The 72,089-nt window shown below is 33.5% G+C and overlaps 4 protein-coding genes across 7 annotated transcripts in view; all 4 read right to left on the bottom strand.

Moving 5' to 3' along the window:
• The window catches only part of LOC130677764 (uncharacterized), a 3,876-nt gene extending 3,522 nt beyond the window's left edge, over nucleotides 1-354 (bottom strand). The window contains exon 1 of the mRNA XM_057484620.1: nucleotides 272-354. Coding sequence (XP_057340603.1) covers nucleotides 272-354 — 83 coding nt within the window. The remainder of the gene's footprint in view (nucleotides 1-271) is intronic.
• A 14,014-nt stretch (nucleotides 355-14,368) lies between these two features.
• LOC130677299 (uncharacterized) lies at nucleotides 14,369-16,123 on the bottom strand. Of its 4 annotated transcripts, none has more exons than XR_008991571.1 (4): nucleotides 15,916-16,123; nucleotides 15,256-15,846; nucleotides 14,963-15,155; nucleotides 14,369-14,599 (listed from the first exon to the last, which is right to left on the bottom strand). XR_008991571.1 is itself a non-coding variant. In XM_057483999.1 (4 exons), exons 2-4 carry the CDS (start codon nucleotides 15,275-15,277, stop codon nucleotides 14,596-14,598), a joined length of 237 nt encoding a protein of 78 aa, XP_057339982.1. In that variant the 5' UTR covers nucleotides 15,278-15,846; nucleotides 15,916-16,090; the 3' UTR covers nucleotides 14,369-14,595. The 4 variants fall into 4 exon arrangements, 3 of the variants coding, with proteins under 3 accessions (XP_057339982.1, XP_057339980.1, XP_057339981.1); XM_057483999.1 differs by having other exon boundaries at nucleotides 14,963-15,173; nucleotides 15,916-16,090; XM_057483997.1 differs by having other exon boundaries at nucleotides 14,963-15,846; nucleotides 15,916-16,097.
• A 23,189-nt stretch (nucleotides 16,124-39,312) lies between these two features.
• Nucleotides 39,313-43,348, bottom strand: LOC130677763 (uncharacterized). The gene is made up of 5 exons (XM_057484618.1): nucleotides 43,075-43,348; nucleotides 42,635-43,011; nucleotides 41,983-42,537; nucleotides 40,953-41,940; nucleotides 39,313-39,701 (listed from the first exon to the last, which is right to left on the bottom strand). The coding sequence occupies exons 1-5, from the start codon at nucleotides 43,346-43,348 to the stop codon at nucleotides 39,313-39,315; spliced, it is 2,583 nt and encodes an 860-aa protein (XP_057340601.1).
• Nucleotides 43,349-43,387: 39 nt separating this feature from the next.
• LOC130677762 (uncharacterized) lies at nucleotides 43,388-44,191 on the bottom strand. The gene has a single exon (XM_057484617.1). It carries the CDS (start codon nucleotides 44,189-44,191, stop codon nucleotides 43,388-43,390), a length of 804 nt encoding a protein of 267 aa, XP_057340600.1.
• Between the last annotated feature and the right edge of the window lie 27,898 nt (nucleotides 44,192-72,089).

Here is a 72,089-nt window from a genome sequence, read left to right as displayed (position 1 = left end):
CCTTTCATAATTCCCTCGAGCAGTCGTTTCACCATGTTCGTATTTTCGTCCACCATAGATCCTCACACTCAATGACCCCTGCATGCCACGTGCAGTCCGATACTACCATAGTTGTCATAACTAGGTACACTTTTTCAAGCCCCCGCCACACTATCAACTGCCACAGTATGATACGTGTAGTGCGACTTCCAGAAATTCCAGACCCCCGCCACTTCACCAGTTGCCCATCGCCCCCTGATCAAACCACTCCCGGTTTGCAGTTACGACCTACAACCTGGTGCAAGTAGTGCGATCTTTTCTGTCCAATATTGCCATAGCCACAACTATGCAATCTTCTATCCAAGCCCCCGCCATACTATCAACAGCCACTGTATGATACGTATGGTGCGACTTCTCAAAAACTTCAGACCCCCGCCACTTCACCAGATGCCCATCGCCCCATGATCAAACCACTCCCGGTTTGCAGTTACGACCTACATCCTGGTGCAAGTAGTGCGATCTTTTTTTTTTCTGTCATTAGTGCTTGACCTTTCCCCTGGTGGCTCAAGACTCTGTCTCAGAGTCTCTTTCATCAACACTCCCATCTGAAACATCCAACTCGCTAGGAATATGACTTTCCGGCATTTTTCTTAAGTTCTCATGACTATATTTGTAAGTTCTATTACAGCTTAAAGATTTTAAAGTATACCGATCATTATCGAGAACTTCTACTACCACGAATGGACCTCTGAATTTTGGATCAAGCTTAGTTTGATTTCTTTCTTCGTTTTTAATTAAAACAAAATCACCTAACTTGAATCTAATTACCTTTGCTTTATTCTTATCAAATCTAGACTTATCATATTTAGCATTCTTTTCTATATTTTCAATCGCATTTTGTCTTACATCAGAGATATCGACTTCTTTTTCATTATCATCGACTATTAACCCAAACGGTCGCGCTACTCTACCAATTAACAATTCCAGTGAACTAGCTTTGGTGACACGATTGGTAGTGCAATTCATCGCTAATTGAACCTCATCTATTGCCGCCTGCCATGAGCGCCCGTTTGTTTCAACTGTAGTAAACATATTTTTAAGAGTACTCATTACTCGTTCAACCTGATCATTTTCCCTACTAGCCCCCGTTGCTATTAAGTGTAATTTAATATTTTGAGAAGTACAAAAATCTTGGAACTCTTTGCCAGTAAAACATCTACCTTGATCTGCTATTACACGAGTAGGTGGACCAAACAAGGATACAGCGCGATTTAAAGCTTTGATAGTATTTGCCGTGTCCATTTTTCGAGTATGATGTAATAAAACAAATTTAGTAAAGGCATCTATCATGACAATAATATATTCTTTCGAATCGCTTTTACCACTCAGTTTACCTGTTATGTCTATATGCACAGTATGCCAGGGTATGCTGGTCTTGGGTATGGGATGAAGCTCAACTTGAGTTTTACCTGAGCTTGAATTGGAAAGTTTGCAAGCAAAACAGTTGTCTACGAATTTACGAACATACTTCGTCATTCCCTCAAATCAATAATACTCGCAAACCTTATCAAGTGTTTTCTCCCATCCCAAGTGCATAACTGACTCATGTACGTGACTAATCACTGACCACCTAAAAGCACGTGGTACGATTGGTAAACAGAGTGTTTTACCACGCCTTTGAATTTTTCGATGAAGTACCCCAGCCCGCAATTCAAAGGTTTTAGCAAGATCTTCGGCTAAATCGTCATTTTCTAACTTTGTTACTATTTCAGATATCTCAGAATCGCGTCTTTGTTCTACGAGAAGCCAATCATCGGAAATTTCTGCGATGTTAATGCGTTTTTCGGTAACTTTATTGAATTCTTCCCGCGATTTTACTTGAATAGGATTTCTCGAAAAGAAATCTACGTGACCCATACGCTTGCCTTCTCTGTAGACGATATCAAATTCAAAAGTTTGTAAGTAAGCCCACCAGCGATGAACTCTTGGAGTCAATTCAACTTTACTACGCGACGCTTTCAACGAGTTACAGTCAGTTATCACAATAAATTTACGACCGTGTAAATAATGACGAAAGAATTTAACAGAATTAAATACCGCTAGGGTCTCTAGCTCGTGTGAATGATATTTTGACTCGGCTTTACTAGTTGCTTTACTATAGTATTCGACAACTCGATTTGAACCGTTTAATTTTTGCATAAGAATTGCACCATAACCGTCGGAACTAGCATCTGTGTGTAATTCTATCGGAAGATTCGGATTAAATATCATAAGTACTGGTTCGTTTGTCAGTGCTGATATTACTTTTTGTCGAATATTTTCATGTAAAGTCGTCCATTCAATATTTTTTTTATTACCTGACGTTAATTGGTATAAAGGTTTCAGTATTTGAGAAAACTTAGGTATAAATTTACGGAAGTAAGACGAAAGGCCTATAAATTGTCTCAGCTGAGTGACACTTTGGAGTGCAGGTAGTTCTGTAAGCGCTGAGATTTTACGAGGGTTGGGTCGGACTTCGCCGGCTCTAATCTCATACCCGAGATAATGAACTGAGGTCTTTAGAAACGAACATTTTGAAAAATTAAAAGAAAATCCAGCCTCAATAAGTATACTCGTCACTTCTCGTATTCTTTCTAATACTTCTTCTATTGTAGATGCAATTATCATAATATCATCGAGGTAAACTATAACATATGAATACGCGAGTTTTCCGAGAGCTCTCATCACAGCTCGTTGGAAAACAGATGGCGCATTTTTTAAACCAAAAGGCATTGTTAAATATTCATACTGACCATCAGGGGTCACAAACGCGGTCCGTTCGATAGATTCTGGATGAACAGGGATTTGATGGAAACCACTTGCCATATCTAAACATGTAAAATATATTGCGCCGCTAAGTCAGGCAATTTGGTCAGCAATAAGAGGTAACGGGAATCTATCGGTAACAGTATTATCATTCAGCCCACGATAGTCCACACACAGACGATCCGGACCATCCTTCTTTTTTACTAGTAATATTGGGCTCGAAAAAGGGGAACAACTCGGACGAATAACATTTGCTTTTAACAATTCATCTATTCTGTCCCTGACTACCTGCCTTTCTTCCGAGCTAAGCCGGTACGGTCGTCTTTGTACCGTAACATTAGGATCAATTAAACGTATTTCCAACTCTCCGGTATTAACACAAGTATTTGGAAAGCCTTGAATAAAAGATTCTTTAAACTCTTCCAAAGTAGATATAAGTTTAATTTTATTGCCACCGGTTACGTCTGTATCTACATTATTGAAGTCGATTTTATCATTTAACTCCGGTTTATCACACGCATAAATGGTTTTACTCTTGGAAATGGTAAAGTGATCTAGGGTTATATTAACATCAAATCCTTGATTAAGAATTTCACGACCAATCATGACGTCGTTCTTTAAATAATTATCTAATACAACATGAAAAAGAATCTCCAATGTATGACCATTTATAGTTACAGTGGACAAAATTTGTACCGTACAATTTACACTAGCATTTCCTATACCTCTTAAAATTATCAATTTATTTTCTCTTTTTCCTGAGAATCTAGCAGCAATGCTCCCTTTAATTAATGAACATTCTGCCCCAGAGTCGAAACAAAATGAAAATGACTCACCAAGGTGTCTCAATGATCCTGATGAAGCTGCCACAGTGCAAACATCCACACGACGTTCATTGTTGTTGGCATTCTTGTTTCCAATCGATGATGTGCATTTTGAGGCAATATGACCGCTCACGCCGCACTTGAAGCAGGTAACAGGCTTGTAAGGTGTAGTGATCTTACTCACAATCTGGTTGTTGAGAACTGATTCGTGTTTTCTAATCTCGGGCCTCGAACGACATTCTGATTTCTTGTGCCCCGATTTTCCACAATTAAAACACTTAACTGGCGTTGACGGCTTCAGTCGTTTCGTATCAGATGATTTCCAGTCTTCTTGCATCGGTGCCGACCTTTTTCTGGAGTACGAAAAAGCTTTTAACTCGTTTTGCAACTGAGACTGAGTTTTTATGTCGGTAGTGAACGATAAGCGCTGAAGTCGGCTATCAAACTGTGAAGCATGAGCTAGCACAATTGACACAGCGATTTCTTCTATATTTGAATTTTTCCACTTCGATGTGAGTGATGACAAAAGACGGTTTGAATATGCAGCTAAACATTCACCATCTTTTGGGCGACTATTTTGAAGATTTATCAGTGTAGCTGCCGATGTTTCAACGCCACCAAATCTTGTCAGGAAACAATCTTTGAGTTGAGTCCAAGTTATTCCCGGAAAACATACCTGGGATAGCCATTGAGATGCAGTACCCTGGAGAGCTTCACTTAACACAATAATAAGTGCACTACCTTCCAGTGGACGTTCACTTAAACACATATCTGCTGTCGCGCACCAAGCAACAGGATCTGCACTCGAATTTTCCGGGTGGAACTTTGGTAGAGAGATATTCTTAATACTTGACTGCGGCTTTGTCACGACTTTCATCAGCTCAATAAGATTTCGATTTTGAGCTTCTAACAGAAGACTAAACTGTTCCGCAGAAATTCCAGTTGATGATTCAGATCCCACTTCTGATGTCGGAAGACCAGTAACATGATGGGCATCACCCTGACCATCGGGTTTATTATTTTTGTCTGGCATTTTATTACAAATATAAACGAATAATAATTACACAGAACAGTAATTTATTATTAAAGTATTATTCACAAATAGTTGTAACTAAACAAACGGTATAACGAATATAATATCTCACAATTGTTAATACATACAGAATTACAACTAACACAATATTTGATACACATAAAATGATAACAATAAATTAATAATAATAAATGATATTAATCGTAGTATACAATCGCCCGATAATATTAATAATTAAACTATGATTAAATAATATACGAGTACTACGGTAAACTTGGCTCGAGAAAGAATCCACGGTCAGCAGGAAAACTTGTACTCGCACAACGAATGCTCAATCAGAACTGACCGACTCAACTAGTCCAAAAACTCTGTACTCTTCATAAAAAACCTTTTAGTCAGAAATATTTAAAGAAGGACAACAATCTTATTATCTTACTATCTTGTCCTTTGTGTCTTACTATATCCATCCTGTGACCGTGGCTACGTTTGGTGAACAGATGTCACAGCGAGCCTAAGCCTCCCGTAATAAACATAATCTACTTAAGTTGTAAACAACTAGAGCTTAAGTTTTATTTAATTGTTACTGTAAAAACTAGTCTCGACCGTTAGGAATTTCCCGTCCTATTGGAAAACCCCATTTCATTCTTTCATCTCCGACATATATATTAGAGGTTAGAATTTGGTGGCTGAACTGCAACTAGTGTCTCTAATGTGATCATAGATAATTGCGAAATTTCCGTCAATTTAATTGGTTCTTATTTCTGCAACTGTCGTAATTTTATTAACTAATTTTTATTACACATAATAAGTGATAAATTCAAGATAAAAGCATTCATACTAGGAGTGTCAATTAAAAAAAGCTTGCCGCATAGGGTTTGAGGTTAGAATGTTCGGTGGTGTGTGCATAAAGAATCTTATATCAGATAATCCAGCAAGGATACCTAATACGAAGTCAAATTCACTTGCTATCCCAGTGAGTGAACAAATCCCTACAGCTACAGAAAAAAGTAAACCTGGTAGAAAACTTAAAGCTTTTACCTTTGGAGAGAGAGTGGGATCCGAGTGCGACATCAGAGAATTCCTAAAGAGAAAACGAGACGCTGAAAAAGACCTGGACTCCTCTTGGTCTGAATTTGAAGCTACATTTCATCCTCATAAAAAAGGAGACAACTCCACAGATCCTATAATAGTAGATAAATATCGTGCAATTGATCAAGCTAACATCTTGGATGTTTCGACTGACGAGTTAAACCCTGTTCCAGATATAAGCAACACAGTTAAGATGAGTGATGGTTTCAAAGAAGTTCTTGAATCTCTGACCAAGGAGATCAGCTTGATGAGGAATGAAGCAGCAGATAATGTTATTAAACTAGAAGCAAAAATAACAAATTCCCAAGCTATCAATGCAAAAGCAATTTATGGTATTAAAGAAGACCTCAAAAATATGGAATCAAGCTGGAATTCAAAATTGGCGGATTTAAAAAGTAAACAAACAGAGCTCGAGTCTGAGGTCTCATCCTTGAAGGAAGGAATAAAAAACAAAGCAGTCGAATCTGGAAATTCGGCAAGCGAGATGGCAAATGACCTCATGAAGAAAACGGAACTAAAACTAAGACAAATGGATCAACTTGTATACGCGCAGGAAAAGGAAGCAAAGCGATTGAATATTATTATTAGGAATCACGAGTGGGAACAAGCAAAACTCCAGGAACAGGCTCAGAATTTTCTCCGTACCAAATTCAACACAGAAGTGAGTTTAAGTAACATTCATCCTGCCGACAAGAAGGGGAAACTAATACGCGTCAAATTAAACAATCAGGAAATCAAAGAAAATATAATGGCCACAAAAGCTTCTGTTTTAAAAAACAGTAAAATCTCTATCGTTCACGACCTCACCACTCGTGAACGTAAGATAAAAGCGAACCTGGTCAAAACTGCGGCTGAGAAAATTAAGCAAGGTCTCAGAACACAAATAAAAGGCAATAAACTCAGGATCGAAGATACATGGTACTATTGGGACAGTCGTGTAAATAATATAAAGCAAGTAAAACCCTTAAAACAGAAATTTACACCGATCTTACAGAATCCAATTATCCAAATAACAAAAAACTAATTATAATAGCATGGAACTCGAGCGGCATCAGCAACTTCTTTAATCACACAGCAATTACTGACGTCGATATCTTCTGCATATGTGAAACTTGGTCAACCACTTCATTAAAACTTCCTCGTGGTTGGGGGAATTATCAGGCTATATGTGCGAATGCAATAAAGGAAAAAAGTACTGGTCGTGCAAGTGGAGGTCTAGCAATTATTCTGAAAAAGAACTTCCAAACCAGAACCCTGGATGTTTCAGAAAGCTGGATTATTATTCATATTAAATCGAAATATTACGAGGGGATCATTGCCTGTGTATATTTTCGGCCATCATGGAACCTAGAGGTACTTCTAAATCTATTCCAATCTGTCATGGATGAAATTTCTATCACCTATAGACATTTGCCTATGCTGATGTTGGGTGACTTTAATGCACGGCTTGGTAATCTAAACTCACTCCCGGAGGAGATAATAAGTGGAACAGCTCTCAACCAAGAAAGGGTGTCACTTGATGCAACCATCAACACCAGAGGTCGTAGATTGGCTGATTTTATGCGTAGTAATAATTTTGCTCTACTTAATGGTAGAACATGCAGCGATACACCAGCCCAATTCACTTGTTACCATACTGGACGCAGTATAGTTGATCTAGGATGGATAAGCTGTGCTAACCTTAATGATATAAAGGATCTGGAGGTCATACAGGAGGAAAACCCCTCTGACCACTTCCCAATTAGGGTAAACTTACTTGTAGAAAGTGAATCTGAACCTGTCACACCCACAAAGTGCATAAAGGAAAAGATTTTTTCTTGGAAAGTAGAGGATAAGGAATCCTTTAAAGCTAACCTTAGGCACTCAAGTAAAGTCGAGGTAAATTTCAAAAACGAAAGTGTGGATCAAATCAGCTCTAAACTTATTTCTGCTATCACAGAGGCCGCACAAGCTGCTAACATGACAACTACACGGCGTTCACACGGTTGGCAAGTACAAAAACAGAAGCAGGACTGGTTCGATACAGACTGCTACCACAAACACAGAAATCTAAAGCAGCTTTTCAAAGCCTGCAAATCATCTGCCTTTAACAAGTTGGAACTTGACTGTTACAAAGAAGCCAAAAGGGAATTCAAAAAACTGATCAGAAGTAAAAAGCAGCAATTTCAGAAAAAGAAGCTGGACAATCTCGCAAATATAAAGAACACCTGTGAATTCTGGAAAACAATAAAAGAGTCTAAAACCAAACACTTCAAGCAAAACCCAATACCTCTGGACACGTGGGAGGACGTGTACAATACGTGCAGTGCACCCTTTGAACCCGATGAAACAATATTTTATGGGGTGGAACACCCGGTTTTGGATCAAGAATTCACGATGGAAGAACTAAAGGAGGCACTTGCACGAGGTAAAAATAATAAATCTCCAGGACCTGATAAGATCCAAAGTGAATTCTTGAAGAACATGCCATTAAACTGGAAACTCTTTACACTCGGTCTGCTTAATAAAATTTTGTTAGAGGAAACTCCTCCGAGCCATTGGTTCACAGCATTGATAACCTTAATTCACAAGAAAGGCGATAAGTATGACCCACTTAATTATCGAGGGATTGCGCTGGTCAATCATATTGCTAAGCTACTTACAAGCATGATCAATAGACGGCTGGTAACATGGGCTGAAGACAGTAAAATTATCCCGGAATCGCAATCAGGATTTAGAGCTGGTAGAGGATGCCTTGATAATTTATTCACACTTTTATCTGCACTTAACTGTCGCCTGCGGCAACGCAAAGCTCTTCAATTTTTGCTATTTGTCGATTTCAAAAGAGCTTTTGACTCTGTAAATCACAAAATTCTATGGAAAAAACTGTTCGAAATCGGCTGCAGTGCCAAACTGGTCAGACATTTAAAAAATATATATGGCTCAGCACACCTAAAATTAAAAATAGATGGCGTGCAATCTCGTGCATTCAAAGTAACCGAAGGAGTCCTACAAGGTGAACTACTCAGCCCTCTGCTATTCCTTATATTCATTGCTGACCTCGAGGACTGTCTAAGAGAAAACAACGGCGAAGGTGTGAACATTAATGGCTTAACAGAAATTTTACTGCTCTTATACGCTGATGATCTCGTAATATTTGCTTCTTCAGCCGGTGATCTGCAGAGGAAATTAATCCTACTCAAGCAATACTGTGACAGATATCAGCTGCAAGTTAATACTGATAAAACGAAAATCCTGATTTGCAGGAGAGGCGGTAAAGTTCCTGGCAATTTGTACTTTCTCTTCGGGGAATCCAAAATCGAAATTACAAGCTCCTATGAATACTTAGGCCTCAAGATCTCTTCAGCAGGATTTAGCAGACCGTCAGCCCTAGCAGCGATCCACAAAGCTAAAATGGCTTTTAACTCTGTTCATCCTGTTCTCATTCGATCTAAGACAGACTCGTTCAACTGCATTAATAAATTGTTTGATAGTATTATAGTAGCTACTCTCTTATATGCCGCACCAATCTGGGCTATTAGATATCTCGATCTCATCGAACAAGTACAAACAGAGTTCTTTAAGCGCATCTTCTCGCTACCCAGGAATACAGAAGGAGCCCTCCTCAGAATTGAGCTGGGTAAATTACCGCTAGCTTATCAAGTGCTGGCTGCTACGTGGCAATGGATTATTAAAATCCTTGACATGGAAGACCACAGGTACCCCAAAATTTGTCTCAAGCGCCTCATGGAGCTCAAAGACAGCACAAAAAAGGAAAAATATAACTGGCTAGTTGCTGTGCTTAAATTGATTGAAAGTATTACGCCGGAATTAATACCGGCTCTTGAAACTCTGGACCCGGATCGCTGGAAGGCTTTCAAGCACTATTTTCTCAATAAATATAAAAATTACTTGCTCCAACAGGATCTGAGAAGAGCCTGCAACGCCCACTATCTACAGATGCAAATTCGACGTCCGACTGATGGGTCTAGGCCTATGTTCCTGACGAGAAGAGTCAATTCCCAAGCACTCAAAGTATTCCTCCAAGTGAGACTAGCTAGCAAATACAACCAGCATCTCGCCTTTAACCAAATGTGTTATAAATTTAATACTAACCAGCCCTGCCCGATCTGCAATTCAGGTGAACCTGACACAATCATTCATGTACTAAATGACTGCCCACTTTATCAGCCGTACCGGCAGTTCTACTTGAAGGCTTCCGATGTACCAGCCCTGGAATTATTGAACGGCAATGATACGCGATCAATTAAGACAATATTCTACTTTTTTCAGCAATGCTGCCGCTTGAGAGCCTTCTGCTTAATTGAATAAATTGTTATTTATTTGCTCTATTATACAGTGTAATTATCCGATTTTTCTCTTCCTATGCCTAGCTTATTTCTTATTTTTTGTTTATACATCATGTTTGCATCATCTAACCACTTGTTATAGACTATGTAAATATGTCTCAGATACAATAAACAATATATATATATATATATATATATATATATATATATATATATTAGGGTGGCCCAAAAAAACCGGCTATATTTTTTTTTTTGAGTCTCTTATGAAAATTTGTTGATTCAAGATGTTTTAAGAAGCCTCTCCAAAAATCAACTCGATAAAAAATTTTCAAGAGGTCGCTCACGAATTTTGAAAATATCAAAAATGATCGAAATTCAGATTTTTTTGTTTTAAATTTCTTCGTTCTCGTGGCAGCTATAGTTTATATTTATGAAATCATGACCACGCTGAACATTTTAGCCCAAAATTAAAATATTTAAACGGCGCTCAAGAATTTTGAATGTTTTCGAGTACTGTCTCTTGGATGTTTTCGAGCGACCCTTGAATATTAATTATAAAGCTTCTCAATTTTTTTACCATCAATTTGTATCATAATGAATAAAAATACAACCCGAGATATATAAATAATAAGTTATTTACATACTTTTTTATTTTATAATTCAATTTTAAGGTTTTTTTGCTTATTCAAAACTTACCTACTTTTATTGTTTAAGACTGTCCTGTATATTTTTGGCTATGCAAAAGTTATATTTAAGTGAAATGACAATAACTGAGTTATAAAAAAATACAAAAACTAATTCAAAGTATTAGTTACATATTTTCAGTTAATATTCAAAATTCTTGAGCGCCGTTCAAATATTTTAATTTTGGGCTGAAATTTTCAGCGTAGTCATGATTTCATAAATACAAACTATAGATGCCACGAGAAAGAAGACATTGAAAACAAAAAAATCTGAATTTCGATCATTTTTGATATTTTCAAAATTCGTAAGCGACCTCTTGAAAATTTTTTATCGAGCTGATTTCTGGAGAGGTGTCTTAAAACCTTAAACCAACAAATTTTCATAAGAGACTCGAAAACAAAAAATAGTTGGTTTTTTTGGGCCACACTAATATATATATATATATATATATATATATATATATATATATATATACTATCATTCATTTATATTTTATTTTTAGAAATTTGCAAGATACTGCAAAAAAATCGAACGTTTGATATAACTAAAAAAGAAAACAAGCTGAGTAATATGGAAATATGGATTGAAGAAATTTTAAAGAATGACAGAAGACCACAAAAAACAGCAGAAGAATTGAACAGAATTAAACAGAAAGCGAAATTACGGCGCCAAGAAAAAAAAAGACTAGAACGCGAACGACGTGACCAAGAGGGTGGTGCAACGACATAAAATTTCAAAAAGTCCTGTGTTAGTTATCAAAACAGTTTTTTTTGAAGGATGAAATTGTGTGATAACATGTTTATTTTATTTTTTTTAAGATTTATTTATATAAGTGTTTTCCATGGGCACATGAAAAAATTCTAGCTCTATTCCAGGCTTAGTATGGCAGTGGCACAAACAATATTAAAATTTATAAACTTAAATAATTATACATTTGATTTTTTCACTGAGGATTTTTGATTTTACTTTCCGTTTTTTTTTTTATAGAGCTAGGAAATTTTCGAATGTACCCTATTTAAATAACGTATTAACGTTAAGAGTTTAGAGTTTAAACTATACATTATTTATACTTCAGTACAGGTGTGAAAATCATACATCGGTTATTACGAAATAAAGTAATCTATAAAATACTTAAATAAGTATTGTGTTAGTTATCAAAACAGTTTATTCTTACAGACGAAATTGTATGTCAACATTCATTTTTTTTTATATTTAAAAATGATTTATTTCCATCTTTCTATGGGCACATGAGAAAATTCAAGCTGTACTCCAGACTTAGTATGGAAGTGGTAATAAAAATATTAAAATGTTAAAACAAAAATAAGTTTTTGTTCGATTTTTCCTTTTGGAATTTCTACTCTTTTATTAATTGAACTTTTTTTATTCTTTTATTTTGCTGGAGCTAGATACTTTTCAAATGTACCCTATTTGAATAACGTATTAACGTAAAAAATTTAAGGTTTAAACTATACATCATTTATATTTCAGTATAGTGATTATATATAAGTTTAAAAATGATACATCATTATAACCAGATAATATAATTTTTTAAAACTTTTCTGTAATCCTGACGTGGTTCATTAAAAAAAATAATAAAAAATTTGATATGAAATAAAATGTTTAGTTCTTTCTTTCTCATGATTCCTATTTTTCCATAATATCAAACGTACTTTAGTCAGAAAGCAGTTATTGAAGTTCAAGTTAAAATTCGTCCTCTATTCACTGCGCACTTCAATGAATCATATCTTTTATAATAATTTTTTCAGACTGTTCCTAGAAAGCTCAAAATTGTAATTTTTAATCAAAATTATTATTAAGTATATTGAGAATTTATCTTATTGAAAACTATCTTTATAATTTGATTGATTGGTATTTTTGTTTATTAGATTTCTATGAAATTTATGAATTATCAAAATATCTCACAATTATCAAATGAGATAAGCTCAATATTATGTATATAAGAGTATTGTTGTTTATACATTGAACAATTAAAAAACAATGATTTTGATCGAAATTATTTTTAGGAGCTTTCACGGCAAAAAAAAAAAAAATATTTTGTTTAAAAAAATCATTTCCAAGTCATCAACTATTTTTTTAAACAAATAAACTATTTAAAATGCAATTTTTTTTTCGAGCGGTCCATTGTGCCCCACGTATCATGTATTGGCCTAAAATATGATAAAATCAATACAGAGGTCAAAACTTGACGGAAAATGAAAAAAAAATTTTTTTATAATTTTGTGGGGAGGAAGCCGTCGTGCCCCAGAAAAAAATTTTTTTTTTTGATTTTTTGCAAAATTTCGACGGATTCTTTCAAAATTGACAAAAAATAAACGAATCTGATGGTTAAAAGCCACAAACAGATAAAACCGGCTTAAGTGGGCCTTCGTGCCCCACTCTCTAAAACTGAATTAGTGAAAATTTCACTATTTGAATCAGTGACTACGAAATTCACTTGCAAAATAGTGAATTCAAATAAAGTTCACTGTCAGAATAGTGATTCCCCAATTTATCTGTGGTGATCACTTGTGGCGCCTCTATAGAATTTGTACGTTATTAATTATTATCCAAGTTTGCTTTCATGATTTATCATCAAGTACACAAGTAATAGAAAATTAATAAATACATTCGATTAGGTAAGTTCATTTAACTATACTATAAGCTTTTCAATAAATTGAAAATTATTATTAACTTTTTTTACTATTAATTTCTTACTGCTTCAAATTAGTCGGTGACGATATATACAACAGTGTAACTGACAATGAACTGAGGTTAAAATTTCTGAATATAAATTCTATCCGTCATCAATTTTTTTTTATGTAATTAAGTAATTATAAATTTATCATTTATATATAACTTAGGCATTCAATGTTTTTTATAATTTAATCAATCTAGTAATATTGAAATTTATCATTATTTGAACATCTATTAATTACAAATAAACTTACGAATGTATATCAGTATGTCATTCTTAAAATTTACGCTTTATTACAAATTGCACAATTTGAAAAATTAACAAAAAAATACTTACTTGTCGAAAATTAAAATTTTTTTTATCAATAAAGTTATAGATTGTTAAAGATGATTCTATATCAATACTGTGACTGACAAATTTTTTAATTTTTTTTTTTTTCACTGACGAATTAATTTATTAACAACAAATTTCGTGTAAACTGTCAATTGCAAATTATTTTTATAAAAAATAGATTCTTGTTATTTAATTATAACTTACTTTTTCAGATTGATCGATAAACTAAGAAATATTTGAGTTATTATCAACTTTGAATATATATATACAATAAAGTTAAACATGGAATATTCTTCACTATCAGTTGATGAATTGAATCTTAAACTACAGTCATTAGTAAATGATTCAGAAACTTTAAAAATTTTTAAAGGTAAGGAAAAATTATTTATAATCAATCTTCTCCAAGCATTATTTGTACGTTTTAAAGAATTTTTTGTTTTTTTTTTTTTACTGCGAACTTTTAAATTTACTTTGGATTATTTGATGATCTTTTATTTATTTATTCTATAACTTTGAAGTTACCGGCATTACGTCAAAAAACCAAAAGCATTTTTTGTATAATAAATTAAATTTTTTATTAGTCATATTGAAAATATTATTTTTAAAAATCTGTAGTTATGTACTTCATTAAGGGGTTAGGGGTACTCAGAGGCCTGAAAAAATGATGATTTTCAATAATTTTTTTTTTGTAGTTAATTACTTTATTTGACAAAAATAAAAACATAGCTTTATTAGAACACGTTTCGATTTGACTTCACGAAAATTTCAAAAAAAAAAATTAATAATTCAAAAAGTTATCGCTGTTTTTGTAGAGCCCGTTCCTCCCGAAGTCCTTTGCGGTGATCATCATAAGTCCTTGGAGATTCATCTAAAATCAATCGGACAAGAAAAATTAGTTTTATTAATAGATAATCTTGTGCCTGATCGAAGCTTTTTTTTTTTTTTCGAAATTAACAAAATGGAGGCCTCAGGAAATTTTTTTCAAATTTTCGAGAAAAAAACCGACAGTTTATTGTTAAAAAAAAATCGAAATTTTTGAAAAAAAAAAAAATCCTTCGATCAGGCACGAGTTTTTAATGTATTTCAAAAGTACAATAAATTTTATTGAAATCTACCGAGCAGTTTTTAAGTTACAGTGATCACCAGTTCAGAAAACATAGTTTTGAGAAAAACGCATTTAAAGTTTTGCTATGGATTTATGTCGAATTATAAGAATTATTTAATAACTTACACTGAGTCATCTATTCCTGGACCATATAATAGCTCTTCAGCCGTCATAGCAGCTTCCAAAATATTGATTTGCTGGTGCCTACGTTGCAATCGACCTTCTCGGGTGTTATCATTAGCGCGCTTATCTGCTACTTTGATACGTGCAGCATCCATTCTTTCTGCATACCGATGAGAATTAGGCCCACAATTAAGTCCTAGTGTATTCATCAAGACTAATAATGAATTTATACCCTCATTAAATATACACATAGCAACGTATGCAGCTATTTGTACGACAGTAAAACTAGTATTTACCGTTTTTGGGCATATTTTCCATACTAGTTGGTTAAAGCTTTCATTATTATTCTGATTGAATCCACCTACACATCTTGAAAGTAAATTTTCATTACTAAGACCTTCGTATATAGGCTTGATAGCTTTTAAAACATCAGAAGGTAAGGGAGAATAATCGTGAGAATAGGTATCAAGCTCTCCTCTTGCTTCAGCGCGCTGGTAAGAGCACCAAGATTCTTCGCCTTTTGGACACATATCATGATTCGGTTTTTCATCACTCGAATTTCATCAAATTTATTATTCGAAATTCAGTACTGCTGTCTTCAGGTACATCATCTTCAGTGTTTTGTTTTAATTTTTTAGAAGATGTACTCTGAATACTTTCATCACTTTCGGCTGTTTTCGGATTAAAAACATTCTTTCTTTTGACTGAACGCGACTTATTAATTTTTTCAGAACTCCGAAGTTCTCTTGAAACCTTTCTAGAATCACGTCCCATGGTTAATAATTTAATTCACTTGAGAAATAATTTATCACAAAACTATCGACTGATCAGTGCAACGACTACAGGTATACTGGCAACCAAAAATTATTTTTCAGTTCTTGTACTACCTACAAATTGTGAATATATGTAGAAGGATTTATATATATATATATATATATATATATAATTATACATACATTAAAATGGGGAGATATTCATGGCAATGAAACCCGAAAGGTCGGTTGCTTGCAGCTGTTTCTAGCTACCTGCTCTCGAATGCCACGTAGCACCCGAGCGTCCTTTGGTCATTGTTAAATAACTCGAAAAGAATTTGTCGGATTCACTTCAAATTTTCACACAATATTTTAAAAATATTATACTTTAAGAAAATGCAAAAAAAAAAAAATCGATTTTTTGAAAATTCTGACTACCCCTAACCCCTTAAAAAGAAAACAAAAAAGGCCATTCGGCAGCCGAAATGGAAGGTAGATTTTCCAATTAATCTATATAAAAAGTTTCATACATACATATCTTGTGATACATTTTAGTGTATAGTCATGATATGAAATTAGGCTCGTTTTCTAAGAGTGAGAGTAAAAAAAGACAACGACTATTTTCGATAGAGAACTTCAGATAGTTGATTTGACAAAACATTATATAGGTAATGTACTAAACTAACCTTCACGTAAACAAAGTATAGAAATTTTAATTAGTATGAGATCATAATTGTAATTACTATTACGACGGCAAGATCAGTTATAATTATAGGACGTACAGGTACGATTGAAACAGCCTAAATAATAAAAAAAATACTTTTAAAATATAAAATAGCAGTGAAATTTACAGGTTATTTTGTTCACACTATAATACAACTGACAAAATTGTATTATAATGGGAAATGCATAAGTTATGTGAAATGAAAACCATATTTTCAACATTTTTTGATTCCATTAAAATTTTTAAGGCTATCAAATTATTGGAAGAAATGGTCAAAACATTAAGTTGAAGGTCTTTAATTAAAGCTTATTAGAAAAGCTTTTAAATACTTTTTACTGGAATTGTCTATCAGTTTTAGTTCTAATGTTATATGAACTTCAACAGTGAATAAAAACTGATTTTTTCGAAAACTCGTGGAAATTTCAAACAGCCATAACTTCACAACTATTTGAACGATTCAGCCCTTCTTTGAACTCGATCAAGATAATCGCCTATAGAATAAGTGTGGAAAATTTCATTAAGATCCGATAAGAACTGTAGGTGCTATCGTAATGACAAGACCAGCTATAATCATACGTCGTAGAGGTACATTTGATACATCATAAGTAATAAAAGAAATACTTTTAAAATATAAAATAGCTGTGAAATTTACAGGTTATTTTGTGCACAATAAAATACAACTGACGAAATTTGATTATAATGGGAAATGCATAAATGATGTTGAATGAAAACCATATTTTCAACATTTTTTGATTCCATAAAAATTTTCAAGGCTATCAAATTATTTGAAGAAATGGTCAAAACATCAAGTTTAAGGTCATAAATTAAAGCTTATTAGACAAGCTTTCAAATACTTTTTACGGAGATTATCTATGAGTTTTAGTTTTAAAGTTATATGAACTTGAAAGTGGATAAAATTTTTTTTTTTTGAAAAATCGTGGGAATTTGAAACAGCCATATCTTCTAAACTAATCGAACGATTTAGCCCATCTTCGGACTTAACCGTGGTAATCGCCCATAGAATAAGTGTAAAAAATTTCATTAGGATCCGATAAGGATTCTAGGCGCAATCGTGTTCTCAAAACTTGGTTCTATTACATATATATATATATATATATATATATATATATATATATATATATATATATATATATATATATAGATATATATATATATATATATATATATATATATATATATACATACATATATAAATTTTTCAACGAATGGTATTTTCGAACTCTACTCAACTAATTATGATAGGTTGTGACAAAATTCCTTGAAAAATCGACCATGAGGACAAATACAATACCTAGATTTTTAAAAAAATCTACCTAAAAAATCAATTTACATACATTATTAATTTTATTTTAGTTTAGAAAGTTCAATCTTTTGATTAAATTATTGTAAATAAATTAAATGATCCTGGTGTAATTTGCAGTCGAAAATTTATCAACAATGTCGTGTCAAACTGTCATTTTTTCCTGATAATGTAATTTATTGTATTTATTCTCAAGTAGGATAACAGTTGACTTACAAATTGAAGTATTCATAACCATGTCTTAAGATTCTGAGGGCTTTTATAAACATTTCATCAGTTTATTGTTTTAAATAGATCTTTTAAATTTATCTTTAAAAAAAGGAATTCACATGAAAATTTAGAGACGAGAGAAGTTGGTAATTAATTAAGAATAATAATACTTTTTATTGCTATTATTCTTTCATTTAAATAGATTGATTAATTTTAAACATTTGAAAATTTTGTGTTCTTGTGTTTCAAAATCCAATAGTTGAAAATTTTTTGTCAATTATTTGACACCATCAAGTGTAAATTTAACTTTAGTTAAATGTGTTATACTGAACTCAACAATTTTTAAACCTGTATTAATATTTTACACAAGTATAATGAGTTATTATAAATTAACACAAAAAACTCAGTGGTCCGTTTGGAACATGTGTTTTGTGGTAAATTTTTCAACTGTGTACTTTATCGATACATTTCTTATCGCGGTAATAAATTATTATGGGAGCTATTTTGGATTTGTTTACTAATAATTCAATAGTGGCAATTATTTTTCATTTTTTGTTTTTTTTTGTTTTTAGACTGAACTATAAAATTATGCAACGATTAAATTGTTCGTTGTGTAATCAACTAATTCCAAGATCATTAAATGGCTTGAGTAGGCACTTAGTAAATGATCATGGACTGTCAATTAATCGGGGAATGGGCGATTCAGGTTTTCGGTGTGCTCAAAACGGGTGTCATCGTCGTTTCCATTTTTTTTATTCTTTGAGAAATCATATTAGTAGGCATCATTTGAATGATGTTAATGATAACGAAGAAGTTGCCAATGAGGATGTAGAAATTGATAATTGTATCCAACGGCATAGAGTAGACAATGTTGATATTAATAATGATGATTTACATAATATGGAAAATGTTGATGATAGAGAGCATGAACAGTTATTAGAGAATCCTGATAATGATGATGATATGATTGACTTTGACTTACGTAAACATGTAGTTCGAATGATTGCCAGATTCCAATGTAAGCCTTCAATGACTTCAACATTACTAACTGAAGTTCTGGATGAATGTGAACTACTTCTGATTAATACACTAGATTTTCTTAAGCAAAAAATAAAACGATTTTTGAATAATCGAGAGTTGCAAGATGACGATGAAGCGAATAATGTTTTGAATGCATTCGAATTTGAGAGTCCTTTCGAAGGATTAAAAACCTTGAACCAGCAAATTGATTCTTTGAAACAATATTGCAATTACATAGATCCAATGGAAATTCCTTTAGTTTACAGAACAGACAGTGTCCTTGATAAAGTTACTTGTACCTACAAACTTAAAATGGTAATGGAAACTTTCCAATACGTTCCTATTATTAGTACTTTGACATTAATAATGTCAAGTCCAGAGATGCGTGAGGCGGTTTTGGCAGAACAAAAATCTTCTGATGGCAATATAGCTTCATTTTTAGATGGAAAGCATGCAGAAACTCATCCTTTATTCTCACAATATCCAAATGCCTTAAGATTACAGCTATACTATGATGAATTGGAGACGGTAAACCTTTTGGGATCAAAAACAGGCGTGCATAAATTGGGTGTATTTTACTACACTATTCAAAATTTACCACCTCAAATGAATTCAGAGTTAAGTTCAATACATTGTTTCACTATGTGTAGATGTTGACGTAAAAAAATATGGATTTAAAAAAATACTTGCTCCATTTCTAAAAGACTTAGAGAAATTAGAAAGTGATGATGGTGTTTTGATAGAATTAGCTGGAGGTAACTATATGCTTCGTGCATCTATAGCAGCATTTTGTAGAGATGGATTAGCAATACACGATGTATTTAATTTTCTATCACCATCAGCAAATCATTTTTGTCGAATGTGTATGTGTACTAGAACAAATTTACATTCTGGAAATATGCAGCCAGCTGAAGAACGGACTAAAGATCTTTACAACCAACATTCAGCTCTTCTTGAACGTACTAATTTTTCATCAGAGTCAAAAACAGCAACTGGCATCCGAGGAGAGTGTTGTTTGAATCAATCTCGATATTTCCATATCACGAGAAATAAAATTTTTGATCCAATGCATGATTTATTATGTGGCATATGTCCCATGATATTGAAGCTGGTATTAAATAAATATATTTTGGTTCAAAAAAAATTTACTTGCACGTATTTCAACGGACAAATTCCATCTTTTCAATACGGTTATATCGAGATGACAATTAAACCTTCGGCTAACTTCACTGATTCGATGCTTCGTAAGAATGATCATTCATTAAGCCAAAAAGCCATGCTTTTGTTTCACATAAGATTCCCATAGGCGATGAACATATGTCACTTGTATTAAATCTACTACAAATAATGGAAATTATTTTTGCTCCGAAAATCCATCAAAATTATTTAATACGTTTACAAAATCTTATTACGGAATTTCACAATAAATTTTTTGCACTCTTTCCAAATATGAATCCTATGAATAAATTTCATCATTTATATCATTATGTAGAATTTATTCGATGGGCTGGACCTGCACTTAATTACTGGTGTATGCGACACGAAGCAAAACATGGTGGTGTTAAGTTGCGTGCTCAAAACATACATAACTATAAAAATTTATCGAAAGCTTTAATACGTTTATGTCAATGTGATCAAAGTGCCAAATGGGGCGGAAAAGATGTTAAAATCAATCAATTCATGACAACTAATGGACACACTGTCCTAGTGCAAGATACAGCAAGTAAAGAAGCACTTTATGATCTGGACTATATTGATACTGATAAAGTATACTGTTGTAATTCTGCGAGAGTGAATGGAGTCGAATACCGAGTGGGTTTGTACGTCTGTTTGAAAGCTTCACACCTTCAAGAAAATAATTTGCCTGTCTTTGGTTGTATAAAGGAAATAATTGTTTTGAGAAATATTGATGTTTATTTATTAACTTCAGTTTGTACGACGATTGAATTTGATGAAAATGTCAATTCATATCATATTACGCTCAATGAAGATGACGATGAGCCAGATAATTTTATCCAAAGCTGTAAGCTTGCTCATTTTAAGCCATTCTGTTGTTGGAGTAAGCAGAATTCCAATGACTTGTACGTAAATCTTCGCCATATTATATTGTGACTATCGCTTCAGAAGAATTTATTGCAATTTTGTGGTGAGATACCTTTAGTTCTTAAGAAGTTTCTCTACGTTAACAAAATGTTAAGAATTAATTTCAAAAAAGGATACCAATTCTCTTTTTTTCGAATATAATTCTTTATTGATGTTTGCTGATAGTTTCTGCTTGTCCTTGTTTTCTGCTCATACTTTCTCAGTCCTTAAAAATGATCAATAGACGTTTACACGAGTATCTAGACATTCATCCTGATATCACTAAATATTCCGTATTTAATAGACCGATTCAAAAAAATCGACAAATCTGTTTTTTTTTTCAAGGACACACACTCAAATGTTTCAGTAGGATAAAAGAATACGCTTGATAAAATTTGAGCCCTTAATATTAATATTAAGTACTTCCTGATTGCGATTTTCAATTTCCCATTTAAATAACATGGGTAAAAAAAAATTTTAAGTTTGGAATTTTATAGTTCGGCAATGGCGTAGTGTAGAAATGAGCCCAGGATACATTTTTCAAGGGAAATTTACGCTCTTCAAAAGAGGTTTCTTATCATTTTTTGATAAATCCATCGATTCAAAAGTTATTTGAGCTTGAAGACAAACTTATGGTAAATTTCAAGATCTTTTTACTTTTCCACTAAAACTATCAGACTTATCACAAGATGTGATAAGGTATTTTTTGTAGACAATTTTATTCTTTACAAATTATTTATGATATAGTTTTTTCTAGTTCCGTATAATTTTCTAGTTATTTTCTATTTAATGTCAAGATCTTGAAGTAGCTCCGAACACTATTTTTTTTAAAAACTTTACATTAAAATGGAAATAAGTAAAAAACGATGCAGAATTTTAAAAAACTTTATTGAAGATAATTTGTAGGTAATAAAATTTTCTACAGAAAAAATATCGAAACATTTTGTGATAAGTCTGAGAGTTTCGCTGGAAAAGTAAAAAGATCTTGAGATTTACTATAAATTTGACTTCAAGCTCAAATAACTTTTAAACCGATGGATTTATAAATAAATCATTAAAAACTTTCTTTGAAGAGCGTTAAATTTTCTTTAAAAATGTATCTTGGGCTCATTTCTACAATACGCCATTACTAAGCTACAAAATTTCAAACTTAAAATTTTTTTTTTCCATGTTATTTAAATAGGAAATAGAAAATCGCAATCAGTAAGTACTTAATATAAATATTAAGGGCTCAAATTTTAACAGGATTCTTCTTTTATCCTACTGAAACTTTTGAGTGTGTGTCCTTGAAAAAAAAAAAAAAAAAATAGCCGATTTTTTTCGAATCGGTCTAGTAATTAATTACTTAATTTTCTTTAAATTCGAAGTCTTGAGAGCTATTCTAATATGTTACGTCCAGCTAAATGCTGAACGTTATCCGGAGACGCGGTCGTGTCTTGCGCCAAGTACACGTTCAAACACATATACATACATATGTGTGAACGTGGCGGCGCGAGTCGACCGTGTCTCTATACCGGTGTCATATGCCTGTTTAACCTCTCTCATATTTAAATTGATTAATTAATAGATAAATATAAATTATATCCGTTATTTACCTATTTCATTATTAATATTTTATCATTCTCTACCAATTCCATGAGAAATCTTTGAGTTTAATATTTTAGTTTTCATTTTTAAATTTCTAAATTTTTGCTTGCGCCGTTTTTGATAATTTTAATAAATTTTATAAACTCATTTTAAATTTTATAAACTAATTTTTGATGAACTGTGTATATTTTCATCAATATATATTTTATAATATGTACAATATTTTCGTTCTTAGCATTTGAGTATACACAAATGTTAAGCAGATTTTATTAAGGACCAGTTTTTCAAACTAGGTTCGTTTTAATCCGAGTTTAAATTAAAGTGCTGGTATTAATAATATATAGACATACCAGTAATAATAATTCAAACACGGATTAATAATAAACTCGGTTTGAAAAACTTACCCGAAATGTAAAATCAGTGACTCTGTCTATACATATAATCACGTATACATAAAGGTAGTTTCTCAATACGAAATTTGAATAACATGTGATTAGACTATTATTGCTCGTACATCTATATGAAAATATCCAAGTATACTAGCAATAATTAAGTCACAGATTAAGAATCTTGGATTGAAAAGCTGGCGGCTTCCAGCGCTCAAGACGAATTTAGCTGCAATTTGTACATAATTACTAGCCATATAGTTATTTAACCAGTTACTTACTGGGTTTTTTATTATATACCCTGATAGCCATACCTTACTCAGTAAGGTCTGCAGAGCAACACTTTCGGCTAACTTAACGAGAAAGTTTCTGGCAAACCTTGGCTGGATAATACTTTCCTTTAAGTTGGTTTCAGAATACGGCAGTAGCTTGAATGTAACTTGACAGAAAAACTTGACGTCAATTTGAAGTGAAATTTTCAATCAACTTAGCGTCATTGTCTGACAGTCATACATGTAGTCAAATTGAATTTAACTTAACAGACAATTTACTGTCAACTTAAAGGTAATCTGCTCACTCTCCAACACTTTCCTTCAAGTTACCTTTAAAATACGGCAGTAGCTTGTAGTTAAGGGCCAGTTTTTCAAACCAGGTTTATTTTTAGTCCGGGTTTGATTATCATTGCTGGCATATCTATATAATTATTAACATATAGATATACTAACAATATTAATTAAAACCCGGATAAAAAGAAACTCGGTTTGAAAAACTGGCCCTAACTTTCGGTTAGGGTGGCTATCAGGGTAATTGATTATTTTTAACTTTTCATAACTTAAAAAGTAACATAGAGGCGCTGCTTGGGATATTTTTTTTCGAATTCATAGCATATATATATATATATATGCTATGAATATATATATATATATATATATTAATTCCTATCAACTGAAGTTGAAGAGATTAATTTTGACAGAATTTAAATATCGTGTGATTAATTTTTCTGTGAAATTGATAGTACGATCATTATCGATAAAAGTTTAAAAAATAAAAACCCAAGTTTACGTGTATTTTAAATGGGAAATCTTAACACGCTGTCGTCGAGTACTTAATATTAATATTAAGGGCTCAAACTTTCAGGGGATTTTTTCGGGGCTATTTCTAACAAAATTTCGGGAAGGGAGCGAAAAAAAAATATATTCGCAAAAAAAAAAGCACCCTAATATATATACATATAATGTCTTTACAAAAAAATTTGAAATCACACCAAAAACAGCACAGCTGTAATAGATTGTGCCAAGTACACGTTCAAATTGCAATAATATATTAACTGTACTATTCTACAAAAATATTTGAAATCACTAAATAATGCCAAGTTAAGATACAACATTCTGCAATAAAATAGTTGATAGATCGGTTCAATAGATATGAATGTACTTAATATAAAAAGAAAGTTGCTACAAAAGGCGGAAATCATAAAAATATCAAGTATTTGGAACTTTCTTTAATTAAAAAAAAAAAAGTTTTAGAAAATATATAAATGAAAAAAAAAATTAGTTGAACGTACTTGGTGTGCGTTATTAAAGCGAAATAAGTATATCAATTGATTGTAAAACATTTACAAATTATAAAATAACTGAATTATGACATAACAAGTTGTTTGCGTTAACGCACACCAAGTACGTTCAACTAATTTTTTTTTTCATTTATATATTTTCTAAAACTTTTTTTTTTTTTAATTAAAGAAAGTTCCAAATACTTGATATTTTTATGATTTCCGCCTTTTGTAGCAATTTTCTTTTTATATTAAGTACATTCATATCTATTGAACCCATCTATCAACTATTTTATTGCAGAATGTTGTATCTTAACTTGGCATTATTTAGTGATTTCAAATATTTTTGTAGAATGGTACAGTTAATATATTATTGCAATTTGAACGTGTACTTGGCGCAATCTATTACAGCTGTGCTGTTTTTGGTGTGATATTTTATTGCTAATTTTGTTTTATTGATGAAAATCGAGCCGACGACCAGATTTTATTTTTTCTATTATTATTTTTATTTTTTTGATAATTTTTATTGATAAGGCATGACGTAGTTGTAAAAATGCTTTTAAGGGATTAAGACTTGTTTGCTTTGACATTTTTTGGAATGCTAGAGCAAACACCTAAACGTAATCTTAATGACCCCTCGGGCAATTGTAAAGGCCCAAAGGCCATCTGGATACACTTTTCGTAGAAAACAAAAATATTTATCAACAAAAAGTATACGTGGAACATAAATTTTGAGCTAAAAATAATATAATCTTAATCCCTTACTTTCTCTTTAAGTGCACTTTGTCGAGACATCGTGGCATCACAAAACAAATAGAAAATCTAATTTTAATGACGAAATGGTTATTAACTGAAACTCAATGATTTAAAACTGTCACGGCTGATACGTTCGACTCGTATCCTTACAAGTCATTAAAAATCTTTTCTTTTTGAAAATTTTAAACTTATTGTATACGAGACAACAATTTTTTCTCGAGAACTATGGCGACATAGACAGAAAACAGCAGAGACACAGGCGGTAACACAAGAGCGTTTCCGAGTAGACCTTCAGTTTTTTTTATATATATAATAATTAACAGGGTAAAATCAGTAGAATAGATCGCATAAGAGAATATCCGTCCACCTGGTACGTGAGAACTTAAGACTTCTTGCATTTGGACCTTTTTTTTTGACGCCCGACTTACTGACGCCAGTAATCGTATGGGACAAATATACCTCCCAAAGCGTTTACAACGCTTTACAATTAAAAATCATACAGGACCAAGTAGAAAAGTACTAGTAGAGAACACGTACCAGAGTTTCTCTTATTCTTTAGATTTCATCATTTTACTTAACGTACTTTTAAAATTTATGTATCCGTCCCCATTTAAAAATCTAAGCATAGGAGCGGTAATCTTTCTTTGATTTTCCTCTTAAACCTATAGACCACCCAACTCATGTGCACCTGCATGTGATTCTTGGAAATTAGAGAAAGCCAATGGAAACTACCAAAATTTATGGTTTCCTCGGCGGCAGAGTGGCGCCAGGTCATCGGCCTACTTAATAGTCAAAATCTATTTCCCAGGGATCACACGTGTGCATGGGCCTAGAACTTTCGAGTGGGTCCGAGTCTTTTCGTATGGGAAACAAGTTACCACCACTTTTCATAGGTGAAGACCATATAAAAAGACCATGGACTTTAGCTCATCAGTTCTTTTGGGAATCAAACTCTGAACCATACCGAACTCCGGACACTTGACGGTGTTCGTGGCTAGAGGATTGATATCTCGATTGAGCATTCGGTTAACGGTAGCTGGGCGTACGAACCGGACCTTGATCGACGTAAGCACTCGAATAATCGATATATCATTTTCTACTAGTCTCAGGAGAATAATTGGCGTGTTATTAAATTCACCATTCGGTTGATGGTAGCTGGACATACGAGCCGGACCTTGATCGTCGTAAGTCGTGATTTAATATCAATCGGAAGCACCGGTAGCGCTAATTATCTTCATCTTACTTTAATCATTTTATTTCATTTTAATGTTGAATTTTACCACGAAACGTGAAGAATCAAAGAATATTTTACCGCGATAAATGCGAAGATTTTGAAGAATATTTTACCGCGATAAATGCGAAGATTTTGAAGAATATTTTACCGCGATAAATGCGAAGATTTTGAATAATATTTTACCGCGATAAATGCGAAGATTTTAAAAGAATTATATAACCGCGAAAATACGCGAAAATTTTATAAACAAATTTACATTTTATTTTACCGTGGAAAACGCGAAGACTTACTAGCAATTTATATTTTTACATAAACTACGAAGATTCTGAAACGCATAAATAATTAAAACAAACTGAATAAATCAAAATTAGAATCATATTAAATAGCCGCGAGAGCGCGCGTGTATAAGTGTCCTGTGTTACTGCTGATAGTCTTGACACCTCACCTAAACCTGTTTAGGGTAAGTTTTATCATTGTAATCACTAATTGATTTTTGTTATTTTATATATTTTAAATTGATTATAAAACATATGCATGACACATTTTATCTACATTGAGTGTTTTAAATATTTGTAATTCCTTTTGTATTTTGAGTATACTGGATCTTAAATAAATAAATTACTAGTTAACATAATAATTTGAAAAACATTATTTCTCAGACAATTATACTTTTGGCAATAGAATACTAGCTTCTCGAGGCTTTTCGGCAGCCCACCTTCCTTTATCCCTTATTTTCTACCTGTTTAGCCGCTCAGACAGATAGTCAACAGTAGGGGGTACACAGTCTTACGTTTACCGCTCAACGTTTGATTGCGAAATTTAAATAGGTCACACTCTTAGATTGAAAATCGCTTTGGGTCTTATCAATATTGTCTTCGACAATATTGTGTAGGCGCGATTTGAATATAAACGGAATAAACTGAGCATTTGGTTAACGGTAGCCGGGCATACGAACTGGACCTTGATCAATGTAAGTACCCTTTTATTCAATACGTTTATACGAAAATTCGTACCTACGCCCATCACGATCTCCAATCGTGACAAACAAATGAAAAAAATATTTAAATAAACAATTTAAAAGAATAAATAAAATGGGAAAATATTCAAATAATAAATAGCAATCCAATAAATAATTTTTAAAAACAAAACTCAAATATATACTACAAGAAAAATTAATAATCAAATAAATAATCTCTGCACGTAATATTATTATTCAAATATATAACTCATCAACTCCAACTACAAGAATAATTAATAATTCAATAATTATTTCTAAAACATAGACTTTTTAAATAAACAAAAGAATAATTCAATTTATAAACTTCAATTGAAAGAATGATTAAAAATATAATTAAAAATTCATACAAAAACGTCATGAGTAATTTTACATTTAAGATAGAAAATATAATTTTTACTTTTAATATTACAAATAGAGTCGGCTGCTAGCCACCTATCTTAAATTCAAATTAGGATTTAATTGACCAACAAAATTAATAATTTTTAAGTTAAATAAAACCTATAATAATAATTAAATAAAATAGGCTCAACGCCAATTTAAATAATATCAATGTTAACTAAAATTGATATTTTAAGCTAATAATTATAAAATTAAATAAATTTATAAATAAATTTAAATAATATTATTATAGATAAATTTAAGTAATATTGTTATAAATAAATTAAGTAATATTATTATAAATGAATTTAAATAATATTATCATAGATAATTTTAATGATATTAATAAATTTGAGTAATATTATTATAAATAAATTCAAACAATAAGTATAAATAAATTTAAATATTTAAATTTTTATATCATTATAAGTAAAATATTGTACATGTGGGTGTATGTGTGGGTGCGCACGCACATAGGTCCACATAGGGGCATGCCCTTCCCACTTTCCTAAGGTAAAAATCATAGAGAAAGGGAAAGGTCCCATAGTAACTGTGCTCCGATTGGACACAGTTTTCCCCCAAAACAGTACTTTGAGTAGACCAGATAAGAGATTATAAAAAGTGTCGTCGAACCAAAAATCGATGCAGTTCGGCTCAGTCCAGTTTAGTTCCGGTTGATTAAGGAAAGGAAAATACAAGTGTCCTCACACTTTTTCCGTATTAGTTCAGCACTAATTTCCTTTTTTTTATTTTCGAGTGTCCTCTCACTGAAAATTAATTCAACTGTATTTTTTTATTTTCGAGTGTCCTCACACTGAAAATTGATTCAAATATTTTTTTTTTTTTTTAAGTGTCTTCACACTGAAAATTAATTCAAATATTTTGCAAGTGTCCACACACTCAAGTCCATTCAATTATCGTGCAAGTGTTTCCTCATTTAAACTCTTCAATATTTAGCGAGTACTTTTTGTAATCTCTACTTAGTCAATTCAGTGTAATAAATCAAACTAATAACTGCGATCTCAGGTACTGTAATTTTTAAGTTACTTTATATATAATTATATGTCAAATTATTTTATATTCAATCGGATATTGAAAGTACTCTCATGGTAACGACTTCATATATAAATTCAGATTCATACTACTTAGCGTCGGCTGATAGCCACCTAATATACAAACGAACCCAAACTCATAATCTTTAGTGTCGGCAGTACAATGATCGTGAGCGCATGAGAGATTTTAAATACTCGAGCAATCAAGTTAGTAAAAAAACTGCAATGTAGTATCTAATGTTAGTTAGTTATTACCCAGTTAACACATTGACGTAAATTTGACGTCAGAGTGACGTTACGCTATGTCATCATTTACGTAAGATATAAGTCACGAATGAGTCAGGTGTGACTCATTATTTCCCACTTTTTTACGTAAGATTATGATGTAAAACTAATGACGTATGCATGATGTAAATGTGATGTCTGTGTGACCTTCTATGACGTCAATATGACATATGGGTGATGTCAAAACTATCGATTCGGAAAAAATATTTTGAAAAATAAAAAAATAAAATGAAATACCGAATTTTTGATTTGATTATTACCGCGCGAACGCGTTGTGAATTATGAAACAAGATTAGATAACGTTAAATGATGAAAAAATCCTGGGCGTCTGCTGGGTTCGAACACGGCTCCTCTTGGCTGGGAGTCCTAAACGTTGCTCACTGGTCCACATCACGAGAGTTCAAATCTCGTGCTTAATTGATGTATTTAGAGTAAAATGCTGGAAAAGACAGAGTTAATAAGTTTTCGTGATGGATTTTTACAAAATTTAAAAAACTCCATGAACTTATATGAAATTTTATAGAAGCAATATTTGTCGACCTCGATGACAATTGTATAAAATTTCATTAAGTTTCATCAAATTTTTTAATTTTTTGTTGTGATGTGAAATTTAAAAAATCTTATTTAAAATTTTGCGAAACATTAAATAATTTCACAAAATCGTATGAAATTCAATCGATTGAAAAATTGTGATACTAAACTTTAAAATCATAATAGCAAAAGAGTTCAAACTGTTGTTACAATTTCTTTGTCATCCTAAATGATATTTTTGATATATTATTTAAAAAAATAAAGTTAATGTTTTATGCTCACGCTAATGTTTTAATCTAAAACGTCTGAATGATCTATTATCGAGATGATCGATTACTTTGACCCCAAAAATGTTCGACGTTTAGTTGTTATTTTTACACATTTACACATGTTTGAAAATTCATTCTATGATTGTTTTATTTCAATAAATAGATGATAAAAAACTATGACTCGGACATTACATCAGCATTGCATAAAATACTGACTTGTCACTGATGTAAAGATATGATTTAAGAGTGACATCCACATTACGTATAACCGTGACTTTGCTACTGACATAAATGTATGATTTTAAAATTACGTCATTATGATATACGGATAATGACTTTATTACTACATAACAATGTGATGTAGATTCTATGTCAAACGTACGTAATACATAAGTCATAACTGTGACATCGTACAAGAGTCATGCTTACATCAATATGATGTCACAAGCTATACATCATATTAAAGTCATATAGAACGTCAGATTGACATCAAATTTACATCAGATGTCGTGACATTGCTATGAGCTACGTATGAGGTCAAAATAAGGTCATGTGTTCACTGGGTAATATTACTGTGATACGATTTATGAAAGACAATATCATATATAATATAATTTTAAGAATGTTGCCAATAGAAATAGTAGTTTTTATAGAAATTTTTAAAAATATTTTATTTGAAAATATTTTGAAATAGCGAAAAACACATAAAAGGATAATTATTCTTGGTATGTCGAGTGTGTAAATAATTCAGATTGTAAATATATGTAATTAAATTACTATTATATAGTTTTATTAATAATTAATTAAGGGTATCTAGTGAGTCGATTTTTTAAAGTATTTATGATAAATGAAAACAATCATGACGATTTGAGTTTTCATGTTTTAAAATTTTATTTATTTTGTCATTATGGCACTTGAAATTTTTTTAAAAATGAAAATTTTATAAGCAATATCTTTTTCTTATTATTTATCCCCTTTGAAATTATTTGTGCATGGAAATATTGATTCATAAAAAAATTGTAGTTCGATCTCCAAAAAAAAATTTAGTGATCTATGAAATGCTTATATCTTACTTTCACGAATATATTAATTTTTCTTACCTTTGACAAAAAAAGTAAAGATATATATTCATAAGTAAGTGATGTTATCAACATATAATTACAACAGAAAACTATTGATTAATGAGTGATGATCCTTTAAAAAATAATGATCAAATAATTTTATAATATTAATATTAGATGGGCGGAATACCTGCAACTAAATTAGATTTTTATTGCGGATTCATAATATGCTTTAAAATAAGAAAATTTTTGTACAATATATCATGTAATATTTTATGATTCAGAAATTATCACAGCAGATTATTTCAACATTTACTAACTATTTGATCAAAAAATTATTTAAATTTAAACTGAGTCAAGGCAAAGAGTTTTATAAATAAAAATTTTTTTAAGACTATGCTGTGTGCAGAGATTAAAACAAAGCTCTGATGTAATGTGAATAAATATTTGACATTGTTGCACACCTCAAGCGCGAAAGCGCTGATGTGTTTTATGATCGTTCTAAATTTTTTGACTCATTCACTCACATTAAATTATCTCTAGACTTTTTCGATTACACTAAAATGGGTCAAATTTTATACCAACACAAAGACAATTTATTAAAAAATAACTTCGACCCAATATTAAGTCGATAATTATTCCATTAATTAAATATAAATTATTTTAATCTCAGTGACACGAGTTGTCAATTGTCCTGTATGAAACTTAGTAAACCAAACAACTCTCGATAGACACAATTTATCGGCCTAACTTTCCTCGCAGATTTGAATCACGGTGGGAACACCGTAGAAGTGTAAACACCGTGGATCGACCGTGGTTACACGGTGGGTTTATTCCATTTCACCACCGGGTATACACCGTGTATCCACTGTGATTACGCGGTGTATCCACCGTGATTCCACGGTGGCTTTGTGCTATTTCACCACCGTGGTTCCACGGTGTATCCACCGCGTAATCACAGTTGAAACACCGTGTATACACAGTGGTCAAGCCACCGTGGTCAAGACACCGCGTAATCACAGTGGTAAAATGGAACAAACCCACCGTGTTTCAACCGTGATTCGAATCTGCGAGGGTTTTTTTTTTAATATCATTGTATTTTGGTCGAAAGAACCCTATTGAAAATTACTGTCTAAATTCTTTTAGTTTAATTGTAATTAAATAAAATAATAAGACTGATTATTCACGAAAAGTTTAGCGGCCACTTTTATTTCTACTATTGTTATTATTACGAAAGTAAATTTCTTTTTTTCCTATTTTTCTCCCCATCAACTACTGGCAGCAGCACTAGCGTAAAACAGTAGGATTGAAAAAAAAAGAGCAACAGCTACAACAAAAATGCGGGATATTTAGAAAAAATTTAATTAAAAAAAAAAAATTAAACTGGAATTAAGAAATAAAAAAAAATCAAATTAATAATTTAAAAGTTGAATAAAAAAATTCATGAACAAAAAAAATATAAGTAATGATTGACAATAAAATGAGCGATTGAAGTGTGCAATTTTGGATTTTCCAACATTTTTTTTTGTTTTTGTCAATAATTAGCGTAAAAAAAAAGTCATAATTTTAAATTAAAAAATTTTATCTCATTAAATATATGAAAAACAAAAGGATTACTCGACCTTGGCATCTTCCTTTTGGTCGAGTAACGGAGTAGCAGTTGCCTAGTGTGTTTCTACACTTCTGATACAGTATGGAAGTGCATTACGCTTCCCCCGATCAGAGCTACCCCTTCTTTGCAGGCAGTTTGTTATTTTTATTGTCATTTTTTGCCTAATGATTCTCTTCTTTCGAGAACAATTTCCTAGGCGTAAGACGTTGATTTCCTTTTTTGCGCATTTTGTCGATTCTGTGTATCCTGATTGACTGCTACGTGCAAAGAACCTTTAGGCATCCAACATGACTTTGTTCGAAGTGCCCATCAACGTCTGTCTACAAAATGTTATATATTGAAACTATACGTTTCACGAGTACCTGCGAGAAAAAATTAAAAAGCGCCATCTACAGTGTCTTCTTGTAATAGAAAAACTATGATCTTAATTTAAATTATTATTTTTAAAAAAACGTTCAAGTAATTGAACCTATTTAAGTAACAACAAATGGATAACATTTTTTATATTAAAAAAAAAAAAAATTTATTCCGAGCCTAATAGAAAAGTAGCAATTATTCAACTTTTTGTTTTCAATTCAACAAGTCCATAACAAAAAATTGACAAATCAATAAACGAATATACACAAGATATAAAATTTGCAGAAATTTCCTGAAATAAACGCCAAATACGTGCAAAATATTCTAAAATTTGTCTTGGATTTTATGTCTGATGAATATTTTTGATGTTGATATTTAGTTGTGCAGCCAGAAGTTACAAAGGCTTAAGTTACTGCAACTTAACGAAAATGAATAGACATCTAATTTTCGACTGGATATTCTAGACCATCACGGGATTAGTAACATCTAGAAATTTTTCGGATCCTGTTTTTGGTTAAAGCTGTATCTGTTTTATCTACTACTAAACTACGAAAATTTTCTGTCATGATTAAAAAATTTATACAAACTACGGTTGGAATGCAATAAAACGATGCTACGAAAATTTTTAATAAAATAATTTGCAGTATGAAATTTAATTTGTCACAGCATGGGAAACTAATTTTTGCACTATATATGATGCATATTACATATCGTATACGTCAATAACTCAAAATTTGATGGAAAAATTTATATATAATAACCTTCCTGTAATTTATTACTTGCTATATTATTTTCAAAAAATAAAAAATTATTACTTTCAACAATAAAATATTACGTGCTATCAAATTTGATCTTGAAAAAATTATTAATTTTCTCATGAATGAAATTGGCCCGCTTCATTCTAAGCTGTTACGGTTAGAGTGAAAAATCTACACTATTCTTATTGCACTATCAAAGTGAATAAAAACTTAGATTAGACGCTTCGTTTCTGACAATATCAATCGCGTATTAAAAATATTAGCGTATTATAAATTCTTAGGCTACAGAAAACTTCAAAAGCCTTGTTATTAATTTTACCTAAAGTTATTATCAAAGTTGAAAAATTATTTACAAAAATAATTATGTACTCTCGTCAAAAAAATCTATTATAAATAATACGAGTAAATGATTGTATTATTTTTTTTTTTTTATCAATAATTAGCGTAAAAAAAAAGTCATAATTTTAAATAAAAAAATTTTATCTCATCAAATATATGAAAAACAAAAGGATTACTCGACCTTGGCATCTTCCTTTTGGTCGAGTAACGGAGTAGCAGTTGCCTAGTGTGTTTCTACACTTCTGATACAGTATGGAAGTGCATTACGCTTCCCCCGATCAGAGCTACCCCTTCTTTGCAGGCAGTTTGTTATTTTTATTGTCATTTTTTGCCTAATGATTCTCTTCTTTTGAGAACAATTTCCTAGGCGTAAGACGTTGATTTCCTTTTTTGCGCATTTTGTCGATTCTGTGTATTCTAATTGACTGCTACGTGCAAAGAACCTTTAGGCATCCAACATGACTTTGTTCGAAGTGCCCATCAACGTCTGTCTACAAAATGTTATATATTGAAACTATACGTTTCACGAGTACCTGCGAGAAAGAATTCAAAAGCGCCATCTACAGTGTCTTCTTGTAATAGAAAAACTATGATCTCAATTTAAATTATTATTTTTAAAAAAACGTTCAAGTAATTGAAGCTATTTAAGTAACAACAAATGGATAACTTTTTTTATATTGAAAAAAAAAAAAAATTATTCCGAGCCTAATAGAAAATAGCAATTATTTAACTTTTTTTTTTCAATTCAACAAGTCCATAACAAAAAATTGACAAATCAATAAACGAATATACACAAGATATAAAATTTTCAGAAATTTCCTGAAATAAACGCCAAATACGTGCAAAATATTCTAAAATTTTTCTTGAATTTTATGTCTGATGAATATTTTTGATGTTGATATTTAGTTTGTAACAGGGAAAATTTGAAATTTCCGCGTTACTACGATTACCTAGTATACGCGCCGTCGGTAAAAACTATAACTACTCCAGGGTTATTCGGGGTAGAGCGTGACTTGTCACCAGGAGTAATAATTGTAGGGGCTTGTCCGTCAATCCCCCTGTAGTTGTAAGTAGGAGTTTCCAGATTTCCGGAAGTTGCCGAATTTAATCGAGTGGGTGCACCGTGATAAGTGTCGAAGAGAAAAATCGAGACTAGAACACAACCGGACAGACCACCGAGGCAAGTAGACGCACAACAATCTAACAGGTAATTAAAATTATTTTACTTGGATTCTGTGATTGTGGAACCAAGCGATGTCATTTCTCAATACTATAGATACCAGGCCATTAGCCGGTATCCTTTATAACTATTATTAATTATTCTGGAAACGCAGGTGAAGGAGTAAAAATTGGAATTTGGGAGACGAGTACAAGAGCGAAGGAGAGTAAAGACCGGAGACAAAGGAACCAAAAAAGACCAGAACAAAGGAACCTGACGAGAAGGACTGGGGACAACACAACGGGAAAGAAACACCAGTAATTAACATCAGGTATTTATTAAAATAATTATTCTAGGCCTAAGCCAGGATATTAATTACTTTTATAAAAATACTTAGTCGTTCGTCGGGTAATCCGCGTCTAGGCCCGTTATAAATTATTTAGAATAAATTTGTTAAAATTAATTCAAGCTGGATGGTTGTCTAATCAGATCCAGGCCTTTTAGCCAGATCTAGGCGTCGTTGATAATTCCAGGCCATTGCCGGAATTACTGCGTCGTAGAATATTCTAGGCCCATTGTGCTGAGCACAAGCCAGAAATTTTGTGGTCGAGTCCGCGTTAAAATTAGTTGTTAATTAAAATAAATAAATAAAATTAAATAAATTAATTAAACCGAAATTATCGAATTAAATAAATAAATTAATTACGACAAAGTTAACAGACGCGAGAAGTCTGAGAGAAAATTTTAATTAATTAATAAATAAAATTATCAATGAAATTAATTAATAATTTATCATTATTAAAATTAATAACAAAAAAAGGGTTTGAACCGAAAGAGAAAGAGTCGGGAATCCAAAGTAGTCATTAACGCATAATTTGAAGCATTGGGTAAACGCGACGTTGAGTTCTCCGATGAAAATTATTATTGATGTCGCGCACTGATCTGAACGACAATCGATTAGGGAGTTTTTTATTTATTAATGATTATTAATTATTTAAATCTAAATAATTTTGGATTTTTTTTGACACAATATTTTAATGCTATTAAATCACTTTATTTATAACAATAAATATCAACGAAAATTATGATTGTTTACAATGTATAAGAAATTATTGAAATTGAATTTTTGGGAGCAAGACGTTCGCGTTTGAGTTCCGGTTCTTAACTAATTTGTGAGTATTTTATAAACAGATTCTTCCCTTTTTGACGTTGACATACAAAGTTTCATTCTGCGTCAAGAAGGCATGTTTTAGATCTTCAAGAGTGTAATTGGTTAAGATATTTGGAGTAGGAGTAACTGGGTGTGGACTGGTAGATGACGTAGCTTGTGTCGTATTAGAGAAAAAAGCAAGAGTGGGAGAGCAAGCGCAAGACCCAAAGGGTCCACGAGCGTGGGACGTAAGTAAAGTAAAAAAAAGGGTCTATGCCTTGCACCGCGTAGTGAGGTCATAAATAATTTTTATGACCATCCAAATGATATTTAAGTTGGTTTAAAATAAAAAGTGTATATATATAAAAAAAAGAGAAAAGGTTTACTAAAATAAATTTTAGTAAAGAAATTTAGAAAAATATGTAAATAAAGTTTGTTAAATGTGAGAATAGTGTGTAGTAAAATAATAAAATTTTGAAAGCGTGTGAATCTGAAAACTAAACATTTGGCTAGTAGATGTTGAAAGATAAGATTTTGAGAAATTTTGTGTTGTAAATTTTATATTTTATGATTTTTCGTGAGAAAATACTTTTGTGTAGTTACGTGTTTTTTGGTACGGAACATCTTGCCCCCTTTGAGAGGTTATAGCGATCAAATACACTAATGGAAAAAATTAAAGGATCAAAAAAAAATTCTAAATTTTTAGGCAATTTTAAACAGGCTCTAACTTTGAGAGAAATGGTCGTACAAGAAAAGAAAAAAAAGGAAATTGTAGCTCCAAGTATCTACTTTTTGGATTAGAACTTTAAAATTTTTTAGCGTCAGCAGTTTTTGAGTAATCTTAGAAAAACCAACGACAAAAAAATTTTCAAATTTTTTAAATTTTTTTTTTTTGGTCTCCGGGCGTGGAAAAAATTATTTTTGCTCAACCACTATGAGGATCGGATACCTTCATTATTCAGCTTTAATTTCTTTTTTTATGGACCTTGATACGTCCACTTCTCGCCGAGATATCAGTCTTCAAATGGAAAAGGATCCTTTTGTCTTTGATTATCGATATCTCAGAAACCAATAATCGCACAGAAAGTCAATGGTGGGTTTTATAAACTTGAATAAATTCCCTTCAATAATTAGCCATTGCTTTTTCGAAAAAAAAAATTTTTCCTATCGTCACATGAATTTAAAAATGCAACAAAAAAAGGGCTTTTTGTGGTTTTTTGGAAAATCAAGCGCTGAAACGAAAATATTGTGGAAATCGATAATGTTGACTGTGCATTTTACAGTTCAATATGTCCACAAAAACCCTGCAGAAAGCCAGATTAATCCAACCAGCCGTTTTTTTGTTTCACGCGATCAAATTTTTAAAAAAATTAAAGGATCACGTTTTTTGCTCTGAGAAGCTCATAATTTTCAACAAGATGAAAACAAACATTTCTTCGGAGCTTTGTCTACAATTTTATTGCAGACAGTGCTTCAATTTCCAAAAAAGAAAAAACTTTTTTTTCGAAACAAAATTTTCAAAAAAAAAAAATTTTTTTTTCAACTAATGACTGAGAGATCAGTAAAATCACGGAATGCAGCAACGTAAACGTGTTAAAAATTATTGGGTGTTGGTTTTGTAAATTACCTAAAGTTATTCCAAAAAAAAATTTTTTTGAAAAAATTTTTTTTTTGAAAATTTTGTTTGGAAAAAAAAGTTTTTTCTTTTTTGTAAATTGAAACACTGTCTGCAATAAAATTGTGGACAAAGCTCCGAAGAAATGTTTGTTTTCATCTTGTTGAAGATTATGAGCTTCTCAGAGCAAAAAACGTGATCCTTTAATTTTTTTAAAAATTTGATCGCGTGAAACAAAAAAACTGCTGGTTGGATTAATCTGGCTTTCTGCAGGGTTTTTGTGGACATATTGAACTGTAAAATGCACAGTCAACATTATCGATTTCCACAATATTTTCGTTTCAGCGCTTGATTTTCCAAAAAACCACAAAAAGCCCTTTTTTTGTTGCATTTTTAAATTCATGTGACGATAGGAAAAATTTTTTTTTTCGAAAAAGCAATGGCTAATTATTGAAGGGAATTTATTCAAGTTTATAAAACCCACCATTGACTTTCTGTGCGATTATTGGTTTCTGAGATATCGATAATCAAAGACAAAAGGATCCTTTTCCATTTGAAGACCGATATCTCGGCGAGAAGTGGACGTATCAAGGTCCATAAAAAAAGAAATTAAAGCTGAATAATGAAGGTATCCGATCCTCATAGTGGTTAAGCAAAAATAATTTTTTCCACGCCCGGAGACCAAAAAAAAAAAATTAAAAAAATTTGAAAATTTTTTTGTCGTTGGTTTTTTTAAGATTACTCAAATACTGCTAACGCTAAAAAATTTTAAAGTTCTAATCCAAAAAGTAGATACTTGGAGCTACAATTTCCTTTTTTTTCTTTTCTTGTACGACCATTTCTCTCAAAGTTAGAGCCTGTTTAAAATCGCCTAAAAATTTAGAATTTTTTTTTGATCCTTTAATTTATTCCATTAGTGTAGATTTTATTGTATTGTCTTCATTCTCATCTGGTAATAAAATTGCAAGTCTTCTCACGTTACGGTCAATAGTTCCATGGGCAGTCTTGATAGTGACCGTACGTGTAATTCCATCTGATCCTGGATGCGTTTGAATAACTCGACCGATTGGCCAATGCCGTGGCCGTGAATTATCTTCTTTGATAATGACAACTGTACCCTCTTTTATGTCATGAGTACCTTTTAGCTACTTCTGTCTTACATTCAAGCCGTTAATATATTCTTTATGCCAACGCTTCCAGAAGGCTTGTCTCAGCTTCTGGATTAGTTGCCACGAGGATAATTTATTGGATGCTGTATCAGCCCAGTCCCAATCAGGCAAACTCGTTATCGAATCACCAATCAAAAAATGACCTGGTGTAATGGCTATGGGATCGTTTGGATCTGATGAACTCGGTGTTAAAGGTCTTGAATTTAGTATTGCTTTAATTTCGATTACAAAGGTGTTAAGTTCTTCAAATGTGAGAAGTGTATCGCCTACAATTCTCATTAAATGACCTTTGAATGATTTAACTGCAGCTTCCCACAAGCCACCGAAATTGGGCGATCTTGCAGGAATAAATTTCCACTGGATTCCTTTGTAACCGTGCAGCAGCGAGTTAAGACGTGAGAGTGTGGCTCTCTCGCTTCATTTATTTCCTCCCCCTCTCTCTCTTCTTGCTCTAAGAGTCAAGTGCAGTAGTCTAGTCTCTGCGTTAGAATTTGGGGATGATTTCGCGCAGCATAGGACCGCAAATTAGTCCTGCGCATAATTAGGTGGGGTCAACGCAGGTTGGTGACCCAGAGAACTGACCCAAGACGATTGATCAACAAGACGACACTTAAGTTCGAGAGCTGTAACTGATCGGTCTTATCCACTTTACACTCTCTAAATTTGTCTACTGTATATATTTCTTTTCCGACCATTATTGTATATAAGATATAGTGAGTTTAAGTTAACTCGAGTTCGGTTAGCGAAGACGCACCGACGCACAATTCTTTCTGCTCAAGTAATTAATTATTAGAACTTGTCTTTGATATATTAAAATAAATTTATTCAACTTATTAGAAGTGATACGAAACCTTCCGCTTGAGTCTTTCATGATTTATTTAAATTAAAATTTAACTTGTTAATTGAGATACGTGGTGTTGCTTTGATACAGCAAATTAATATTATATCTAAAGTTCGTCTATCTGATCAATTAAATAAAACCAAGTGTATAAAGGGAGTGGTGTGGTTTTTCTTCGTGTGCGACAACCTGCCGACGCGGATCCCAGAAGCCAGACGAAACCTATTGGACACAGACATTACCAGGACCAAGCCAAGAAGAATCGTCGACCAGCAACGTCAGTAAGCAGATCAAGATTCTGATAAGTTCTCAACAAATTACAAGTATAGATTATATTTTTCTCTCTCTTCAACGCAAACCCAAATCTTAAATTATTCGACAAAATTGTCGCATTTCACGCCCTATAAAATTGCGCGTTCTTATTAAACAAATTCTCTTTAGTCGATCATATATATAAATTTAGAATAACTAACGAGGGGAAGTTTGTATGTAAATTGGGATTATTGGTTAAATAAAGTATAAAATTTATTGTGATCTCTTGCTTAAATTTAATTATCACCAGTGTCACGTAGAATAAGAATTTTCTTTCAGCCGCGTGTCCGGTCAGGACGAGTACTTGCTTCCTGAGAGCATTTCCCGTCTTTTGGAACCAGAATTTTAGAATAAAATAAGTATAATTAATGATAGTAAATTTAAGTAAATCAGTAATTTCGGGAAATTTATTTGACTGTGGTTCTTGGCTATCTGGACACGCAGTAGCCAGGGCCCACCGTTATACCTTCTTCTGTAAGATATCTATGTACTTTCTGTTGATGTTCCTCTGAATTAATTTGTTGATAGATCTCTTTTAGTTGATTATTGGCACCAACGAAGTTGGTTCCATTATCTGAATGAATGCTGTAACACTTGTCTCGACGTGATATGAATCTCCGCAATGCTGCTATAAATCCCTCACTGGTCAGATCACTGACCACCTCAAAGTGTGTAGCTTTGACTGCTAGACAGACAAAAACAGCTACATACACTTTGACTCGGCCACGATTGCGATGTTTCTTCTCCTTGATGTAAAATGGACCGCAGTAATCTACACCAGTATGATGGAAAGGACGAGTTTGTGTGACACGCTCTTTCGGCAGCTGTCCCATTGGGTAAATAGCTGTTTGAGGATTTGATTTTCTGCATCTTACGCAACGATATGTTACTCTCTTAACTTCGTTTCGACCGTTTAACGGCCAGAAGTTTCTCCTCACAACATACAAAGTTGTCTGAGGACCGGCGTGGAAGTGCCTTTGATGGGCTTCTTGGATAATCAAGGTTGTATATGGATGTGATTGAGGTAAAATTATCGGATGTTTTTGATTGTATGAAATGTTTGCATGATTTAGTCTTCCACCAACCCGAATTATATCGTAGTCATCAAAAAATGGACTAAGATGTTTTAATTTACTGTTTTCGTGTATTTCCTTTTTATGTTTCAAGTTGTGAATATCTTTCGTAAAGTGTATATTTTGTATTAACTTGATAATTTTTACCTGAGACTGACGAAGTTCCTCGAGGGTATATTCACCAGTATACTTATTGTTTTTACTCAAACGCAAGATGCGGGCAATTGCTCGATGTAGATTACTTGCTGAACTGAAGAATTTGATGAATGAATCATCAAGTGAACTTGTTTTTACGCAAGTTGTAAGACAAGTGAGTTTTTTCCTTTCATTGTCTTCGATTGGAGTAGATATTATTGATATAAACCAGTCGTTCTCTGGATACTTTAGCCAGGTTGGGCCAGAAGGCTAAAGTGGAATATCTACGAATTCCTTTGGTGTTAGTCCTCTTGAAGACGCGTCTGCAGGATTATCTTTAGACTTAATGTGTCTCCAACTAGTAATAGGTGTTTTTTCTTGTATCTGAGATACTCGATTTGCTACAAATGTTTTCAACTGGTATGGAGGTGTCTTGATCCAATGAAGAGCTATTGTTGAGTCTGACCAGAATATAACCCTGGATAATTGAGTAGGTAAAAGTTCTTTTATAGTATCATATAGATTAGCTAACATGAGAGCTGCACAAAGCTCTAATCGTGCTAATGTTTGAGTTTGTAGAGGTGCAACTTTGGTTTTAGCACACAATAGATTCGTTCTTACGTCACCCGATGATGCCGTCCGCCTTAGGTATATACATGCACCATAGGCCTTTTCACTGGCATCTGCAAACCCATGTATTTGGATATCGCAGGTGTCTAGCAGTACCAGTGGACGATTGTACAAAACTTGATTAATGCTATTGAATTCAGATGCATATGACGTCCAAGCATTTTGTATAAGTTGGAAGTTCTTGGTCCCAAGTAATTTCTTGACGCCAGCATTCTTGAAGAATTAACCGCGCGGCTAAAATTACAGGTCCCAATAATCCTAGTGGATCAAATATCTTAGCTATTTCAGCTAAGATTACTCTCATGGTTACGTTGATTGGTAACTTGTTAAAGGTATAAGTTAAATCATCTGATTGCGTTTGCCAATGTATACCTAAAGTTTTTAGCATTGGATCTACTTCAATTTGTAGTTTTTTATTGATGTGTTCTTCTGGAATTCCTTTCAGGACTTCTGAATTATTTGAAGCCCATTGTCGTATATTAAAACCACCTCGTTTAAGTAGTTCAGTTAAATCGTTTCTAATTTTTATTGCTTTATTAACAGTATCAGTACCTGCGATTAAGTCATCGACGTAGAATTGCTCCTTGATGATGTCTGCTGCTTCTGGAAAGTTACTTCTTTCATCCTCGGCTACTTGCACAAGACTTCTGACTGCCAGGAACGTTGCTGATGTAGTGCCAAATGTATCTATCGTCAATTGATAGTCCCTGATTTCTCCTGTTTGATCTCACAAGATTTTAAGATATTTACGGTCTTCTGGTCTTACCCAGACATAACGAAACATCTTTTCCAAATCACCTATAAGAATAATTGGGTGTAATCGAAAACGAATTAGGTGAATGAATATTGGTTTTTGTAGTGTGGCTCCTGTTAGCAGCGTATCATTTAATGATATTCCAGAGCTTGACTTGGCAGATCCACTAAATACGATTCGTAGTTTTGTAGTGCTGCTTGATTCTTTCACGACCGCATGATGTGGAAGGTAGAATCCTTCAGCACCAGTTGAGTCCGTTGATAGTTCCATATGTCCTAGAACTGGGTATTCTTGGATAATAACCTTATATTATTCAGCGAATTCTGGATTTCTTTTGAATTTGTTTTCAAGAGATTTTAATCGGTTCATAGCTCGAGTCCGAGTTTCACCGATGAGAGATTTCTTGGAGTTGAATGGAAGTGCTACCACGTAACTTCCGTCTTTGTTTCGCTTTGTATGATTTTTGTAATGTGGTTCACATGCCATCTCTTCCTCTGATAAGTGTTTTTGTTTTGGACCTTCTTCCATGGCCCAAGTCTTTGTGAGTTGTTGGAGAGCTTGTGTGGTCGTAATATGACACATTTTTGGATTTGGTTTTGAATTATTGTTTTTTCTTTGAATTGATATTGCACCACCGATGATCCAACCAAAATGTGTATTTTGCATGAATAAATCTTGCCCTTCAGGATTTGAAGTATCCTTTTGTCCAGGTATGATTAATGATAATGCTGGTCCTACACCAATAAGTAAGTCAATGTTACTTGGGATATTGAATGTTGGATCAGCTTGCTTTATCTTATTGGATATTGGTATTTTTGTTATGTCAATATAGTTCACTGGATGTTGTTTAGTTATTTCAGGAACTGAAAAGAATTCTAATGTCTTTTCGAAGTTATTGTATCTTGATTGGATGGTTGCCGTGATTTTGAATGATGTTGATGTTTGAATATCACCAAGTCCACCAACAGCAAGAGAGCATTTTTGTTTTGGTAGGTTTAAAGATGTAGCTAATCGCTCCGTAATAAGGTTGGACGTTGCTGCTGTATCGAGCAATGTCTTGCAGCGTATTGGACGTTTATTTTTATCGATAATATTGACTAAGGCAGTAACCATTACCTCATCAATTTTACCTTGATTTAGTAGTACAACGCTGTTGGTAGTTGGACTTGATGACGATGGTAGTCAATCGTTCCTTTCGTCTTCCTCGGTTTCTGGTTTATGTAGATGTAGTAACGTGTGATGGACCTTACCACACTTAAAACAATTAGCTTTATTACAATCATTAGTTTTATGATTGTTTCGAAGACAGTTGAAGCATAGATTAGCATTTTTAACGGCATTGATCCGTTGTGGTACAGATAAATTAAGTAACTTATCACACCTGTATGTTGCGTGTCCATCTTGTTTGCAAATTGGACAATTTTTAAAAATCATCATTGTGAATACTTGTTTTTGTTTTTGTTGTGTAGTTTTATCTGGATTGTTGGTTATTGGTTTACTTGGTTTTGATACTGGTTTATTGTCTTTGTTTAGGTTGGTTTGTGATTTCATCGCCTCTTCTCGGAAAAATTCAATTAACTCATTAAAGGTGCGTTTCTTATTATTGTTTTTTCTGCGATACCACTCTCGTTTAGTTGAACTATCTAATTTTGAGATAGTGTGAAATAGTAATGGCACGTCCCATTTATCGGTCGGTTCACCTAGAACTTTCATACCACGCACATGCACTAACGTTTCATTCACTAATTGTCTGATTGCATCGCCTGAATTATTTTGTAATTTGGGTATTGCTGTGAGTAGTTCAAAATGACGCGTGATAATCGCTTCTTCATTATTGTAAGTTGCCTTTAAAAGTCCCATTGCTTCTTTATAATTTTCATTAGTTGCTTCAAGACCAGCTATAGTTTTTGCTGCTTCACCAACTAAAGTATCCTGTAAATAGGACATACGAGTACTGTCTGAAATGTCAACACGATCATGTACGTTAGCATTAAACCATTGATAAAATGATTTCCATTCTTCCAATTTGCCGTCAAATTTACGTAATTCTCGTTTGGGCATTTTAGTTAGATTATAATCTTGATTACTTGTGTCTGATAATGCTGGAGTATGTGCATTATCGCGATTTGCTTCTTGATTGCTTGAGTTTCTTTTGAGCTCTGCTTGAGCCAAAATATCCATGTAATCTTCCATCATTTCTTCTTCTATTGTATCATGACCACCTTCAGGTTCTTTTGTTGCAAGATGCATTGTAATCTCTGGAAGTATTTTGAATATTTCTTTAAGATTGTTGATTCTCTGTTGGAGTTTTGCTTGGTTGATTGGTGTGTCAGTGAAACCACTGAGAAATGTCTCAAATTTAGTAATAGCAGCTTTGAGCTGACCACGCCTAAATGCATGTGACATGTTTGTTTGTTTGTTATTAATTAATTCACACGGTCTTGGACTCACAAATTGATTGAATGAAGTTTTTATCTAAGTTGTATAGCAAGTTGCATAAATTGTTTTCACTTCACTGTTCACTGTCACTTACACTTGTTTATCCGGCTTGAAGGACCATAAAATGTCGCGCACTGATCTGAACGACAATCGATTAGGGAGTTTTTTATTTATTAATGATTATTAATTATTTAAATCTAAATAATTTTGGATTTTTTTTGACACAATATTTTAATGCTATTAAATCACTTTATTTATAACAATAAATATCAACGAAAATTATGATTGTTTACAATGTATAAGAAATTATTGAAATTGAATTTTTGGGAGCAAGACGTTCGCGTTTGAGTTCCGGTTCTTAACTAATTTGTGAGTATTTTATAAACAGATTCTTCCCTTTTTGACGTTGACATACAAAGTTTCATTCTGCGTCAAGAAGGCATGTTTTAGATCTTCAAGAGTGTAATTGGTTAAGATATTTGGAGTAGGAGTAACTGGGTGTGGACTGGTAGATGACGTAGCTTGTGTCGTATTAGAGAAAAAAGCAAGAGTGGGAGAGCAAGCGCAAGACCCAAAGGGTCCACGAGCGTGGGACGTAAGTAAAGTAAAAAAAAGGGTCTATGCCTTGCACCGCGTAGTGAGGTCATAAATAATATTTATGACCATCCAAAGGATATTTAAGTTGGTTTAAAATAAAAAGTGTATATATAAAAAAAAGAGAAAAGGTTTACTAAAATAAATTTTAGTAAAGAAATTTAGAAAAATATATAAATAAAGTTTGTTAAATGTGAGAATAATGTGTAGTAAAATAATAAAATTTTGAAAGCGTGTGAATCTGAAAACTAAACATTTGGCTAGCAGATTTTAAAAGATAAGATTTTGAGAAATTTTGTGTTGTAAATTTTATATTTTATGATTTTTCGTGAGAAAATAATTTTGTGTAGTTACGTGTTTTTTGGTACGGAACAATTGATACGTATAATTGTTTATAGAAGGAAATAGTTAAAACACAAAAGTAATTAAGTTAATTAAAAATAAATTAATTAATAAATTTTCCTTTTCAAAAATTAATTAATTTATTATAAAGTCGTGGCGGGAAAGTCGGTGGTCGGACGCCATTTTAAGATTCATTTAAAATCACTGTGTGTGAACAAGTCCACGGGACTAGTGTGAGTGTGCGCGTGTATAGATCCAGGGGATCAATTTTAAATGATTATTATTGTTAATTAAGGTTCGTCAGGTACGACGATTTTAAGTTGTTTCAAAGAAAGGCCAAAGGTAGTTGGCCAATAGTAGTAATAAAGTCGTGTGCGTGTGTGTGTGATGCCAAAGGTAGTTAGCTTAAACAAGGTTACAACGTCAAAGGTAGTTGACGATAGTTATAAGGTATAATGTATAAGGAATAGGTTATAAGGTTTATAAGGTTTATAAGGTCAAAAGGCTTATAAGGTTAAAAAGGTTATTAATTAAATAAAAGGTCAAAAGGTTAAATAAAAAGTGTATTAAAATTATTATAAATTATCCTTCCTCTCTTCTCTCTTACAATTAATTAATTTACAACGACCCTGATGATCGAAGATCCGGCTCTGGGAGGCCGTTATCACTTCCAGTGGCGCCCTTGATAAAGGACGACCAGTTTAGCAGCATAGCCCTGTTATATTTGGCGCCCAACTTTAATAAAAACCCCGTAAATAATTGTAAGAGAGGTTGAGGAGTTAATTTATAATAAATAGTCGCGTTGAAAATAGTAAAAAAAATTCGGAAAATAAAATTAGTGTGGTGTGGGTGTTGAAAAATTTTTGAAAAAGGGCTGAAAACGGAAATATAAAATTACGGAAAAATTTTATTTTAATAGCCGAAAAAATAATCGTGGAAAATTTTAAGTGATAAATACGAGAAAAATCACGACAAAAGTATTATTTTAATGTGATAAAAGAAAGTACAAAAATAATAATATAATTAAAAATAATTTTTAAGAATAGTCATAATTAAAATATCTACTTAAAATAATTTATGCAAAATAAATAAAATATTTACATAGACAAATAAAGTCTACTAAAATATCGTCAACTTAAATTTTACTTTCTACCGGATGCGTCATAATTCTAAATTTAGAATACTCAAACCTAAAACTGACAAATAAAAAGAAAAAAAATTTTACTCGGACTTAAAATCGTAAATAAAAGATCAATTTTGTTCAGAGATAAATTCGTATACAAAAGATTGAAATTTAGTCGGACACAAAATTCAAAATAAAAGATTTACTAAATTTTAACTTAAACTAAAATACATAAACAGAAGTTTAAGTTCGGTAAAATTTAATCCTTCGAGTAAAATAAATTATTATAAATAATAAATATTTTAAATAATAATCATGGTGAACCAACAAGATCCAGATTCCTCAGCACGTCGATTATCAGGAGGTCGAGGTTACAGTCATCAACCTATGTCACCGAATCCAGGTAGACCAGTAATGACATCAACAATTACAACAGTTACAACATCAACAAGAACTACACCGACGATTACAACGACTGCAAGTTCACTACCATCGATGTCATTACCACAGAATTTGCCGCCTCCGTATTCGTTACTACAGAATCGATTACCTTCAAGTTCGAACACAGGTAGCCACGGGTTAAATCTAGCCGCAGGTGGGTTGGATTTTCCACCCATACTGCAGGCCCAGGTTCCCCGTAGGCCAATACCAGATCATGATCAGATGGATTTTGCTGGAAGTCTGAACCATCTTGAAAATAACATACCACCGGATATGCAAAAACTATTCGATCGTATGGACAGCAGTACTCAGCAAATACGCCAGTTGTCGGAAAATCAAAGACTCACCAATGAACACAATGCTGCGCAAATTAATCAATTGTCTCAACTAATGCGGGAAGTTTTGGATGTAAGAAGAGAATCAGACAACAGGTGGCATTCAAGAGATCAGTCTTGACGTTCCAACTCACCGGTAGACTGGAGAGCAGCTGAGCTCCAATTAAATAATGCAAACGTTGCCCCCATGGGTCAACATTTGGCGAGGGGGGAGGGCCCAGCTGCTGACAGACTTCAGTACCATGGATTTCAAGATCAACAACACCTACCACAAGGCCAACCTGGTAACCATCGCGTGGACAGACCAGATGTAAATAATCAAAACGTACCAGCTGAGGAAAGAATAAACCAATTAATTGATCAAATACGTCAACTACAAATGGGACCACAAGGCCAGATTCCGGTAAACAACGATTATCAGAGAGGAAGAGCAGGGGAATATCCCCAGGCCCATGGTTTTTATAATCAGCCGGGGGTACCCGCTCCAAATCCTGCTAATCAACCGAATCTAGGCAGATACAACGACGACAGAAGATGGAAAGACATTCTACAGAGTTTAAAAATGGGAAATCTTCATTTTCCCCAAGAAAACATGACGGTGAATGATTTCCTTTACGCTGCTGAGGCCAGATCACACAGAGAAGGCTGGTCTGAATGGGATTTATTAAAAGCCATGAGCTACATACTACAAGGAGCGGCAGCGAGATGGTTTGATGCCAACTATCTCCGCTGGACAAATTATGCTCAATTCAAATCAGAATTTAGAAAAGCCTTCGGCAGTTCGGCAACGGATCATCAAATCATCATGGAAATTAGCCGAATGAGAATGAGACCAGGTGACAATGTAACCGAGTTTGTCTTAAAGATCCAGTAAAAATATCAAGCGATGCAAATACCTCCACCAGTATCCGAGCAAGTCTTATGTATCAGGAACCACCTGACTGATGAGTTACGAACTCTTGTCTTCGCTAGATCGGTACACTCTTATGAAGATCTATTAAATGCTTTACATGAAGCTACTCGTTGTATCGAAGAAGCACAACAACCAGCTGTGGTGTCCAAAACGGTCAAATTTCAAGAAAAACCGAGATTTAATTTGATGCAATTGGCAGAGGAGGAAATAGATTACCAAGAAGAAGACCTAAAACCTACCCGGTGCAATTTAATGGTAGCAACATCACCAGGACCATATAATAATAAATCCGGAGTACAAATGAGAAACAACACAAATTATTATAGACCTCAAAATAATCCAATGAGACCTCAACAGTTCAGACAAAGAATAAATCAAGTTCCTGGAACAACGTCTGGTTTTACTCAGAACCCGGTGATGACTCCAAGATATAACAGACCTTGCTTCAATTGTGGTGTCCCAGGACATGTCTTCGAGGTTTGCGAAAATCCTCGACAAGAAGTTTGCAACATCTGCTTCGAAACTGGACATACAAGAAGTAGATGCAATTTATTCGTTTATGCAAATGAAAATATACCGAGTAACTCAACAACACCAGGTAGTCAGACTCCAGCTCACCAGGAGAATAAAGACGGACCTGGTGACAGTCGAAAAAACGGGTAACACATGAACCGAACTCCCCGTCGGCTCAGGATGCTCTTGAAGCAAAACAGGGGTTAATTAAAACGAATTCAGATAGTAATATCAGCCGGTTGGGGATATTGCAGGCCGATGAAGTTTCGACTTTGCCGCAGTATTCTCATCCAGGCCCTTCTTCAGTACCAATCAGCCGGTTGGGGATATTGCAGGCCGATGAAGTTTCGACTTCGCCGCAGTATTCTCATCCAGGCCCTTCTTCAGTACCAATCAGCCGGTTGGGGATATTGCAGGCCGATGAAGTCTTGACTTCGCCTCAATGTTCTCACCCAGGCCTTTCATCATTACCACATAGCCGGTATGAATTATTGCAGGCCAACGAAGTGTCAACTTCGCCGCAACAATTCATTCCAGGCAATAATTTACATTTAATTAAGACGGCCACAAATCTCTTAGATATTGAGGAAATAATTAAACTGACTCATGAAGATCTGTCAAAAGATTCTACAGAATTTGTATATCAACTAATACAAGTCATGGAAGACCAAGATTTTATTATTAACGATTCCAGCCAGCCAGACCAGAACATCAGCATTAATTCAATCACATCAATAATGGAGCAAGATGATGATGAACTTGAAGTACCTTGGGAAGACGAATTTCAACCAGGGTTAGAACCGGTTGATCTTGAATTTAATATGTCTTCGCCGCGTCTTTTGGAACTAGGCCCAAGCCAGTCTCCAGATTCGCAGGCCTCAGACTCCAATACAACACCATCATCTCGAGAAGCTTTTATCCCAGGAATACTCCAGAACCAGCCATTGTCCGCTGCTATCAAATATCGTTTAGCTGAAAAAAAAATTTTTATTCATGGATCAGGACCAAGACCACCTGAAATAACGGCAAGAATTCCAGTCTCACTGTGGATTTTTGGCATTAAGCTAAATGGTATTTTAGACGCTGGCAGTGAGAGGTCATATAGAAATGCTAAAGTGTATCAAGATATCAGAGAGTATGCTTCTGGTGAACTAAGACCAGATGAAACACAAAAACGTGGCGTTCTGTTGGCGAATCATACATTATGCAAAAGTCTGGGTGGCGCTCCATTTATCATTCAAATCGGCTCGGTAGCCGGAGAACAATATCTGAGTGTGATAGAAGATCTTGGTCATTCTGTAGTTTTGGGGATGGACTTTGCTCTCCAATTTGGTGTCATAATTAATAGTAAAGACAGAACTTGGCAGTTCAGTGGTAATGTTGAAATACATCCATTTGAGTTCATTGCCTGTAAAGAAAATACGTCAAGGTGTTCGTCAATGACAGCTGATCAAGAATTGGATTTCAAAAATTTCATTAATGCTGAAATGAAAAGTTTGAAGGTATGCCAAATCAAGGACTTACAAATATAATTGAACATGAGGTTGTTCTGAAACCTGACGCGAGACCGGTCAGAATAAAACCATACAGACGTAGTCCAGTTACAAATGAAGAATTGAATCGACAAATTGACGAACTCCTCGAGAAAAAATTCATAAGACCCAGTTACAGTGTTTGGTCATGCTCGCCGGTTATGGTTGCTAAGCCAAATAAAACCTGGCGATTCTGCGTGGATTATCGGCCCATCAATCGTGTGACAATACCACCAGCTCATCCACTACCCAACATGTTACGTATACTCAGTGCGCTACATGGTGCAGTGTACATCAGTACGATGGATCTTAAAGAGGCTTTCCATCAAATTCGCATGGTTCTTGCGTCGATTCCTCTCACCGCTTTTTCCGTGGAAGGACGAGGGCAATTTGAGTGGCTGCGAATGCCATATGGACTTGTGGGTGCTCCAAGCACGTTCCAGAAGGCAATGGATGAGTTGAAGGAAAGATTTCATAAACTTTTGGTTGAACGTAATTTACCAACTAGTTGGGCTGATCAAGTCTTCGCTTACTTAGATGACTGGATTGTAATCAGCGAGACAATGGAAGAACATAAAAGAATTTTGGCTCTGGTATTTGAAGTATTTAGAGATGCTGGTTTACTTATCAACCCAGAAAAATGTAAATTTTGTCGTCCAGAAGTAAAGTTCTTGGGATTTATAGTCAACAAAGACGGATTACATACCGATCCAGATAAAGTAGCTCCGATCGTCAACTATCCTCGACCAACTAACAGGAAACAGCTGCGAAGTTTTCTGGGACTCGTTAACTGGTATCATAGACATCTACAAGATGTAGCCAAGGCTCAAGGACCCTTGAATAAACTCACCGGTGTAACCACAGAATGGAAGTGGGAACTCCAGGAAGAAGAGTCTTTTCAAAAATTAAAACGTGCACTGATAGATGCCCAGCCATTATCTATACCTAAAGTTGGATTACCATACTATTTATATACCGACGCGTGTGACACGGGCCTGGGAGCATTTCTAGTACAACGAGATCCCGAGACACAAAAGGAATTTCTTATTATCTGTCTAAGTCGTCAGCTCAAGGGTGCTGAAACTCGTTACACTACCACCGAGAAGGAGTGTCTGGCAGTAGTGTGGGCAGTTTGTAAACTACGATGTTACTTGGAAGGTACGCCATTTACTGTCGTCACTGATCATGCGGCATTAAAATGGTTACACTCGTTACGAGACCCGAACGGCAGGTTAGCTCGTTGGGCTATGGAGCTGCTTTCACACCAGATAATAATTGAACATCGACGAGGTACTGAAAATGAAGGTCCTGATGCATTGTCACGCATATATGAATATAACATTCCAGAGGATTGGTTAGACATCAAAGGTCAGCTTGGATCTAACCACTGTCTACATTTACAAGTATCTAATTGGTATGGAGTGAAATTTAACAACGTACGTCGCAATCCAGGGCGATTTCCGGATTGGCGTATCGTTGAGGATCGACTTGAATATCACCGTCCAGATCCATTAAAAACTATTGTTGGAGACGACAATGCTTGGAAAGTGGTTTTACGAGATCCTGAGATCCAAGAAGTCCTTCAGAAACATCATGAAGACCCAGATGCTGCGCATCTAGGGTGGGATAAAATGTATGAACGCATTAAGGTCCAATACTACTGGCCTGGTATGTACCAAGATGTGGACAGTTACGTGGAGGCTTGTGAGGTTTGCAAACAAGCTAAATATAAACAATCATCATCAAAAGCTCCGATGCAAACTCGACAACCCATAAGACCTTGGGCAATTGTTGCTGCTGACGTAACTGGACCGTTTACTCGATCACGTAAAGGACACCAGTATATATTAGTCATTCAAGACTTATATACTAGGTTTATCGAACTTTATCCTTTATGTCATCACACTGGTGCAGCTGTTTTGGACTCATTTAAACGTACGTTTTCCTTACGGTCTTACCCGCTGTTTCTGGTGACAGACAATAGCAGGGAATTTGTCAACGAGACTGTACAGGATTATTTAAAATCAGTTGGCGTAAAATTTACACCTTTGGCAGTCGCTCATCCACAAGCGAATCCTGTAGAACGGATTAATCGCACAAGAAAACCAATGATTCGAGCTTATATAAATAAAGACCAGACCAGATGGGATGACCATCTAGGTGAGATTCAACTGGCCTATAATAGCTCGTATCATTCGTCGTTAAAATTATCTCCATATTTTCTGGTGCATAGCCAAGAGCCCAGACTATCTGACAAATTAACTGAGTTGGAAATGGAAGATTTTATTCCTGATAACGAGGAGTGGAAACAGAGAGTTCAGCGACTCGATGAACTTCGGCATAAAATTGAAAGCATTATGCGAGCCGAAAATGAACGCCAAGCTAGTTATCATAACACAGAATTTAAAATACCGGAAATTAAATTGGGTGATAGGGTCTTCCACCCGAACAGAAAACTTAGCAATAAGATTTAAAAGTATAGTGCAAGTCTCGGTATGAAATATCTCGGTCCGGTTACAGTTACAAAAATTGTAAGTCCGCTCGTAGTCGAACTTAGTAATGATGCGGGTAAATCGCTCGGTACGCATTATACGCCGGATTTAAAATTACCGCGCCGGAGTACGCGTATTGCTAATAAGAATACACAATAAATTAATGATAATTATTATTATTACCTCGATCATACGACTAACCCCAATTTATTTCAGATGGAAAGAGGACGGAGAAGGTCCAGAGATCAAGTCCGCGGGTATACAGAGGCATCCCGCAGGAGATACACCCGGAATCCAAGGCCGTATGGACCGCCGGGAAGACAACCCCATCGCCGGTTGGCGGTAAACCAACCAGGCTTGTTGGCAGAGTCTGAGGGGGCCATACCGGTGACACCACGCCAGTCCGCCTTACAGCGACTAGGCCCAGTGGTGCCCGGAGACCAACCAACTGCCTCCAGCCGCCCTGAACAACTTCGGGCAGGCCCAACAGTCGCTTCTAGTACAACCACGATAGTACAAGGTACTGATCTCACTCGTCAGAGCGCTGCGAAACAACCAACACCGGCAGCAGCGAGTAAGATAACAGCGTCAACATCGGGAACATCTGTTGAACCCACTCACCAGAGTACTGCACGGCCATGGACATCGGCAGTGGTGAGTAGGCCAACGTCGACTCCAGTGAGAAAGTCAGGGTATGTGGCGTCTCGTACGTTCATCAATTCTTCTCATCAGTCAGCTGCAAGGTCAACAACATCAGCAGCAGTGAGTAAGGCTACCCAAACATCAGCGAAATTTGTTACGCCTGCTCCCCAGGAAGCTGCAAGACCACCAACATTGGCAGCAGTGAGCAAGATGAACATACAGAAGAGCACAAAGTCGGCAATAGTCAGCCACCCTGCTAGGGCAGAGATAAGGCGTAAGAAGAACGCCAAACGTCGCGCATTGCGAGAGGCTAAGCTCGCCGAGATTTTAACTCGTCCCGCGGAAGAGATCATAATTGATAGGGTGCGGAAATTGGCTCTACATGTCGCTCCCAGGAGAAGAGCAGGTATCGGACAGAACAACCGAGTTAGTGACCCCACTCCTCCGGCAGTAATAACACCAAGAGCTGAGGCAAGTACTTCCACTCTACCAAGCCACGCCGGAGAGTCACAACTCCCAGAAGTATCAGCCGGTATGGGAATTGGTCCCATACCAGGACCATTAGCCAGTATGGAAGTCGATTCCATACCAGGCCCGTCAACGCGACCAGACATGGTTCCATGGCAAGATGAAGCCCGGGCCCTACCAGCACCACGTCCATCGAATTCAGCAGTAGCCGAGGAAACTGCCGGACAGCGAGTTCGTCCAGAACCCGTTGTCCAGACCCCAGTTTCCGGAGCTCAGGCGCCTGAGGGAAAGAAAAAGAAAAGAAAGAACAAGAAGAAGAAAAGTAAGAACGGGCCCCATATGAAGGATATGGATTGGGTTTAACCCGAAAATTGGAACCGCGTTCACTATGGACTGGGATATCTCTCAGCCGATTCAGGCTGTGATGAGGGTATTCCAGCTTTCGACGACCGCGAGGAGGTGCTCGAGTTAGAGCCGCGATCGGAAGACGAAAATTTTGAGTAGAGAAAAGTTGTTGTATCTTCCAAATAAATATTTTTCATCCATAATTATTCATCGAATTTTCTTGAGAGACCAGTGAACACCTAACATCCGTGGACGACGAGAACCTACAATTTCCAACCTGGCAACAGTCTGGCAGGGGGGAGTGTAACAGGAAAAATTTGAATTTTCCGGAAGTTGCCGAATTTAATCGAGTGGGTGCACCGTGATAAGTGTCGAAGAGAAAAATCGAGACTAGAACACAACCGGACAGACCTCCGAAGCAAGTAGACGCACAACAATCTAACAGGTAATTAAAATTATTTTACTTGGATTCTGTGATTGTGGAACCAAGCGATGTCATTTCTCAATACTATAGATACCAGGCCATTAGCCGGTATCCTTTATAACTATTATTAATTATTCTGGAAACGCAGGTGAAGGAGTAAAAATTGGAATTTGGGAGACGAGTACAAGAGCGAAGGAGAGTAAAGACCGGAGACAAAGGAACCAAAAAAGACCAGAACAAAGGAACCTGACGAGAAGGACTGGGGACAACACAACGGGAAAGAAACACCAGTAATTAACATCAGGTATTTATTAAAATAATTATTCTAGGCCTAAGCCAGGATATTAATTACTTTTATAAAAATACTTAGTCGTTCGTCGGGTAATCCGCGTCTAGGCCCGTTATAAATTATTTAGAATAAGTTTGTTAAAATTAATTTAAGCCAGACGGTTGTCTAATCAGATCCAGGCCTTTTAGCCGGATCTAGGCGTCCTTGATAATTCCAGGCCATCGCCGGAATTACTGCGTCGTAGAAAATTCTAGGCCCATTGTGCTGAGCACAAGCCAGAAATTTCGTGGTCGAGTCCGCGTTAAAATTAGTTGTTAATTAAAATAAATAAACAAAATTAAATAAATTAATTAAACCGAAATTATCGAATTAAATAAATAAATTAATTAAGACAAAGTTAACAGACGCGAAAAGTCTGAGAGAAATTCAATTAATTAATAAACAAAATTATCAATTAAATTAAGTAATAACTAAAATTATTAAATGAAATTAATTAATAAATTATCATAAATAAAATTAATAACAATAAAAGAAAAATGAGAGTCGAAAACTCAAAGTAGTCATTAACGCATAAATTGAAGTACTGGGTAAACGCGACGTTGAGTTCTCCAATGAAAATTATTATTGATACGGATAATTGTTAAAAGAAGGAAATAGTTAAAACACAAAAGTAATTAAGTTAATTAAAAATAAATTAATTAATAAATTTTCCTTTTCAAAAATTAATTAATTTATTGTAAAGTCGTGGCGGGAAAGTCGGTGGTCGGACGCCATTTTAAGATTCATTTAAAATCACTGTGTGTGAACAAGTCCACGGGACTAGTGTGAGTGTGCGCGTGTATAGATCCAGGGGATCAATTTTAAATGATTATTATTATTAATTAAGGTTCGTCAGGTACGACGATTTTAAGTTGTTTCAAAGAAAGGCCAAAGGTAGTTGGCCAATAGTAGTAATAAAGTCGTGTGCGTGTGTGTGTGATGCCAAAGGTAGTTAGCTTAAACAAGGTTACAACGTCAAAGGTAGTTGACGATAGTTATAAGGTATAATGTATAAGGAATAGGTTATAAGGTTTATAAGGTTTATAAGGTCAAAAGGCTTATAAGGTTAAAAAGGTTATTAATTAAATAAAAGGTCAAAAGGTTAAATAAAAAGTGTATTAAAATTATTATAAATTATCCTTCCTCTCCTCTCTCTTACAATTAATTAATTTACAACGACCCTGATGATCGAAGATTAATTTAAAGCACATTTTATTTTTTTACGTAAATAGATCGTGTCTTTGATAATTTTGATAGGATAGTGTATATTTTCGAGGAGTTTTGCACCTCAATGTACCCCTAATAGTCCTGTAAAATTAATTTTAAGAAATTTATTCTCTTTTCATAAAATATTCGTGAATTGACTGTATCATTGATTGCTATTATATCCTTAGTTGAGGACTAAAGAATATTTTTTCATTTAAAAGTGGAAATCTCGGCGAGAAGTTGACGTAGAGTACATTTCCTAATCTTAAATAAATGCTAGAGAAACACTATTTGGTCCATATAATACTATATTCTAAAAAAATTTATCTGACTTCATGGACTGAAAAAAAAAAACCGAAAAAATTGTCAAATTATTGTTTTTAAGATATTTCTTAGAAATAACAACAGGAAAAATCTTAAAACTAGAATCTATGAGCTTTAAAATACTTTCCTAAAATCTCGGCCCGACCGTTTTTCACTGAGATACAACCCGTAAAATATCACCAAACAAATTAATTTTCGCGAGGAGTGCAATTACTCTCACTTTCGATCAACAAGTTGTTGGTTACAAAAAAATAGACCAACAGGAACCACTAAGGATTTGTTATTTTCATAGGATTACTTAAAATTTCTATGATAGCTTCCCATGCAGGAGTCCCTAAAGCTGGACAGAGGGACCATGCCTGGTCCAACATTGGGCAACCCAGCTTGGACTTACCTATATTGGTCCATGCTTGGGCCATACCTGAGCACTTAACCTTGGCCGTAACTATGATTAGCTATCCGTCGGCCAGACCTGGATAAACTAAAGTTTGGCCATACCCGTGGTTAACATTCAACGGATTGCCAAAATTGGCCCAAGGCTGAGTAACCTAGCCTTGGCCATACCCGTAGATACCCATTCTTGGGCCAAAACTGGCTAACACAGGTTTTTTATTAATTATTAAAATAATTTATTGTAATAGTTATTTTAATTAATAATTATTCATTTTTTTAATTAAAATAAGTTTTAATGAATAAATATTTTAACTTTCCAATTAAAATTATTTACAACTAATGATTAAAAGATTTTTTAGTTCGTTATTATTTGTTATCAACAACCGTAATTTAATAACTTTACTGATAAAAATTGATTTAATTAAGAAATAACTCATAAATTTTTAAAATAAATGTTATTTTTAATAATGATCGTAGAGGAAGATAATTCAACTAGGTTCTTGATAAATAATCAATTAAATTTAATAAGTTTTATTTTAAAAAATTATGTGATTATAATAAAAATAATAAGAAATTTTTTTTTTTGTCTGAATCAAAAATATTAATTTAATTGCTCTTTATATTTCATAAAATCGAGTGGTTGTAGTAAAATGAATAAGTATATCATCTAAAAGTCTCAGTTCATCATTAGTCGGTTCGTCCAGTAGCTATCGTTCAAACCCAGTAATCAGAAGAACGGCATTTCGAGCCCAGCAGAATTTTCACCGAGTATTTTTAACATCATTTACCTCACTTAAATAATTTAAACGTTAATAATCAATGAACTTTACTCGGTTAATAATAGTAAATTTTTTCTAATTAAATTTATTTGTTTCGTGGATGTATGGGCCAGGTCTGACAACCAGGCTTGGCTCGAGATTATCATTCAATACTTCTATCAATGCTGGGCCAAGACTGACTTACAAGCTTGGCCCAGGGTTCTACAGAGTTGGGCCGAGCCTGGGCCCATCGTAATTTTTTCTCTGGGTTGTTTCAAATAATTTTTACGATCTTGGGATAAGCATTTCTTTAATATAAGCTACAAAATTGATTTTACAACTCTTCAAAATTTTCAGATGATGTTTCTGAACATAGCAGCAATTTGAATGATTCGGCGAGCCAATACTCTGAAAATTCTGATGACTCTGTAAGACTAAGTCCTGATAACTCTGAGACCCCAAACTCTGATGGCTCTGAAAACGAATTCTCCACTGATTCTGAAAACGAATATTTTGGTGATACAGAAGAGCGTCCAAGTAGTGGTGTTGATTATGAAGATGAAATCAATGATGTAAGCAACAATTATATTTTTGACCGTCATTGCGATGCTTTTGCTGACGATAATGACTTCAATTTTCAGAGTAATAGTAGCGATGACAGTTTTTTTGAAAGTGACAGTTCATTTGAAGGTCACGACAGTGAGTGGGATAACAACTCAGAACACAGTCAATCGTCTGAAAGTTATTCCGAGAGCAGTTTGTCTGACGACGACGACCAGAGACCTATTTTCAATACTGATCATTTAAATGATCCAATCTATGAAAATGCTCCTCTGACTTTGGGCGAAAGTGTACTATGCATTCTAACGTTTATAATTCGTCATAAAGTAACGAAAGTTCTTTTGGCAGATTTGTTATCTCTCATCTATTTACATTGTATCAAACCAAATTTTTGCCTCAAAACCTTATATTTTTTCACAAAATTCTTTAAAAACATTCAAACACCTCTCACACGACATTTCTTCTGTTCAGTTTGTTTTTCGAAGGTAAAGAGTGAAAAAAGTTCTTGTCCAAAATGTAAAAAGAAGAATGAAGTTAGTTACTTTATTCAACTTCCTTTGTTACCGCAACTTTTTAATCTTTTCCGTCGTCCCAATTTTTATAATTTATTGCAAAGTCGATTCAATAGGCAAAAAGTTAAGCCCAATAATTTGGAAGACATCTGGGATGGGGATGTTTATCAGTCTTTTTTCGAAAACAATGGAATTTTATCTTATCCTTCAAATATCTCATTCACTTGGAACACTGATGGAGTTTCTCTCTTTAAGTCTTCGAAATTCAGTATTTGGCCATTTTATTTGACGATAAATGAACTTCCATTCAACCAACGTACCAAAAAAGAAAATTTATTATTAGCTGGTCTTTGGTTTGGTGAAAAACCACAACCAAATTTATTCTTAGACAGCTTTCGAGATGATCTTTCTAAAATATTTAGAGGTATTTGGTGTAAAGTAACTGACTTAAATGCACGGGTAAAGGTTAAAGGTATGATTCTTTGTGGTACGTGTGATCTTCCAGCTAAAGCTAGCTTTCTAAATATGAAGGGACATCGAGGAGTGTTTGGATGTTGTCACTGTAAAATAAAAAGTAAAAACTTGAATCGAAGACGTGTTTACTCTTTTCAACGAAGATTGAAACTTCGTACTACACCAGAGTCAGTGAGCGAAGGAAAAAAAGCTTTCCTTTCTGGCAATGCTGTTAATGGAATTAAAGGTCCAACAGTCCTCTCTCAATTAGTTTATGATGTTTATAAAACTACTGTCGTAGACTCTATGCATTGCGTATATTTAGGAGTTGCAAAAAAATTATTTAGTCTATGGTTTGAGCCACAGTATAGAAATTGTAAATTTTCACTTTATCAACATCGAGAGTGGATGAATAAGAAAATTAATTCTATCTCTCCACCAGCATTTGTATCAAGATTAACTAGATCTATCTTTGATTATAAATACTGGAAGGCATCTGAGTGGAAACAATGGTTATTATACTATTCAACTCCACTTTTATCCTCGATTATGAGCGAAAAATATCTACACCATCATAAACACTTAGTACTTGCTATCAGTTACTTAACTTATACATCTATCAGTAAAAAAATGATTTCAATTGCTTCAACATCTATAAAAATATATGTTTCACAATTCGAAAAATTGTACGGATTAGCTCATATGACTTGCAACCTTCATTGTTTGATCCATCTTCCTGATTCAGTCCATAACTTTAGTGCCTTACCGTACACTTCTTGCTTTGCGTATGAAGATCTCAATGGCACTTTCGGACGCTTGATTAAAGGAACAAGGTACGCTCAACTGCAAGTTTGCTCTGCATTGTCAATTTTTAACAATGTCGTCCAGATAAAATCAGAAGCACAGCAGGAAAATCAAGACATAGCTGAATACTGCAAAAAGATGGAATTTTTTTCTATGAGAAGACGAAAACTAATACCGATTTTCGACAAGTATTTTATTTTTGGAAAACTTAAAAAGGCTAGTGAGTTGATTCCCTTAGTGAATAATTTAATGAGAAAAGCAAATATGTGTTTATAAGAACCAATAAATGTGTATACGTTCCCGCGGATGTATATCAATAGCATGATGTACGATTCAGAACTGTATAAGCGAGAGAGAAGAACAAATTCTTCTGTAGTGATTTATCACGATAATCAGAGAGAATGTATCGGAATTATAACACAATTTGTCAAAATTTGTCATTGTGTCAATGGAGCTAACTGTAACGTAAATTGCGTGGGTGCTCATTTCTATGCAGTTATGACAAAATGTCAATCAATTGGAACTACATTTGCAAATAGTGAAATTGAAAATATGATGAACCTGTGCATTGAATCTGGTGATGATTTTTGTATGATAGATATTGAACAGCTAGTGACTGTATGTTTTGTGATTGCAAAAGACTGTGAAGATAACGTCAATACGTTTTATGTGATTAAACCTGTTAACGTATCTGAAATTGACTAAGTTTATATTAAATATACAATCATGTAGATTCTATATATTATGAGCTAGTTATCTACTAATAAAGTTTCTTGTAAAACTCCTAATCCCAATCTCTATTGTTGTCAGAAATATTATCAATATAGCTCCATTTCTACCATATAAATTAAGCTGTACGAGGTAGGACAGTAGAAAAGAGAAATAATGGCAAAAGAGATAAAAAAAATACCAACTTCCTGACGGCCATCGAGAATTCTTAAAAAAGAGTAAAAAATTTAAATAAATTTACAAGTAAATTGAGAAAAGTGATTCCCTACTTCCTGCAAAATGTCAGCAAGAATTCAGACTGATCTCTGAGCGATTTTCACTGAAATTAATTTGGTGTTCCGATAAATAACCTTTAATCATCGGTATATATTTCTAAAGGTTAAATTTCTATTATAAATTTACAGGTATATATGGAACATTCCACTAGATGTGAGCAGGCAATTGACAGTACTAATAACAAGTTCCTCCAAAATTTATCCCAAAAAATCTTGGGTCATCGATATAAATCAATCGAAATAAAATTAGGCAACTTTACATCGAAGACCACATATTTTCCAATAGGATAATAGCGAAAAATGAATCAAAAATTTGTATTTTCTAATTTAAGAATAATTCATTAGATGTTCATATGATTTTCCGCTGGAAGTTAGCTGTAATTCAACCAGAGCTTTTTCAGGATTCCTGCAGAATTCGTACACCGTTCAAAAAAATGTTTTAAGACATCGGTATAAATTAAATAACTAATAAATTCACTCAAAGTCCGCTTAAATTTAAATCAAATATTTACAGAAAACTGAATAAAAATTTTCTTATTTCCTACTTTAAAAATAATTCATAAAATACTCATGTAATTCTCCTTTAGAACTCAGCTGGAATTCTGCCAGAGCTTTTTTAGAAGTCCTCCAGAATTCATCCGGTGTTCAAGCGGAAATTTTAAGACATTGGTATAAAATAATCACTTGGTAAATTCATTCAAAGTCCACTCGAATTCCGATGAATTTTGGCAGTAATCTAAACCCAAAATTTTAAATCTCCACTTAATTAATAATTTATTGAATAGTCAAGTCCTAATCCAATAGAACTCAGCTGGAAATCTGCCAGAGATTTTTTGGAAGTCCTCCAGAATTCATCCGGTGTTCAAGCGGAAATTTTAGGACATTGGTATAAAATAATCACTTGGTAAATTCATTGGAAGTCCCCTTGAATACCGATGAATTTTGGCAGTAATCTAAACCCAAAATTTAAAATCTCCACTTTATTAATAATTTATTGAATGGTCAAGTCCTAATCCAATAGAACTAAGCTGGAATTCAGCCGGATCTTTTTCGGACTTCTTTCAGAATTTATCCGGTGTTCGAGAAGAAATTTGAGGACATCGGTAAAAATAAAAATCCTAGTAAATTCATTCAAAGTCCGCTTGAATACCGATGCATTATTTCCAGATTACTAAATTAAAAATTTTTGTTTCCTACTTTAAAAATTATTTATTAATTCTCATGTTATTTTCCGCTAGAACTTAGCTGGAATTCTGCCAGAGCTTTTTTGGAAGTCTTCCGGAATTCATCCGGTGTTCAAGCGGAAATTTTAGGACATTGGTATAAAATAATCACTTGGTAAATTCATTGAAAGTCCACTTGAATTCCGATGAATTTTGGCAGTAATCTAAACCCAAAATTTAAAATCTCCACTTTATTAATAATTTATTGAATAGTCAAGTCCTAATCCAATAGAACTCAGCTGGAAATCTGCCAGAGATTTTTTAGAAGTCCTCCAGAATTCATCCGGTGTTCAAGCGGAAATTTTAGAACATTGGTATAAAATAAAAACTTGTCAAACTCATTTAAAGACCGCTTGTATGCCGATGAATTGTTACCAGCAAGACTCTGAATCGAACATTTCCCATCGGCTACTCTTAAAAATAATTTTACTGCTCTTCATGTACCTCCGCAAGATGTCACTAAGATCTTACTAGGAATTCGTTATGTGATAAAACCTTTTTTTCTATCTAGGAAATCTTACATTATTTTTCTTGATTTCATCTTTCTGCAGTTACGTCCGTTCAGCTAATATTACTGTTTTTTTACTGAAATTCTTACCATCCATTACGGTAAAGTCGCATGAATAATTTTCATTCGGAATTCATCCGGAAGTGCGATTTTGACACAAATATGAATTCCTTAGGAATTCTGCAGAATCACCGCCGGAATTCCCGAACTTTTTTACAAGGGTTGTTATTAATTTTACCTAAAATTATTATCAAAGTTGAAAAATTCTTTACAAAAATAATTATATACCCTCGTCAAAAAAATCTATTATATATATTACGAGTAAATGATTTTATTTTTTTTTTTTTGTCAATAATTAGCGTAAAAAAAAAGTCATAATTTTAAATTAAAAAATTATATCTCATCAAATATAAGAAAAACAAAAGGATTACTCGACCTTGGCATCTTCCTTTTGGTCGAGTAACGGAGTAGCAGTTGCCTAGTGTGTTTCTACACTTCTGATCCAGTATAGAAGTGCATTACGCTTCCCCCGATCAGAGCTACCCCTTCTTTGCAGGCAGTTTGTTATTTTTATTGTCATTTTTTGCCTAATGATTCTCTTTTTTTGAGAACCATTTCCTAGGCGTAAGACGTTGATTTCCTTTTTTAGTCCATCGGCTGAAGAGGAGGTTCCGTAAACATTTTATTGGCACCGGGTAAATCCAACTGTTTCTGATGTATTTTGGGCCAAGGATCACGAAAATCGGGTCCATTTTCTTCAAAAGTGGTGAAAACAATTGTTTATAACAATTTAATTGTTTATATCAAAATGACTTCCGAACGGCTGGTTTGTTGGGGCAGTGTAGAGCAAAAAAAATGTTCAGAATAAAAAAATACACAAAAAAAGTATCATGTGTTTTTTTTGCATCTTAAATATTTCGCGAGATACAATAAATAAACGAGCCGGCACTCGGACCTCTCCCTCGCGCACTAGCGACTGCCTATGCGCGAGCTCTCTCTCCGCCAAATCGCGTCAGATTCTGGACAGGCCGGAATTTTTCTAAGTTTTTTACATTAAAAATCATAGAAAATTAAAAAAAAAATCTATTAATTGTAGCATTTTTTCTGAAGCAAGTTTCAGTCGTATCGTCAAAAAACGTTTTTTTTTTGTTCACAAATGTTATAAACAAACGGATTTTATCAAAGTCCAAATTCAGTTCTAAAAATCGAAAAAATGTCGATAATACCAAAAAACGTCTTTTGTGGATACGACAGAAATTTGTGTTATAAAAAATGTTGTCGATTGGTAGTATCAACATTTTATCGATTTTTTTATCCCAATCTAGACTTTGAATAAATCCATTTGTTTATAACATTTGTGAACAAAAAAAAAAACGTCTTTTGACGATACGACAGAAATTTGTCTCAGAAAAAATGCTGTCGATTGGTAGTATCGACAATTTGTCGATTTTTTTTTTTCTTTGATTTTCAATGTAAAAAACTTGAAAAAATTCCGGCCAATCAAGCATCTGACGCGATTTGGTGGAGAGAGAGCTCGCGCATAGGCAGTCGTTAGTGCGAGAGGGAGAGGTCCGAGCGCCGGCTCGTTTTTTTATTATATCTCGCGAAATATTCGAGATGCAAAAAAAACATGTGATACCTTTTTTGTGTTTTTTTTTATTCTGAACATTTTTTTCCTCTACGCTGCCTCAACAAACTAGCTGTTCGGGAGTTATTTCGATTTAAACAATCAAATTGTTATAAACAATTGTTTGCACCACTTTTGAACAAAATGGATCCGATTTTCTTAATTTTTGGCCTAAAATACATAGGAAACAGTTAGATTTACCCGGTGCCAAAAAAATAAGTACGGGACCTCCTCTTCAGCCGATGGACTAATGTACGTAAATACGGGGTCGCACACTTACCCGCACACATGCACGCGGTTGCGCACACTTACCCCCACACATGCGCACACTTACCCCACACACGCGCATCCATGCGCACACTTACCCGCACACACATGCACATGGTTGCGCACACCTCGCACGACCACATGTACACACACGTGCACACATATACCCCACACGTACACACGCACACACTCACGCGAACACACACACATTCTTAGTTAAGAATTTTTACAACTTTGAATGGTAAGTGTTAACATCTTCTATTGTAAAAATTATAATTTTCAATAATTAAAATTAGCATTTTCGATAGTAACCGTTACCATCATCAATTGTAACTGTTATCATTTTTAATAGTAAAACTAATCATTTTACCGGTGATCAAATGCTATTACCATTCTAGATGGTTAAAATTACAAATTTTGTATTGTAAATAGTACCATTAAATTTTCTCCGTGGATGAAAAAAATAAATTAAAAATACATAAACAATATATAAATATATACAAAATATGTAAAAAAAATACATTTTAAATTGCTGACTTTTGGCCGATTTTCGTAGGGCAGAATAGGGCAGTGTAGCCCCCCTGGAATTTTGATGAAAGAAAAGAAATTATTTTTTTTGCCTAATTACTATAAATCCGATTTATGTTTGCGCATTTCTAGCCATGCGCATGACACCTGGGGCAAACTTCTAAAAAAATTATTTTTCTATATTTTTTGGCCGTTTCTCTATGTAAGAGGCAATTTTGGTCACTAAAAATTTATGAAAATAATATTTTTTTTTCTAGTTAATAAATTTTTGTAATAAAGTAAAACTATCGAATTGTTTTTTTTTTTTTTTTATTAAATAACAATTAGTAATTACGGTCATCGAGAGTAAACGATTTATTACACCTTAAAAATTTTTTTCGAGTAATATAAAACCGAAAATAGTTGTCAAGAGAAACAAATACATTGTTAATGATGAAAACAATTTAAAAAGAAAAAAAAAACGCAAAAAAAAATTTGTTATCACTTATTGGAGGAAGGCCGCTCTGCCCCAAAGTAAAGTGATCTATGGTTGAAAGCCACAAAAAGTAATAATTAGCTTAAGGGGGCCGCTCTGCCCCATCCTCCCCTATATATTTTATATATTTTGAATATATATTAAAAATAAATATTAGAATATATAAAAAATACATGTATAAAAATATACAACAAAATTTTTTTTTTATATTAAACATATAAAAAAAATATAGCTATGGTAAAATAAAAAAAATATATTAGGAATATATTTTTAAGTCATATCAACAACATGAAAAATGATATATATTTGAAATACATACGAAAATCGGCCAAAAGTTAGTTATATAAAATATATTTTTCATACACATTTTATAAATAGTTTTTTATTTATGAAAAATATATGTTTTGTATCAGTTCATTATCTCCATAGTCTAGACTCTAATGAGAATTTTTATATTCAACGATAATGACAAATGTGATTATTTTAAAGGACAAATTACCTGGAAATGTTCTGATAAGATCATTACTCATAATAGTCTAGTCGAAAAGATAAAAACCTGCGAAAAATAGTTACAAGTCTCCTAAAAATATGGTTGATGGCTTAAACGATCCAGAATGCCGTCCAGAAAAAATCGTATTTTAGATTTATTTTTCAAAAGAAAATTACTATTGTTACTAACAAAAAACTGTTAAAAAAATTAGCCGTCTAGATTTTTGGCAAATTAAAAAAAAATATAAGTCATAGCTCAAACGATAAAACATCTTTGGATTTTTTTATTATACATAAATGACTCAATATAATAATTTTATTAATGATATCATATTGACAGTCACAAATATAATACTAGACAACAAGACTAATTTGTTTTCATTCATTGATTTTAATTATACTAGATAATTTAAATATAAAATTAGAATAGAATAAAAGTTATAAATACTAAAAACATAAACTTCTAGTCGTAATAACTAAAATTATTGTTCGCTTGATCACAAATGTATAGTGTACTTAACTTATACACTAGATTTGTATTAATTGTATAAAAGTAATAACAGTAATAAATATTTAATATTACCAATAATTACTACTTTATGTTTAACGATACATAAATTTTGATGCTTTTCAATGAAATACTGCTAGAAAATAAAATTACTAGAATTAAGTTATAAAGATAATAAAATTTTTATTTCATAAGCATTTTTTTGGCTAGTACCTTGTAGTTTTTTAGGGTTCAAGTAGTAATTTTAAATAGTCAAGCAGTATTTTTCAACGGTTAACTGTTTATTATAGCAGTTTTAACATTAAAATCATAATTTTACTAACTGAAACGACATCAGTTATCGAACATAACATAAATAATTACAAGTTGAACTACAATTATTGTCAATCGTTTTCTTCTGTGCAGGAAATCGACTTCTCGACTAGACTATTACGTCTATGATAACTTTGTCAATGATGAACAGACGAATGGGACATATCAACCAAATCAGTCAACTTCATGAGGTCTAGATCGGTACTGACAAGCCAATCACAGCTAAGCATGAGTAGAAGAGGTGGCAGCTCATGTCTCATTCGATCTGATTGGAAGTTGATTTGTTGATAACCTATGAAATACGAGCTGCCATCTCTCCTACTCATGCTTAACTGTGATTGGCTCGCTGGTACCGATCTAGACCTCATGAAGTTGACTGATTTGGTTGGCATTAGCTAGAATCTATCAGTCACTCTATCAGACGTAGAGATTGAAGTGTCCAGCGATCTATCATCTTAAAGTTGATTTATCAGTATTTTCAACATGGTAAAGGACAGTAAAGAAGTTCAAGAACTTTGCGAAGAAGTATTTATAACTTGCTGCGAGATAATTCAAGAGCTGTTGTCTCCGTGGCATGAATCATATGCGTGGCCATTTTACAGGGAGTTCAATGTCCAATGTTGGGGTCCTGATAATTACAAGGACATTGTGAAAGTTCCCATGGATCTGACGACCGTATTCCGGAAGCTTGACCAACGGCAGTACAAGTCGATCGATGGATTCGTCAACGACGTACGGTTGATTTTTACCAACTGATACCGTTGTTTTAATGATGAAGATAAAATTGTCGTTATGGCTCAAAATCTCCAACATGTGTTCGAGATTTTGTTTGCAAAGAAAATTAACGTCTAAGCGTTATATTGTCAAGTTAAGAACTTGAGTTCACAACGGCCCTTTTCAGGGCCACCAAATTGTTTAAACGTAAATTACTGACAAGTAATTTCTATTATTTTTAAGATATTCTTCTACTTCAAATGCATATTTTTTGGAGTCAGAAACTCGAGTTAAAAATTGAAAAAAAAACAAATTTTAACTTCACGCTAAGAAAATCAATGATTTTCGAAAAAATCGGGAAATTATTATTATTACTCCGAAATTTAAAATTCTATCAGGTGTCGGAGTTTTGAGGTCCTAGGAAGCTATTCCAATCATGTTTAGAACATCATCCGTGTGTAGGTGTGCACCAAAAAGAAGGAAATCTTGAACCAAGAAATAATATGTCTTCGAAATTTGTTTCTTGAACTAAGCGAAATTTTGTACTTTATTGAAGTAAAAAATTATTTGGATCAAGAAATTATTTTCTTCGTGGAAGACATCATTTCTCAGTCTAAAACTAAAATTCTTTTAGTCAAGACAAACTCTCTCGGCCCAAACAATTTTTTTCTTGGTTCGAGAACATTTTTTTTTAATTCGCAAAATTTTTTTCTTGGCAATTGAAGATTGTTACATTTTTGAGTCAAGAAAAAATGTATTGACCTAAAACAAGAAAGTTTTTGAACTGTGAAAAATAATTTTTTCAACCAAAAACAAACTTTCTTGGGCCAAGAAATTTTTTTTTTGTCGCAAGCAAAAAAAAATTTTCCAACCAAAAAATTAATTTCTTCAAGTAAGCAAATAAATTTATCGAGCTACCAAAAATTTTTTTTTTTGTAATTTTTTTATCGAAACAATTTTTTTGTCATTAAAAATTTCGTGAACAATGTTGTGAAGCCAATACATCTTTTATTAGAAGCATTATTAAGGGATAGAAAAGTTTCGCAATGAGTTAAATATATAAAACAAATTGAGAAAAATAATTATTGCTTAGTCAAGGAATCGAATCCACACCGATTCAGCGTCGCGTGAAAGGTTTACTAACCAAGCCATCCCAGTTTTTGTTAGGCTACGTTTACTTTGCCCACATATATTGAGCCACACTGGACTTATGGTTATGGGCCCGATTACACTAGCCCGCTTGGGTGCCCGAAGTGGCTAAATATCTGTATCCCGATAACTTTTTACCCGATCGGGCAACTAGTCGGGCAAAATGTTATGGGCCCGATTATACTAGCCCGTTTAGGTGCCCGAAGTGGCTAATTGTTTGTACCCCTATAACGTTTCACCCGATCGGGTAACTAATCGGGCAAAATGTTATATAACTCTAATATATAGGTCTAATATATAGAATTTTTACATATTATAAATATGGAATCTACTTATATTATAAAAAAAAAGTAAATAAAGTGAAAAACTATACTAACAGAATAAAAAAAATTTTCCTCAAATTACCTACAGATTATGTAGTACAGCTGAACTCAGTTATCACTGTCGGTTGCGTAGCCAAGTCGTTAAAGCGTCGGTCTTTCGTGCGTAGGGTCCCGGGTTCGAATCCCACTAATGTATCTGCGGTCGTTCCTAAGCTTAGTGTTTTTTCTCCGAATTAAAATTCCCCCATTCGATTAGAAATTAAATTATCCGCAAACCTGATAGTCCCTGCATCGCGAAAACGATTGAACGAAAAATGAAAAAAAAAAAAAATTGTTTTTTAATTTAGTTAAAATTACAAATAGGGCAATTACAAAAAACCCAATCAGGTTTCTGAATTCTTTCCTGATCATGCAGCAGAACATATACCCGATCGGGTGATTAACTGTCTACCCGATTATTTACCCGACCGGGCTCTTTTACCGGGGCCATCTCAAAACGCATTACATTCTAGTCGGGCTAATAATCGGGGCGATTTCTCGGGCCCTTATTTCAAATCGGGCAAATTATATGAAGCCTGGTCAGGTACCCGGAATCATTTCTACCAGGGCTCTAAAAAAAAATACAACAGTTTATAGAATCCGCTAATAACAGATTAATAAGTTAACAAACAATAAAATTATTTGTGAAAAAAAATTTTTTTTTGTTAACCTATGAAGGAGTGTTAATTATCATTTTTAAGAAAAAAATAATTTATTAACAATTATTTAAATAATCAAAATATTAAAAAAATAATTATAAGTAATAAAAAAATTTTTTTAAGACAAAATGATACTTGAGAATCGATGCTACTGAAATTATAGTCCACAATTACGATGTTAACATCGTAAATTTTAGTAGAATTTTCGTTCTGTGTATTTAAAGCTGGAAAAAAAATAATATAATAAACAATGAATAATTAAAATTATTATAATAATAATAATAACAATGATGATATTACAGTAAAATTAATTTCACTTGAATAATTTCATACGTTTTGAAATATTTGGTGGCCCTGAAAAGGGCTGTTTAGGTTTAAAGGCTTATAATTACTAAAATTTCAATTTTCGTACATGTTTGTCATTGAATTTTTTAGGATCAATGTATCAATGGGATTTTTTTTTTCTATTATTTTGGGATGGTTTACAAGAATAGATCAATAATCGTTTCTTCTTTATTTTATGATGGCATCTCAATCTTGATTCTGGTAATTGTGACCGCCACATACATTTCGTGCATTTTAATTTTTTTAAAAGATGCCTGATGCAGTGGCGATGCCAAGAAATCCGATGTACAAACACCTTTTGACAGGGTTTGAACTGGCACCGGTACAGCCGTGGCTGATCAAAAATATGGTTATCGTCCTCCAAGGAAATTCCTGCACTTGGAGGTTCTTCGGAATCGACGACTAGCACTTCCATCGGCTCAATGAACTTGTCTCGGCTTTCCATTCTGGCAACTTCTTAATTTTTCAAAACTTTTAACTTCTACTAACGAACGTCCGTACTCTACGGCTTGAACTTGTAAAATGAAGTACTGTATCTCACTCTCAGGTATATATAGACTTTTGCGTAGTTACAGCCGATAACTTTGGGTCCTAATTACTATTGGACTGTGGCTTCACCTGATTGGTTCGCCTTAGCCGACATCGAGCACGCCAGTGTAAAGACGTAAGTCTCAATTCCCACTTCTGGTATTTTCATACTTCCCAAGAAAGGTCTATTGTATACATATATTAAGAAAATGATGTTTCTAAACATAATTTTAAATACTACTATCCTTTTCTGAATTTTAAATATTACTGTTAAAATTATTTCCCATTTCCATTAATAAATGTCTTGAAAATTTAATAAAATTCAATAATTCTACATAGATAAAATCATCATAAGAAAATTCACGAAAAAA

Source organism: Microplitis mediator, chromosome 11 (assembly GCF_029852145.1).
Source record: "Microplitis mediator isolate UGA2020A chromosome 11, iyMicMedi2.1, whole genome shotgun sequence".
Taxonomy (NCBI): domain Eukaryota; kingdom Metazoa; phylum Arthropoda; class Insecta; order Hymenoptera; family Braconidae; genus Microplitis; species Microplitis mediator.
Note: the sequence above shows the minus strand (reverse complement) of the source record. Positions and strands in the feature narration are given on the sequence as shown.

Coding starts and splice junctions, on each gene's coding strand:
- LOC130677762 (XM_057484617.1), bottom strand. CDS start 44,191: ATGGTTACTGCCTTAGTCAATATTATCGATAAAAATAAACGTCCAATA.
- LOC130677299 (XM_057483997.1), bottom strand. CDS start 15,489: ATGTGTCCAAAAGGCGAAGAATCTTGGTGCTCTTACCAGCGCGCTGAA.
- LOC130677763 (XM_057484618.1), bottom strand. CDS start 43,348: ATGGAACTATCAACGGACTCAACTGGTGCTGAAGGATTCTACCTTCCA. Junction 43,012..43,074: donor CTGGGTAAGACCAGAAGACC/GTAAATATCTTA, acceptor AATTGACGATAG/ATACATTTGGCACTACATCA. Junction 39,702..40,952: donor TAGATATCTTACAGAAGAAG/GTATAACGGTGG, acceptor ACGGTTACAAAG/GAATCCAGTGGAAATTTATT.